Genomic DNA, 60,948 nt, shown 5'->3' on the forward strand with positions numbered 1-60,948 from the left:
AGTTCCCCTGCGTTGGAGGGGGCGGCGGGGGGCGGGGGGAGGAGAGAAAAGGGGGGTGATCCCTCCCAAAAAAACACTTGCCCTTGGCCACGTGCACAGACGCTGAGGCGACGGAAGCCTGGGCACTGCTCATGTTATCCCCAGGTGAGCGTTCGCGGGGTCCCGTTCAATAAAGCAGCAGTAACCACCATCTTGCTGCATTCCCTTGTCGGCCACCAAACCATGGCAGGGAAAGGAAATTGAACCCATTAAACACGCGCACAGATGCCTCTGTGCCGCTGCCCCGCTCGGGAGGGGAGGAAGGAGCCTCTATTAATTTTTTTTTTCCTATTGTGCCTTTACCAAATGCAATCATTTAATCATTAAAAAGAGGGGGGGAGGGGAAGCGTGATGAGGGGTGGCAGCAGCTACTGTAATATCCACGCAGTGAGTCTCCAGGAGCAAAGCATAGACATAGGATGTCACTCTTGTACAGTACTGGGTGACTCTTGTACAGTACTGGGTGCTGGTGACGGCCACCCTCACCACGGCGTGTTTGCGCATCCCTCCCGCTCCCCAGGGAGCTCCCCAACATCCCTGCACCCAGGGGCTCCCTCCCTCCTCCAGTGCCCCATATTTGGGCGGCCCTGCCAGGTCTCTGGGCACCCTGCTTCAAGTTCAGCAGGTCTTTCAGGTGGATCTTCTCCGCAACTTGGCTCTGCAGGAGCAACCTCACCATGCCCTAGCCAGCTGATTTCGGTTAGACAGCCCGGGCACCCAGGTGTTTTTAAGTATTGCGGCTTTAGCTCTTAAGGAGCATGCGATCGCCCTGTGGCTGTGGCTCCATGGTCACAGCAATCCCAGCAAACGGGCAGAGCAAGGTGCGGTGGGGACCTGTCGATGGTCCTCCTGGCAGCAAGGAGCTAAGGAAGAGCTGCCACCCCTCGACGTGCAGCAGGGCTCCCGCAATGCACTCCCACCGTCACGCAGGCTTGCGAAGCCCAGGCTTGGCCAGGCTCTCTCAAGACATCATGTTTCAGGTGACAATCCCAAATATCTGTGTCAGACAGAGCTTACCAGCATGAAGGGGTAAGTGCCAGCCCGGTGCACTGGTAAAAGCACAAGAACAGGCATTGCTGGGTTGGATCAAAGGCCTTGCCCAGACTCCTGCCTCCAGGTGTGGTCATAATGACACGCCAAGAAAGAAGCACGCATTCTTCCACCAAGGGATCTCCTGCTCTCCAGTCATTTCCTGGGCAGATGCAATTTCTCTGCCCTCCGTAGCCCACCATGGAAATCTCTCTCTCTTCTTTCAGTCCCCTATTAAGCACTCATAAAGCTTTGATACCAGCTTATAACGCAACATATGGCTTCTCACACATAGAAGACAACCAAGTGAAGAGAAAGGCCTGAACGTACAAAGCACACAAGTCCGGGGAAGCATGGAACGGCATCAAACAATTACCATTATATATCATTTGTAGCCTTGCATCATTTGTAACATACACTTCCAATTTAAACAAGGATGAGACCCTTCCTACATGAAATCTTTAACCCAGGCCACCTGAGCCAGCCTGTGTTCAAAGCACATGTAAGCGCAAGCATGAGGATAATACAGTAAGTGTATTGTACGTTATGTAGAGGTATAGGTAATCATATAGGGGAGCTTCGATAAGTGCCAACCGGGTGCTGGATTGGGTACCTATGGCACGCAACAATGGAGAGCAAGCCCAAATAAGAGCAAGGAGAATTCTCCTGTAAGGCACCATCCATTCTTTAATCCACAGCTGCAGGGGGAAAGCTGTAGGCATCTGCTCACCCTTGCGTGCACTTTTCCTCCCCTTTCACTTACCTAATTTTCTACAAGGTCTTAAGGACCTTTGACAACACAAACTAGAAAAGTCCAAATTAACGCACTGCAGTGTTCAAAAGCTTAAAAAAGACGGCAACACTTCCGACATTTTTCCACGCCCTCCAAGCAGCCTGGTAGAGCATCTTCATGTCACACTGGATCTGGTGAGACGACAGGCACAATTGGTGCTGCATACATCGATGGACAGAGTTGCTGGTCATCTTAAAAATCCAACCATGCCGCACGTTACGGATGACTGTCTCTATACCTGTGTCCCTGTATGCTGCTCGCCGGCATCCAGATGAAGCGCTATCCGAGCATTTTATTGAGACCTCCACCAGATGTGAACACAATAACCTCTCCTATGGGTTTTTAATGTTTGCTATTTCACACAGAGCTACCATTGACATAGGAGGTACATTTAGCTATATATCTCTAATGGTATAGGAATAAAATGCCTGGAGAAATAAATAATAATAAGCTCTTTTATAGCTTCTTATACCGGCAGATCTCAGATTAATTGAAATTATGTGTCTTATGCCTGCTCTTCCTCAGGACAGAGATTAAAATGGGAAATGAGCATTTGTAGCTACGTAGATGAGAGTACAAGGTGGGTTTTTTTCTGACAGGCTAAGGTTTTTGGGCATCACTTTGTTTAGAATTGCAAGGCCTGAACCAAGCCCTGTCCTTGAAGATGAGTGATGCTGTTGGGATTTACATGCCACTCATTTTCCATAAGACAAGTGCATAAACACCTATGTGACTTCTGGAAGTGAAAATTGCTCAAGTTTCGCCGTGTTCAGTAGAGATGCTCCTAAATCATAGAATCATAGAATCATAGAATGGTTTGGGTTGGAAGGGACCTTGAACATTATCTAGTTCCAACCCCCCTGCCCTGGGCAGGGACACCTCCCACTAGACCAGGTTGCTCCAAGCCCCGGCCAACCTGGCCTTGAACCCCTCCAGGGATGGGGCAGCCACAGCTTCTCTGGGCAACCTGGGCCAGGGGCTCACCACCCTCACACCAAAGAATTTCTTCCTTGTATCTCATCTAAATCTCCCCTCTTCCAGTTTAAAACCTTTCCCCCTCATCCTATGGTTCCATGTCCTGATCAAGAGTCCCTCTCCATCTCTCCTATAGGCCCCTTTCAGGTACTGGAGGCCATTCTAAGGTCTCTCTGGAGCCTTCTCTTCTCCAGGCTGAACCCCCCCAGCTCTCTCAGCCTGTCCTCCCAGCAGAGGGGCTCCAGCCCTCCCAGCATCTCCGGGGCCTCCTCTGGCCCCGCTCCAACAGCTCCGTGTCCTTCTGCTGTTGGTGCCCCAGAGCTGGAGGCAGCACTGCAGGGGGGTCTCACAGAGCGGAGCAGAGGGGCAGAATCCCCCCCCTCGCCCTGCTGCCCACGCTGCTGGGGATGCAGCCCAGGCTGCGGGGGGTTTCTGGGCTGCCAGCACACATTGCTGGGTCATGTTGAGCTTCTCCTCCACCAACACCCCCAAGTCCTTCTCCTCAGGGCTGCTCTCCATCCAATCTCCACCCAGCCTGGATTTGTGCTTGGGTTTGTCCCAACCCATGTGCAGGACCTTGCACTTGGCCTTGTTGAACTTCATGAGGTTCACACTTTTATCCTAAAGTCCTTTTAGGATAAAGAGATTTAAGGGCTTAAATCCTATTACAGGCTAATAGGAACTGTGTTTCCAAATCCACTAGAGCACGGAGATACAGGGATGTCCCAAAGTGGAGAATCAACTTTTGGCCTTGCCAGAAGTGCCACCATGAGGATGGTTGATGAAAGACCATCACCTGCTGCCACTGAGAGGTTTGGACTGCATGTAAACAAGGGAGGACACAAGAGATAAGGCTGGACAGGACATTAAATGGAAGTGAGATGGGACAGATTTGTGTCCCAGGTGGAGCAGAAAGAGTTTCTTTTAAGATCTAGTACCAAAGTAGCACCACTGGAAGGTGATCAATAATATTGGCACACTCACGGTGAATTGGAGTGACTGTTCAGACACAAGAAAGACCCAGCCCAAAATTTCAGGAAAAAATCAGCATCTTACATTTTTCAAGTGGAGTCAGCAGGCTTCAAATTATTTTTTCTTCAGTTTTCATTTCAACTGCCTCCTTTTCATTTTAGAAGGGTATGCAAAGATGCAAAGCCAAAACAGAAATTTTTTTGTTGTTGTTCAAATACGGAAAAAAAAGGGAAACATGTCATTTGAGTAAAGCTAAGACAACACTTTATTCAGCTTTTCAGCAGATAAGATGTCCACTCAGCTGGTATCATTTCACAAGCACCTTGTGTAGATTAAAGAGAGCGGAAACATGGAATATATCTCCTGGCCCAGGCTTTTTTATTACTTTAGATAGTACAAGACACTGATCTCAATAAAGGCCTCCAGCTATGATTGCATAAAGCTTGTTAAAAACGTCTGCGACACTTGTATCACAAATTACCAATTTTCTCCTTCAAAATTTCTGCCGCTTTCCATGCTTAAATTTTCATCTTTTGGGGAATAAAGTGATGGGAAAAGCATTTCCTGGACAATACTAGCAAAACCAGTTCCCAGACTTTCGGGTTCGTTTTTAAAATGTCACTGTAACAGAGGTCTGAGACATACACCTTCGCTTTTCTTTTAGGTTTGGTAACAAGTTTCAGTCCTCCAGAATGAAAGGGGTACTTTGGGACAGCATTATTACAGCTATAATGAACTTTTATGCATGCTGTATTTGTTTTATTATGTAGCCTTACAGTAATCTATACTCATAAAATCTCAGGACTCTTCTCTCTAATGTCCTCTCTATTAATTGCTATTTGCATCAAAAATAAAATCGCAATGGTCAACAATTTAAATCCCATCAACATTAAATTAAAAAAAAAAAAAAAAAAGGATGCAAGAAAGTATTGAAAGCATGAAGGGAAACATTTTATTCTCAGAAATATTCTTCTGGCTAATTTAGCTCATGTAGATGAACCAAAGTGCTGCAACAGCAACCCCACCTACCATATATTTTGCACTACGGTCACGCTAATGTGTTTGAATATCAGCTTGATGGCTGATGTAAACGTAGCATCATCCATGAATTCCAGCAGCCGCTGGTATGAACGTCACGCAGACAACAGGCACTTCACGTAATTAAACAGCCAAGTAGGCAAACCCAGACAAAAGAGCCATAAGTTGTCAACAGTCGGCTCGTAAGGCTATATATCATGGCTGATATATAGCGTGCCTGATGCTGTTGCCATCAGCAAAAAATAAAAAAATTAAGTTGGATTTTTTTGCTGAAGGTTTGGAGGTAAGGGGGAGAGGGAGGGCGAAGCGTTTAAACTTCTTCATTGTTGCTGCTGATGATAACAAGGATAGATCATCGGTGATGAAATTGGCAGCCTCAATCTTTCCTCCCCCCAGCATCGTTTTTACACCGCGCCGTGGGATCTCCTCTCTGGGGGCTCGTACAGGATGGACTCGCAGGGTCGTAAGCGCGGAGGTTGTGATGCCAGGGAGCACAGGGCTCCCCAACGCTGAGCCACGGCAGCGGTACCGCCCACCCTCCTCTTCGAATTTTCGTCGGTCACGGGAAATAGGGCAGGATTGCACCAGACAATTTTTATTTAGATGAGTGCCGTTCCTGGGGAAGAGGAAAAACCCTGCAGAGCAGCGTGAGGGCAGCAGAAACTCCTTGCAGCAGGCCCAAGCCCGCCATGCAATAGATGGAAGGATGTGAATAATTGAAGAGAATCGTTTCGTAATGCGCTGACCCCTGAGCGTTGCACATCAGTCATGCAGATACCGTCTCTCTCCAGCCCAGCCCGCCCCGTCCTCCACTTCGCTGTACGCGCCATTAATGACCTCTTATGAGAATTAACTGATACTAACGCATCAGCTACAGATCTCCTGCATTTTTAAAAAGTTCATCCACTTGTTTGCCTGCGCAGATTAGTTTTGTAAAAACAATTATCGTGATTTAAACAGCTGGTTATGGAAATGTCTATTGAGCTGACGGGTAGAGTTTTCCGCCCTGTTTGTGCAAAGCATTAGAGGATTGTCAAAAAAAGAAAGGCGGGATCCCATTAAACTTGTAAAAGGAGCTAATTATGGCAAGTCTGTTGGCAGGTCCTGAGCTGAGGAGACTCAAAGCCAGTGGGAAATTTGAGGGTTTGTTTAGTTTGGTTCAGTTTGTTGCATGTGAGAGGACAGACGGACCAAGAGGTGAGTGGATGGGGAGGTGGATGGGTGAGTGGAGGAGTCTCCCAGTCCCTCCTGGGCATCCCTTTCTCCAGCAGCAGCATCTGGGATGGGATGCAGGGCAGAAGCACGGAGCAAAAAGATGCTCTCTGTCCCAAAGGGCGCGCAGTCAAGCCTGAAAATAAAACCGTAAGCCTAAAGACCTACATGAAAATAAACCAGAACAACCCCGCTCGCACTCCAGCTTAGAAATTCAGATCACCGTAAACGGATGAGACATTTCCAGCATTTGTGTGTTCCCTGGTCATCCCAAAGGCTTTTCCCCTTCAAGATTTATTTACACACAGGAATGTAAGTGACCACGTTAGCAACAGCATCGTGGTAGATATTTCTATTTCATGCTCCATGCCCGGGTCCCTTGGCTCTTTATAAGCATTAGCTAAATAGACATCACTACATAATCGGTTTTGTACCGATTTTTTCTGGTAGGGAAGCCAAGGCATTGATGGGTAAGTAATTTATCCAAGATCACATTCGTGTGGGCAGCAGAATGAGGGTTTCTGCTTTGCAGCGAGAGGTCCCCGTGAGATGCAAACGTCCACCAGGACAGTTTCGGCAGGGGGGCTGCAAAGGCATCTGAGAAAACGCTGCCACAGTGTCATAACAGGGAAAGGGAAGCAAATAGCAAAAAACCAAGAGAATTTGGTCTTTGGGGAGGGAATTCATGACAGTGTCACCTGCTAAAGTACCTCCCTGCGCTGCCCAGCCTCTTTCAGGGGCTCGGGGGAGAAGGACCCCAAGCTGCAGGAGCACCCATCCTTGCAGAGACATCTTCTCCTGTCAAAACTGGGGGATGCTGAGACACATCCCAGGTAAGAGCTATGATCTCACACACCCCTCCAGGATGGCTTAACACTGACAGCAGATGGACAGATAGAGTGGAAGAGAAGCAAGTAGATCCACCTAAAAGGCCTACCTTCTGGGTAACTGATTTATGTCACCTACTCTGTTTGAACCAATATGTTCATTTTAGAAGACAGAATTCTGGGGTAAGGAACAGGCTGCCTTCATCATGCTTATTAATATTAACCAAAGTTGCTGGATTTGTTGAGCATAAGGAGAACAAGAAGTCATTGAAGTTATTTGCCTCTCAGGAACTGGGGGTTCGGGATGGCTTCCCACTCTTACACTTTGTAGATCAGTCAGGACCTCTTGGAGAGGACCGTAGAAGAGGAATTATCTGGATGTTTCTCCCAAGAATTGAGATCTCACGAGTCATCACAGTAACAGCTCAGAAAAGGGCTCCCTGAATGGGCAATGGCCAAAAGGTGGTCACCCATCCTGTGGATCTAAGGATAGACACCCACTGTGGCAAAGCATCAGGAAAGACCGTTGCAAGGCGGTGTACCTGGGTTCCTGGAGGACAGGGGGGAGTGGAGACATTTTTAAAGAAAAGCTTCTTGTCAGATGACTGTCAGACAAACACTGGCTTTTCTTCTCAACATCCAACCATGTACCTTGGTTCAGCGTTCAGGGAGGGGGTTGCAGCCGAGTCTGGCAGCACAGGCAGGCTGGAGAGTGAGGAAGAAGGCAGAAAAAATGGCAATTACCACCTCTGCGATGTAAGAAAGTGACGGAGAGCTTAATGCAGCCGAGGTGAAGGCACGGGAGAGTAGCCTTCACAGACATAAAGTGGCAGAAAAGCAAATTAGACTTTAATTTTACAGTTTAAAAAGTGCTTTAGCCTCAGTAAGGTGACCAAACCAGAATAAAATTTGGGGGGAAGCATGGCCGTGGATGTAGTGCTGCGATCTTAAATATAACTTGGGGTTTCCAAAGACAGACAGTGTCACTTGTGTTTAGCATATTTGTTTGATAAGACACCTAACTTTTAGAAAAGGAAATGAAATAGGTGTCCCTTATCCTTGCTTCAGAGAGGGATTAGATGGATTAGTGAAGCTGGAGAAACTGGAGCTTAGAAAGAAAATTGTAAGGTGTTTACCCGTAGGGGAAATAAGAGTCTCTAGTACAGAAGAAGTGCTGGACCAGGGATAGTTTGTTAGTGGGGCTCCTCAGGGATCATTTTTTCAGTACTCATATTTAAAATGTCTGTGAGCGATCTTGGTACAAAAAGTAGACATTTTCTAATGATGTTTTCTGAAAATGCAAAAGACCTTGTTTTGGGGAGGACTGACATGCTCTGCAGAAGGAGCTGGCTGACCTTGAGAACTGGATTAGCAGAAACGGAGCGGCAGTGCTGACAGGCAAGTTAAAAAACGGGTATCTTCTGGGAATGACCAAGAAGAAAAACAAAAACCTAAGTGCATTCATGACTGGTATGGTCATGAAAAATGCAAATACAATGCAAGAGCTTTCCAGAAAGTCCAGCAAGAGTCAGTCTTACCAGGCAGTCCTGCGGTGCTGAACATTGCAACGTCCAACCTTCATCGCCTTCCACCCTAGACAAAGCCCAACCCAAAGCTGGGTGCCCAGACTCTCGTGGTCACAGAGGGGATTTGCTGTGAGGAGTATTCTGAGATCGTCAGTAGGGTAACAGCTCTCTTAGGAGAGAACCCAAATCATAAGACCATGATGGGGAGAAGGGACAGCTTCTCTGATGGGGAAGCTTTCATGGTATTGTCTAGACAGTGAAAGACTAAGCCAGTGAATCCCATATATGAATATGTGGGAAACCACACCAGGTGCCCCTCTCCTGGCTCTTTGCAAACAGAGAATTTTTAATTACTCCCATTCTAATAAAAAAAAAATATATATTAAAAAAAAGACAAGAATATTTTCAACTGAGAGACATCAAGTCTATATTCTCCGAACCAGGACTGCAAACAGCCACAGGACAGGACGAGCTCAGAAGCATCACGGAGATGAGGAATGTTTGCAAAACTTAAGTCTTCATCTGGCCTAAACTTCAGATGTGTTGCCATTCGGGGAAAAATAAGTGTGGCATTGGTGAGATCCTGTGTGGTTTGGGTTTCTTTCTGTTTAAGAAATGAACTTGGAGGCGTTAAGGCAGTGGAGGATCTCCCCGATGGTCAGAGCTCTTAATGAATCATTCATCTGCTCAGTATTTCTCTGAGAAAGTAGATGTTCTTCAGCAAATGGTATTCCTCTTTAACGATAAATCTGGGCTTATACCAGCAGCCCTCCAAACTCGAAGCAATTGTCAGGACAGCAGTGTGACCAAGCCGAACAAGAGGGCTTGTCCCATCCAAATCATATCAGCACAATATTTTTTCCCCCTTTCTTGACTTTTATACTAAAACCTGAGTTAGTGAGCAGTCCAGATCAATGCTGAAGTGAGTAGGAAGCCACAGGCAAATTCTTGACAGCTGGAAATCTTTCAAGAGCTTTTTATTTGCTCGAAGCTTTATCAGAGGCACAAAGCAACCCTCACCATATTTCTCCTTTCTCTCTTTTTTAATACAGTGAAAGCGTCCCCATTTTGGGGCATGGCATAATACAAAACATCCTGATACACTGACCGTAAGTGTCAAAGAGAGAAAAGTTTCCCTTAGTTCTGGCTATGTTTCATATGAAATGTTGCATACTAATCATAATTTATCATCATCTTCATATATTCTTATATAAGTAATACAAATCACCACAGCCAATTAATCAATCTGTAATTAGGAACTGACACGAACATTTACTACCATCAGGCATAATTTATATGATTACAGATGATTAAATAAAATGTAATTGAGTGAACAGGCAATTTGTTAAGCACATGTAAATTCAGCCATACCACCTCGGGCTGTGATCTTGTCAGATCTCAATAGCTAAACAGGGTCAGGGTGGGTCAGTGTTTCGATGAAGAAACCCCACGGGAGAAACCCAGGTGCTGCAGGAAGGGGTGACGGTTAATAGGTAGCGCTCTCCTTGCCGAGATCGTGTCGGAAGCGGAGCAGCTCTAACACGTTGTTGGAGAGATGGACGTAAGCTATTAAAAGTGCTGCCTGAGCAGTTCTTGAGAGAGGTGGGAATTTGTCTCCTGGACTTGGGTTAATTTAATTTCAAGTAGAGCACACATCTGGCCACTCACCGGGAGGAGACAGTAAACCATGGCACTCTGACACGTGCTGCTCTTCGGCAGAGCCAGAAGACATGTCACTTTGGTGATTTAGTCTGCCTAACTCAGATATCTCCATCTTCATTATTTAGGGAAAGGGGAGTCCTCTTAAAATAAGCACATAAATTCCTCTTCTGCCTAGCGGAGAGGGGCAGGTGCTCTTGAAAGCCAACCAAGGCAGAACCTGCCTGCCTAACTCGGGTGCTCAATCTCCTGCAAAGACATCTATGTCCCTCCATTGACTGGATGGAGAAGCTGGTCACATCCATCAGGACAACTGCTTCATTGAAACGTGGGCATAAATTGGATCTTGGTCTCAGATGTTTCTGCAGATCCTTGAGGTCGAACAAAGACCACAAGGCAGCCAAGGGCTGCTGGGCCCAAGAACAAGGAAATGAGAGTTTGTTCTTAGCGCTCCATCCAAAAAACAGCTGACATCAGTAGACAGTCCCATGAGAACTGCTAAAAACAACACTGGGGAAGGTGTTTTTCTTTTATTCTTTCATATTTTTATAGCATCAGGACCAAATCCAACTAAGTGAATGATTTCTTGAAAACTTCAGCGTGTTTCCAAATTGGTTCTGGTCACACAGCCAGGGAAATGCAAGAGGTTTTCTTTAATTATTGCACAAAAATAAACTTGAATTATTAGGATCAATTCCATTTCTGTAGTCTTAAACAAGAATATTTTTGCTTCCTCTGTTTTTAGTTTCTGCGTGGCTTATGCCAAGACATCTCGTTTAAAATAATTAAAACCATTTGTTTTAATACAGTGCAGCAGTTTCTGCAGGGCTTTGCCTGTTTATTTTTTTGTGTGTTTTCCTCAAGTCCAGTGTCCCTCACAGTGAGAACTAGAGCAGACATCTGACGGGTTCGAATGAACTCATTCTGTTCTCGCTTCATGGAAGGCAAGCAGACAGGCCAACTGGAGCTAAAACAAAACGATCTTTGATTATTAAATGGATACTTATGTAGATGGATAACCAGATGTGTTTGACAGTGGATGTGAAAAGCGGGGGGGGGGTACCTTAGGATTAGAGCAGAAAGTAACACAAGCTTTCTTCTCTGAAACAATTAGTGAAATCACTTTCTGGACATTAAGAGCCCTGCGTGTGCAATTTTATACATTGGGCCCGCATAACCAATTTGGGTCAGTACGATGTTTAAACTCTTAAGTGGTACCACTAATCTCCATTAATCTGACTTCAAAGATGAGACATAATGCTCAGTACAAGAGACTAAGAGTTGTTAATGCATGTTCCTCAGCTGGAGCACTAATACACGACTCCTGCAGAAAGAACAGGATCTTCCAGGCTTGGATGTGAGGGTTAAAAATAAACTTCTATTTAGGGATCTTCCCAGAACGGCTCTGTTCTTTGAGTTCTTTCCACCCAGTTGTGCCCTTTGCCGCTGCGGGTGGAAGGATGGCCATGAGGACGTCCTCTCGTTTGGTTTATTGTGTTCCCCTCCCAAAAAATACCTAGATTGTCACTTCTACGCAGCCTACATGATGAACGGCTGACCTCGCTTAATGAGGAAGAGCTAGGGCAGCGAGCCATGGATTTACCCCAAAGCACGTGGGATGGAGAAAACAAGGTTTGTCAACCAAGATTTAATCTCAACCCCATGTTTATCAGCCAGGAACGACCGCAGAAGCCGGTGAAATTATGCTGGTCTGAAGCTCCTGACTGAGAGGAAAATCTCTGGGGGTTGATATCATGCTAGAAACACGGCTTTGAAATTCCTCCTCTTTTTGTTGTTCCGACGCAATGTGGAGTTTCACGATGGATCGCAGAAGTGAGTGTACAGAGCCACCGCTCTGTCTGGGTCGGATTACTCCGTGCGTTCCTTAAGTCCCTGGGAAAACGTTTCGGTTTACATTCTCGGGAGAAAAGCAACATTTTTGTTAAAAATATAAAAATTTCACCTTTCTTTAATTCCACAGGTTTTGAAATGGATTCAGGTCTCCTTGCATTTTTCCAACATTTGTTACTAAAATATTTCCCAAGGCAATTGATTGAAATTTATCTAAATCGGGGAGAAAGAGACTCTGTTTTTATTGCGAGAAAAATGGTACCTTTCCCAATCAAAGTAACACTGATTAAAAAATAATAGTTACATGTGGTTTACAAAACACAAGTAGCAGCTGTGTTTTCAACCTCAGACTTTCTGTCTGAATAATTTTGAGCAGCTTTCCTTGAAGAGAGGCCTGGGAGAAAAGGTCCTGTCTAATTGTGTTGCCAAGTCTTATTCTACAAATGCTACGAGATCTTTTCAAGAAAAGCGTAATCACCGAAGTGCCGACCTGTAAAACTCAAGCGAAAGCTAAATGGTACTTAATCTGTGCCTTGCTGACACAGAGCTGTCTAAAAATCAAGAAAAATGTTGAAAAACTTCTAACTTATGTTCTGATGTAAGAAATCTCGGATTTCGAAACTTTAACTGGTGTCGTCATCCCAAATCATGGGCCAGGCAACCAGCACAGGCTCCCAGTCTGAGCCTGACCATGGCTCTCCTCATATCGATGACGGCTTTGCCTTTGACTTTCTTCTGGATGGTGTCTCCTGTCCTCCTGCCTATTGTGCTCCTCATCTGGACATCAGCAGACTGTTAAGTAAGATTTCATAAAATTGCTGAAATTCTCATTTGTCCCCAAGGAGTCCACCATGGAAGACCATCACAGTGAAAAAGTTCCTACGATCCATGAATAAACAATCTTGTTATTCTCTGCCTTCCTCAGAGATTTCTGTGTCTGCTGCTGAAACGGCTTGAGTGCTGCAAACTAATTATAAAATTATTTAGCTAATAAAGGCAGGTAAGAAAATTTATAATGATCCCTACGATTAAACTCTCCTGCAGCTGTAGGTTTTGTCTTACCCTGCAGCAAGGTGGGAACTGTAAGAAAGGCGGGTATTCATCTCGTGCAGCTCCGGCTGTGCGGGATCAACCCAGTGGGTGGGATTTGGCTCCACACGCAGATACGTGGGACTCCATCCAGCTCCCTCAATGCAAGCGCCCAGCTACCTGGGAGGGAACCCTGGCCATCTCACCTGGCCTTAGCTCTTGCTCCAGAAGGACACTGCTCGCTCACAGTCCTCTCTTAAGTGGTACTCCAGATGGTCCTGAACATCTCACGGGGCAGTAGACATGTATGTTTTGGCAACCAGATCAATTGCTTGTGGCCAGATCAAACGTACCACCTCAATCTCCATGGGCTCTGCTGGGAGCTGGGACCCCAAAGCACATGCAGACACCTGTAAGTCTCCAGCCACAAGAGCAAGACACCTCTCCATCTGTGTGCATCATCTAAACGCTGTGTATCGGCAATGAAGATGCGTGTCCCTCAACCATGGCTCACATTACCTGCATTGGATACATCATTCCAAAAAGGTTCTTCAGCACAGATGTAGCCCAGACTCACCAGGCTTAATTCAGCTGTCTAAAAGGCATGTGTGGTGCTAGATAGCTAGATAGGATGGAAGAAGCATCCATGTGGGGTTGACGATCTGACATGGGTCAACAGGGTAGCTGAGAGGTGAAGGAGCACACCCTGGAGGGGTTCAAATGGCACCAGACACTTGGCCCCTTGTTGAAGGCAGCTACCTAAATTTTAGCTGGTCCCTTTAGCGGGGGGTCCCATCGTGAAATCAGCAGCAAAACATCCGCTGCCTTCAGCCCAGCGAGGACTTCGTACCATAACTAGTTCCTATGGCTTGTGAAGATAAAGAGGACACGGGTCCTGCTAAAGTAAAATCACATGAAGAGTTTCTTCCACACCTTCCCCAGGGAATTTTGCTTTCCCCTTGCATTTCCTATTGGGAATCCCATTTTCGGATCTACTTTGGGAGAAGACAAAGGTGACCTCCCCAGCTGAGGGCAGGCTGCCTGGGTTTGACAAATGCTGTCAAACGACAGTGTGTCCAAGCATTAAAAAAAAAGCTGTTGGCTGGAGTTTTACATGGAGTTTTACAAGGTAGTAACAGAGACTATAAGCTGGCGCATTTGGGCGCCTGGGTGGGGAAACATATGAAAAATGCATGAGAGGTTTGTGTAAGAAACGCAGTTCACTGGTGTTTCATATTCATTATTCTTTTCTCTTCAATGAAATTATCCTAAGGAATTTTTTTTTTTTGGAGCTAAAGAGAAAGCACGTGCTCAGTAAGTGAGTTCAGCCGCAGATTTCAGGGTCCTTAAGTACTCATTGACACAAGAGGCGACGACAGCTCTGCAGGAACCTTTATGGGTCTCTCAGGGTTGTTGGTTTTTTAAGCTTGTGTATTATGGATTTCCACAACAGGTGTTAACAGCTCAAGGCATCTTAATGCCTATTGGATTAAATAATGCACATTTTTAAAATTGCATGAAGTCTCTCCCACTGGGGAAATGCTATCCTTTCCGCCTTTACTTTTTAAACGAAAATAAAGCATGTATTACAAAAATTACCAAAGAAATGGCTAAAATCCATCCCCAAAGCAACACAGAAGCTGGGCTGAAATTCTATGTTTTGCTTACTCCTTTACCCAAGTCCTGAGGCTCTTGGGGCAGATCAGAGCAGAGGGTGAATGGATATGACCGTGTGCACGGCCAGGAAAGGTCAGGAGGGGTTACAGAGAATGGGACACTGGGACAAAAGCACTGGTTAAATTGGTTAAAAGGTCTTTCAGGCTCTTGCACCAATTCAGCCAGCGTACACCAGCTGAAAGTCTGAGCCAGCGTTTTGCTGGGAAGAAAACACGAGTGAATGAACCCGTTGCTAAGAGTAGCATCTCCTGGAGGGTCCATCCAACCCTGCTGGAGGACAGCCACAGGACATGGCAATTCCCACCTGGGCATGGCTGCCTTCAGGTGGTCCTCCAGGGACTATGGAGCCACCACTCAGGCAGAGGTGTCCACCCTGAGGCCCATGCGGGGTTGGTCAGGCCTGGTGACACAGCACCGGTGCAGCAGAGCAGAAGGTCTGGATCTGGCCGTGCTCAGCATAGGCAAGAGCAGAGCCCAGCCCTGAACCTCCTCTCCTGGGAGCTAATGCCCTCCTTGGACACCCATTTTGGGGACCTCTTCTGCAAAAAGCAGGGGGATCCTTTGTTAAAAGTTTGGCTGTCATTTGGGCATTAATCATGGCTCTAAAAGCGTTTATTAATGCCCTGTTGATAACTAACAGTGAAGCACTGCTGCCCCCCCTCCCCCCCCCCCCGCCTTTTGCGATATGCAAACAGTGGTGATTAAGCACCAGATTAAACATCTTCATGAATATTTAAAAGGCTGGTTTTGAAAGTTTCCTGTCCTTTTACACTAATAGCCCCATTAAAACCTGTTTACAAGCCAGTCATGAGAGTAACTGTGTGCACTTAAAACACGAGAGAGTTCCCCTAGAGGAGTGCTTTAACCACGTGAGAATGGCAGCTGATCAATAGGGACCTTAAAGTAAGACTGTCTGCCTAAACCCAATGGAAACAACCCTTACAGTATAGATACAAAGAGCTGGCAAGTGCCCAACTGGTTAATTAGGGAGGCGAAACGGTAATAATAACAACGATAATACTCGCTTGAAGGTCCAGCTGTCCCGGTCCTGGGTGTCTGGCTGCCACGGGACTTCTCAGAAGCTGCCTTAAAGATGTTAACGGCAGCCAGGAAAAGGCCAGGGAAAGTTTTAAATAAACTTAACGGCTTGGCGTTTCCTGGATCTTCTTAAGTTTTACACATCAGCCCCTGACTGCGCCCGGCCAGAGCCTACGACGGGGAAGCAGGTACCATGCGATTGCTGTTAATAATTCATGCAACCTACATGTTATGTAGAAGCATGGCAGAATACACACAAGTCTTACGGGTATAGGGTGTATATCCATAGTAAAAGAGGTGAGCGTATTCAAGCAGTGCGGTGAACCCAAAATTTAAATGTAAGGCGCTGAACCCTCTTACGTGGACATTACTCTTGGCCTGCTCTCCGCTACTCGCCGTAGGCTGTATCGCAGTCGCTTCGTTCTCATCACTTGTTCTGAGTTACGGGGCCATGAAGCATCTTTGTAAAGGTGTTTGAGTCCAGCACAGGACCGCGAAAAACCCGGGCCTTTGTGTCTCTTCTGGTGTTACCGCGAACACTGGAAAGAAATCTATTGACATCAGCGGGCTTTGGATTAGGCTCCTGCTGTGTTATTAAGTGAATTATTAATTATTAATAATAACATAACAGAAATCACATGTTGCCTTATTCAACCATTCAATTTTGCCTTATGTGGGGGTTTTTGAAAATACAGTCGCCGAGTTTAAATAAAAGTGTGGATTGATTGTTCAGCCTCCTTACTCATTGCCAAGGAGAGAGTATGCTTACATATGGGTGTCCAGTTTTAAATGAATATTGATTGACTGAAATTCATGCCGTCTGCTTCAGTTTAACTGTTTGGCAAAACTCGAGATGTCAATAAAACTGGATTGAATTTTGAACGGTATTAAAACTTTCTGGAGCCAAGGTAATCATGATGGAAAAAAGTAATAAACGGCTGGAGACCTTACAAGCATGGGGCTTTTCCTACCGCTGTGAAGCGCTCTGGGGTTAGGGGTGTTTAGACCCAACGTTAAAAGACCAGTAGAGCTGCTAATGGTCTTTCTGTCCCTTTGGCTGCAGCAAATATAAATAGGCAAAGTAGATGCCATAACCCGTACCTTCCTGAAAACTGGCCAAAAGAATGTCTTCTTGATGTTTCTTCAGGTTTGGGAAAACATCACCCTTCAAGTGAGAGGTGGCTGGCTGCATCTCCATGAGATCTTCTCCGAGGTTGCCCCTGTGGGACTGGCACTCGCCTGTCCTGGCTCCCCACAGGGGACACGTATCTACATTACCCGCAGGAGAAGTGGCATTTGGCAGAGTGGGGAGCAGAGAGCGTGGGGAGAGCAGGGAGGTCTCACCACGTGGTATTTCAGGTTTAATTCCTGGTGCAGGAATTCATGGGGTAAGAGCACAGTGCGTTGTCCAGCCATCTGCATCCTCATTGCATCCCACTGCCCCAGCAACTTTTATTGCACTTTCCTGCTTATTTATGGTCATTATTATTTACACACCCACTTGTTAATGTGCACTTAGTGCGACTGAAGTGCAGTGGAATTAAGGCACTGATCCCCCCAAATTGTTATCCTATTTCTAAATGGTTCCTTGAGGATTTGCCCTACGGATGAATCCATATCCCCCAAATTTAGACACATGATGGTCAGGCTGCCTAATCCAGCAGCTGTCCAGACACCAGAGGTGCCTCCTCCTCCTCTACGATGATGAATCAATCTCACTCAGGTTTGCTTTGGGAAGAATTGGAGCAATTAATGCGGAGAGCGATAAATCCACTTGCATGGCTTACGCAAGACCATGCGTAACAGCTGACAGCAAAGCAAGGAGTTGAATAGGACTGCCTTGGAGGTTTGGTGTCTACCCTAACCCTTGCCAAGGACATCAACCCACCACCCCAGTTTTGGGCTGGAACTGTGAAAAGACACAACTCCACAGGAACACAGCAAGGCCATGCTCAAAGGACGGTGCCCTGCTGTACAAAAAGCAGTAGGATGGCAGATGGCTTGAAGGCACCTCTTCAAAAAACCCTCTCACACCTTCTCTGCAGCAGCTTTTTCCTGGGAATTGGGCTGTGGCTCAATAAAATAACACCAGGAAACGCAGTCCATACTGTCTTCACATTTCTGCTGCTTCAGAGCTGTCAAAACTAGTGTCCGTGTTTATTACCTACCAATTAATTAACAATGATGAATGAAAGCAGATGGGAAACGCTTCAATTTCTGGGCCAAACTAATCTGTGATGGTACTTCTATGAAATTACTTACGTGCTTGCTTGATTTCTAAACATCATCTTACCGATGTATGCCAGCATTGCTGTGAAATAAAAGACCTTATTTAAGGTACGTAAAATAGGGAACTTACTTTCTCACACAGATAAGTTACGGACAAGTCCTTGTCATTTTCTTCCTTACGTCAAAAGCAGCTGAAGATATTTTTAAGCCCCTTCTCTGCATTTCTCCGTTGAGATAAGGAACACCCGCTTCGTGGAGGTAGAAAATTTTTGTTCGCCCTGGAGCATTTCACTAGTGGAGGTTGGAAGGTGACCCCACAGACAGATGCGTTATCGCAGATAAAGGGAAGCTAAAGCGTGGTGGAGGAGCTGGAAGAGGAGGCAGGGGGTGAGGAAGGGGAAGATGGGAATTAAACTGATTCTGTCACTGGTGACAACTCACTACCCCTCAAAATTGCTATTACACCACTGAAGTCATAGAATCATAAAATTGTCGGGGTTGGAAGGGACCTTAAAGATCATCTAGTTCCAACCCCCCTGCCATGGCCAGGGTCATCTTTAACTAGATCAGGTTGCTCAGAGCCCCATCCAGCCTGGCCTTAAAACCTTCCAAGGATGGGGCTTCCACCACCTCTCTGGGCAACCTCTTCCAGTGTCTCACCACCCTCATGGGGAAGAACTTCTTCCTAACGTCCAGTCTGAATCGACCCATCTCTAGTTTTAATCCATTCCCTCTAGTCCTACCATTACCCGACATCCTAAAAAGTCCCTCCCCAGCTTTCTTGTGGGCCCCCTTAAGACACTGGTAGGCCACTAGAAGGTGTCCTTGGAGCCTTCTTTTCTCCAGACTGAGCAACCCCAACTCTCTCAGTCTGTCCTCACAGGAGAGGTGCTCCAGCCCTCTGATCATCCTCGTGGCCCTTCTCTGGACACGTTTCATCACGTCCATATCTCTCTTGTAGTAGGGGCTCCAGAACTGGATGCAGTACTCCAGGTGGTGTCTCACGAGAGTGATGTAGAGGGGGAGAATCACCTCCCTCGACCTGCTGGCCACGCTTCTCCTGATGCAGCCCAGGATACGATCGGCTTTCTGGGCTGCAAGTGTGCACTGACAGCTCATGTTGAGCCTCTGGTCCACCAAGTCATGGGTTCTGGAAATACATAAATGATAACTATTGGGATAGCAACAACAAAAGAAACTGCAAGGTGGAAGCGGAGGCGATTAGGTCCTAGATTAGTGGTCCTAACCCCAGGTGGGAGGTGGTGGGAGCATCAGGCAAAAGGAAGAGCTGTGGGGCTGAGAAAGGCTTGGAGCTGGAGACACAGGGGCCATTCAGGGGTAGTAACGAGGGACTGAGGGACCGAGGTAGCTCTGAGAATCACAGAATCACAGAAACTTCAGAGTTGGAAGGGACCTCTAGAGATCATCTAGTCCAACTCCCCTGCTAAAGCAGGATTGCCTAGAGCACATCACTCAGGACTGCATCCAGGCGAGTCTTGAAAATCTCCAGAGAAGGGAGACAACCTCCCTGGGCAGCCTGTTCCAGTGCTCTGTCACCCTCACCGTAAAGAAGTTTTTCCGTGTATTTGAACGGAACTTCCTATGTTCTAGCTTGTGCCCATTGCCCCTTGTCCTGTCACTGGGAACCATTGAAAAGAGCCTGGCACCATCCTCCTTCAACCCACCCTTTAGATACTTGTATGCCATAATAAGGTCTCCCCTCAGCCTTCTCTTCTCCAGGCTAAAGAGTCCCAGCTCTCTCAGCCTTTCCTCATAAGGGAGATGCTCCAGTCCCTCAATCATCTTAGTTGCCCTTCGCTGGACCCACTCCAGTAGTTCCCTGTCCGTCTTGAACTGGGGAGCCCAAAACTGGATGCAGTATTCCAGTTGTGGCCTCACCAGTGCAGAGTAGAGGGGGAGAATGACCTCCTTCGACCTACTGGCCACGGGTAGGGTTGAAAGGGTTGAAGAAGAAAGGGTTGAAGTCCCTGGGCTCCAGGATGTGGAATACGAGGTTTCAGGAGAAGGATGATGGGTGCAAGAGGAGAGAGGTTGGAGGTGACAGGCATCCCTATTGGTCCTGCTGCCATTTACATACTTACCTATCAAAAACCAACCCCACTGGCTTTTCTCTTATGGTCTGAAGAGAAGTTGTTACTGCAGCACGCGGACAGGTTCTCCACTGAAGAAGATGGATGGATGGATGGCGGACAGATGGAATAAGTGACATCCATTGGGTTTCATGATTCTTTCTTTAATGTTGATCTCACTGTAATATATGCATTTTTAAACCAACCTATAACATTCCTCAAAATGGCTCTTAAGAACAAAAAGTCCCATTCATTTCAATGAGTGTTGGACCAGGCTCTGCATTAATTAAGCCAGTAGCTCTCAGTTGGCTCCTACAGACCACTGGGACCACAGCACCATGAGAGCCAGTCCAAAGCTGTCCATGGGCTAATAATTAGCACCTCTTCCACAGCATCTTTACGGTGCATGACATTAAAATCTGGATGGCAAGGAAAAAAGACTGGCAGCAGTCCACTGTCCCAATGAGCCTGGAAATGTCTGGATCAAATCATGGAGTTACTACAGGGTTTCTAAGTTCTTGGGAATCTTTTGGTTTATGTAGCTTTTCAACGATGCTTTTAGCTACGATTGATCTTTTTTTTTTTATTATTTTCAACTGCGCTGTGAAGAAGTGAGAGTGAAAGCTAAGATATGAGAGAGTTTTTAACTCCACCACATTTTAGAAAAATCTGAGATGCTGGTAGATGAATGATGCCCCCTAAACAACACATTCACACACACACCCCTTTCCAGGTGCATAAATCGAGGCTTGAAGAAGAGGTTGTATTTTCCCAACTCGGGCATCTCAACTGAGAAATCCCTGTCCAAAGTAGATTGATTTTGAGAAATACCCAGTCTGGACAGATGGGCAGCAAACCAGATGACTCACAGGGCACTCTTACGTGAGAGCTTATCTTCAAAATGTGGGTCTATAAATGGCTCTCTGCAAGGTCACGCAGCAATTCATTGAACTAAAGAGTAAAATCCCGGGATTCTGGGTGTCCTCTAGCATGATCACCCCACTACACCTTACCCCACAAATATGGTTATTTGAGGAATTATTTCAGTGAATCTGTTATTTCAGTGATTCTATTATTTCAGACCAGAACAGAGAACTCCAGGCTTGAAAAATCAGCAGATTCCTTCACCATAACTTGATTCGGTTCCCAAAAGTGTTTCCATTTGCTTGATCTACTGGCTCCCGGCATGAGAGCCTGGAATTTTTAGCATATATATGTTAAATACCTGCTTGGAGCAGACTGCTCTGACCTAAGGAATCTGACCTCAGAAGTCGGGCTTGATGAAGCTCTGAGCAACCTGATCGAGTTAAAGATGTCCCTGCTCACTGCAGGGGGGTTGGACTAGATGGCCTTTAAAGGTCCCTTCCAACCCAACACATTCTATGATTCTAAGTCCCAAAAGCCACTTGTGATATTGTTTAAGAAAAGCAATGCAGGCATCTTTAACTCACGAGTCCTACAGCCGCTGATTTCAGAAGGAGAAAGAATTCCCTCCGTCTTTAAAAGACCAACCCTTGCATGGTGAAATGGGAATTAAACTGCTTGAAATGGCTTTTTAGGAGGAGAGAATTGAAAGCTACCCCTGTCTGCTCCAGCCCCTCTTCTTAATTCACCCAGTACTGTTAAAAGGAGAGGACCAATATCGCGATAATATTGCGACATCGCTTGAAAATCACGGCTCCGACCTTTATAAAACCGGCGGAAACTTCCCTCAGCCGGAAGAAGGGGCTTCACTCGTTGAAGGACAGCCTTGCCTTTGTGAATGTGTCCTAGATTGCCGGGCTCTGAGCGGCCGGGAATTTTGGATTTCTCATCATCCTATTTCAGCTTTGAAGGTGCAGCGTTAACCTGCCTCCCAGCCGGCTGATCCCGTCGCTCACTTGAGCTTCAATGGGAGTCTCAGGTGCAGGGAGGAGAGCCTTGAATGGATTAAACGGAGCAAAGACACATAGAGTATACACCCATCGCGTGCTCATCTGTGAGTCTACATACATACACTACACACACACTACATACACACGTACATTCAGACGTACATTTATACGCGCAGAAGCACAGGGTGAGAGGAAACAGTAAAACATCCCCATAAATTGTCGGAAAAGGTTTTCTTTCCAAAGTCCTGCTTCGTGCAGCAGCACGACGTACACATCCTTTCTTTCCGCGTGGTTTCTGTGCCGTGGTCAAAGAGTATTAGAGGATACGTTTCTGTTCTAAATTACATCTGGGTAAATCCAGAGGAATTCCCCTGAGCCGCATTTACCTCTAAGATTTTGCCTACGTGGGGACACTCAGGAAAATAACCCAAATTAGCTGAAGGTGAGAATTTAAAAGTGGATTAATTAAACTGCGTGAAACCCCTGTGAAGGTTGTTCTTATTCAGAATTCAGGTGGTCTTCATTCAATTTAATTTAATTCACTTTGGAAATTAATTCAGATTAATTGTCCTAACAGTTTTTATGTACGTATTCTAGACTAACACTGGGGTAATAAAATGAATTGTAGCCCACTGGCTTCAAGATGATTTTTAGATTTATACCTGGAGAGAGATTGTCCCCTGTGTGTCCAGAAGCCTTTGCTAGTCAAGACAAAGGAGCGGGGGGTGTTTCTGGAAATAGATAAGCAATATTATTTTAGCTTTCGGGGCAATTTGTTAAAAGATCTGGTAATAAAAAGGAGGTGACAACGACAACAGAGCAACAGGTTAAATACCACTGCTTTTGAGCTCCGAGTAGGAAGCCCACAGACTTGCCTTCCCTCAGGGCCTGATCCTGCCTTTATGATACTCTTTTTTTTGGGGGGGGGGAAATAAATAAAAATCCTTTGACATCAAGAGGAACAGTATCCAAATCTCCTAATTCCAGACAACCCGATTTTGGAAGCCGGGAGCCAAATGAAAAATCAAGACTACAGTAGAGAAGGGCCTGCTATTTGGAAAAAAAAAAACAAAAAAAAAAAGGGGAAAAAAGAAAAAGAAAAACTGCTTTAAAGAGATAACTGCTCAAAATCTACTCCCCAAAGAAGGAGACTCTTATTAAGGGTTTCTTCTTGAGATGTCTGCCTAAAGGCTTCTTCAGCAGGGATTTAGTTGTTTCTAACTCAGATCTGGAGTTCGAAGCTCCCCTTTTTTACCGCTCGGAGGTCCTGCTCCTGCCTCCGTCCTGCGAGTTGGGGCTAAGCCTGGGTGAGGGGACAGCAGAGGCGACACGTGCCGCCCCCCCCCCCCAGCAGCCCTGCCAGGCCGGGGACACCGCAAGGAGCCCAGCCAAAAAGGGAGGCAAGAAAATCAGAGCTTCTGAATCTGCCTGGGATCGGCCAAACACTGCTCTGGTCAAAAATAAAACCCACCCAAACTTATTTGGCAGTTTTGTGTGTCTTTCTCCGAAGAACCTGGCTCTGGCGAAGGGGGGTCAGACTAAACTGGCTCCTGTCTGTTAAACTCTTTTTGTATATTCAGATTTTAAATGTCAAACACAGCTTTAAAAAAAAAATTAAAAAATTAAAAAAATAAAATAAAATAAAATAAAATAAAATAAAATAAAATAAAATAAAATAAAATAAACTTTCATTTGGTCTAAAACAATAAATGCAAACTCCAGCATGTTGGAGCTGCGATAAAACACTATTTTATATAAAAAGTAGTGGGATGAAATTTGGGGAAGGGGGGAGGGGGGAGGAAGTCCAGCCCGGACCCCCTCAAAACCATCCCTCAGGCATCGCAATTTGGAGTAAAAACGTTTTAATCCTTAACGGGGCGGTCGCTGCAGCGGGAAACATTAAATCCCTGCTCCGCCGCCGTCACCCCGGGGCTCGGGGACGGGTCCGCGGTCACCACCCGCCACACCGCGGGTCGTCGCTCCTCGGGAGCCCGGGAACAAAGCGAAGGGAAATTCGCCTCACCCCCCGCCCCTCAAAAAAAAAAACAAACAAAAAAACCCAAAAAACCCCACGTTTTTCTGCTGTGACCACCCCGCAGCAGCAGCCAAATCGCCGCGCAAAAGCGCGGAGAGGTGCGCAGGGAGCGGCGGAGCGGGGCGAGCCCCAGCTCGGCAGGGAGAGCTCGGGAATGGGTGGTTTGTTGGGGGGGGGTTCCCCCCCTCCCCCCAGCACCTGCCATCGCTCCCGTCCCCAGGGGACCCCTCCAACCCTTCCCGGGACAGGATCCGGCCCTGCAAACCCCTGGTTTCACGCATCAAACCAAATTTGCTGCTGAGGCAAATTTGACCTGTTTCTTGGCCCAGATACGCTTAAAACGCTTTTCCCGTTATTTTTAATTATTATTATTATTCTTTTTAAAAAGAGGGGGCGCGGGAGCTCCGCGGTCCTTAGAGCATCCCTCCCCCGGCCCGTAAATTTATCAGGCTTCTCCCTAGGGAAGAGGGTCGGGGGGTCTCGGGTGCCCCCGGGACGTTTCTCCTCCTCTTCATCCCAGCTCCTTCGGGTTCCCGTCCCCAACAGAAGGGTCCCACAGGTGATCCCTCGCTTGGGGACCCTTTTGCCGGGGGGCGGGGGAGGGGGGACGGACGCCACCTTCTCCCGTCCACCAATACCTTGGGGTATGCGCGCAGCCTAACGGCACAGGCTGCGGTGCTCCTCTCCTCGCAGCCAGCTAAAGGCTGTTCTCTTAATGAATTACTAATGAGTTAAAATTGGACAGCCGGCTTAATTAAAGCGTAGAGGCAATGTGTTTACCACATTGTAATTGAACTCATTAGGGCTCCGGCTTTGTGTTTTTAAGCAGCCGCCTTGTTCCGCACGTCGAGTGATCCGCGGGAAACGTTTTGCCGGGGACGGGGGCTCTGCGGGAGGAGAGAATTTTGGGGGGGGGGGGGGGGGTAGTAGTGCTTTTCCCTCCCACGGGGACTTGTGCTGGGGGGGGGACCTCCCGCAAAGCGCTCACGGTTGGGGGGTGCTCGCCTTTTTGCGCGAGAAGCGGGGAAGAGGCAAAAGAAAAAAAAAATTTATTTTTTTTTTGGGGGGTGGGGGGGGGAAGAGGGGAAATTTGAGGGGGTGGGGGGATTTTGGGGAAGCAGAGCCCGCCCCTTCCAACAAGGTCCCTCTTGTCCCCCTCCAGGCAGGGGGGTGCGGGGTACCCCTCCCTCCCATCCTCTGCAGCCGTCGGGGCGGACCTGCCCCGGGGTAGCGGGGGGGGCACGGCGGTTCCCCCCACGCTCCCCCCCCCCCCCGCCCCCGGCAAGGGGAGGGGGCCGGGGAAGGGGGCGGCTTCCCCGCACCGCTTGCAGGGCGCTTGCCTGGCTGCTAGAAGGCGTCCGAGACCCGACCCACCCGCGGTACAGCCGCCGCGGCAGAGGCGGGAGCCAAACTTACGCGCAGCGGAGGTACCGCGGAGCCATCGGCCCGGCGCCGGCCGCCACCCCCGGGGGGGGGGGTCCCCATGGAGCTCGGACGGTCAGGTAAGCTGTGGGGCTGGAGGGGCAAGCTGGGGAGGGATGGAGAGGTGGGGTGGGCAACCTCCTGATTTGGGTTTATTCTTCTCCCTTCTCGGAGTAAAGAGTAACGTCGTTTGCTGTCGCGATAGGTCGCAGGGTTGTGCTAGGGGCGGGGGGGGGGGAAGGGGGCTGCCCGGTACCGGGTTGGGCTGGCGGAGCCCCCCGCAAGTTTGGGTTGAAGCGGAGGGAAGGGTTTGGGGCTGCGCGTCTCCTCCTTCCCGTTTCCCTTGTAGATATACGTATATTTTTATTAATTCCCCTTCGAAATAATGAACTTCGGGCCGGGTTTGCAGATCGGACGGCAGAAGCAGGGCTGGCCGGTCCCCAAGGCCAAAGCGGGGACCTCCTGGCCCCCGGGGGTGGGGAGGGGGTGGGTGAAAAAAGGGGTGCGGAGCTCTCCGCTCGGCACCGCACCCGCGCAGCGCTCCGCGTCCTGCCGGCGAGGCGGGGGGACAGCGCTGCTTCCCTCGTCCGGGCAGCTCGGCCTCTCCCACCCACCCCCATCCGGGAAGGGGCTGATTTTGGAGGCGGAGGGGGGGGAAGGGGGGGTGGGGGGGGGAAGAAGTGAGATAAAAGGCTGTCACAAGCCTGGAGAGAGGCGTCTCCTCCGCTTTGTCAGTGGCTCCCAGGTTTAACAGCTGGGGGAAGCGATAGATTTAAGGGTGGTTTTTTTAATTATTCTTTTTTTTTTCTTTTATCGGCTGCACCCCTAGGGCTTTGGGGGTCCGAGAGCTGGAGCCCTCGGGAAAGCTTTCTCCCCACCCCCCCCCGCCAAGCCCCTCCTCGACGGGCTGCTTGCTTGTTGCACAGCTCCTGCCCATCGGCTGCCCCGAAGCAGGAGCTCATAGCGGTCCATATAACCCTTTGGAAACGCCTATATAGAGCTGGCTTTACGAAAACATGCCTCTGGTAGATCCTCCCCGGCCAAGTCACTTTTTTTATTTATTTTTTTTTTTTAACCCAATCCTGAAATCATGGGGAGGGAGGGAAAGGGTGGTGGAAGAGGACAGAAGTTGGGATTTGGTGGCGGAGGAGGTGACGAGCCAGCCCCCGAAGTGGGCGATGTGACCTGTCAAAGAGCGCAGGAGCGTAAAAAGCCAAACAATCCCAATCCCCATAGGTTGTTTATTCCTCATAAAATACAACTCTACATAGCAGGAAGTTACTGCAAACATTTATCAATAATGAATGAATCTCCTGTAATAAAATACTCACGTAATTAGCTACAGTCAAGTACGTGCATTACGCCAAGGCTTTTGCAACTCTTTGTTGAAAATCCGACTTAGATAAATCCTCTCAAACAGCCTTTTAAAAAGAGGGGGGAAAAAAAAAAAAAAAAAAACAACCCAAACCCAACCCAGGAGCAAACCACCACCCACCACTTCTCCTTCTTTTATGCCGGTTTCTGAAATCCAAACCGTAACTACTCCTGAAATATAACGGAAAACTCTTTGGTGAATTCAGAAGAGTCATTAACATTCAGCTTTAAGTGAATGTTAACAGTAAATAAAGAAATCTCTTGATTGTAATAGTTGCAACAAAGCAATAATAAACCAGTGGGTGGTCATCAGTAATGATAAATGTATCATTATTACCGTGTACAGGGTTTGGAAAGTACTTCAGACTTTTTAGTGGCAAGCTTGGTGGCAATTCGTTTCTTAGTCTGGAGAGACAGTGGGGGAAAAAAAAAAAAAAAAGGCGCCATATAATTTTACACACAATTTAGGTGAAAATAAATTTAAATCTGTATATTACATTTTTAATTTCAAGATAGTAATTAAAGCTGGTTCATTATACCTCCTCTGAAAGTCTCAGTGCTCATCTTAATTGCCTGTTTGTACAATCTGCTTTCTAAGACACCCAAGGTTACTGGGTTCCGAAAGATGCAAAATTGAATTATTTACTGACGTGAGGAGCCTTCGCCCGATGGCGTCACGTCTCCATAGGAAGTTTGGGCTCGCCGGTCCCCACCGCAGCCCGGTCGGGGGGCTCGATTGTCTGCCGTGGAAGTTTGTCATTCCCTTAAATACTTGGATGCAGGCACGTTTCTGCTGGAAAACGTTCAGGGCGCTTTAATTTATGCCTGTGAAAGAACAACAACAACAAAAATCAATAGCTGAGGTGTTTTCCGTTTGGGATTTTTGTTTTTCTCCTCCTATCCCACCACCCCTCCCCGGGGGGGCGGGGGGGGTTAATTCACCCACATCTAAACTTGAGGCTCTTCTTCCTCCCCTCCACCCCATCCCCCGGCAGGACAGAGATAAACCCACTCGTGTTTTTAAGCGCTGAGGGGCGGGATATGGAGCACCCATCTCCTCCCGGGCTGCCAGTCGCTTCCCGTACGACGAAATAAAATCGCAAATCGCATTTTATTTTATTTTTTTTTTCTTTTGCTGCTGTTTCTATTCGGGAGGATGATGTCGGGGGGCGGAGGTATCCGCATCTCCTGGCTAAGGTCTGCACGTACCTTCGGCGAGGACCACCTCGGCTTTGGATGGCTCGGAGTAGATTAAATTGGGAACTTAAGAGAGCTCCCTCAGACAAAAGATGCCGTTCGCGGTTCCTACCCTTCAGCCGCCGTGCTGATTTTCAGCTACCGCAGGGATATCAAACTACCTAGAAATGCCCCATCCCTAAACTCTTCCGGTGCCTTTCGAAAGCCAGGAGAAGATCGCGATGAGTCTTTTCCCCTCCCGTTATTACGATTATAGATGCATCTTTCCGAGGCGTCCTCTTGCCACTGAAAAACTCCACGTAGATCTCTGCCCCTTTTGTTGTGTCTAGCTGGGTTATTCAAGAGCAGAGACAAAAGCCCGAAGTGATGTGATCTAAATGAGCTCTGGGGTTTTCCAGATGGGACCACCTCTATTCCAAATGCCCTTTCTGCTTAATATAATAAAACGCGCTTAAAAAAAAAAAAATAAGAAAAAAAAGAAAAAAAAAACATACTTAGAAAAGAGCTTTGCTCTAGATCGCACAGCGCAAGGGAAATCTACCCAAAAGTATTTTAAAACCCTCCTTTGCTGCCTAAATTTTGTTAGGAGGAGAAGAGGTTTTATAACGATACCTTGTGTGCCTGCTACTTACGCGGCTGCAAGTTTCAATGGGATGTGGAGGGGCGGGAGGAGGGAATGGATCCGCGTTGGGGGTGGTTTTCTTTGTGGTTTTTAAAACGCACCAAGGTTATCTTACTCCTCGTGGCCTCTCTGCTACAATATTTAAGCGCTGTGGAAGTAAATAAAGGCCGTGAGGGCGGGTTGGGGTAGTTTAAACTTGGCTGCTTTTCTCAGCTACTCGTTTTTGCAAGAAGCAATCCGCAGCCAGAGGATCTGCTGCTGTCGCCTCTCGCTCAGACGCTGCAGGGTAGAATCGCGATAGTGAAGGGAAAAGGTAAAAGGAGCCAGAGATCGTGTTTTGTCCCTTCCGAGCTTCCGGGAGAAGTTTGGCTACCTTCCCCTCTCCTCTCTTAGGAGGTGACTCCAACCCAGCCGTTGCAAACGGTAACAGCAAATAACGAAATGAACGGGAATACTTGGAGGCAGTAGCAGGACAGGAACTTAGATCTGCAGCTACCCGGGTAGGGGGAGTGTAGACACCCTACCTCAAGTCGGGACACCCCCACACCGCCCATGCTGCGCTCCAGCCGGCCGCGGGACCGGCGATGGGGTCGGCTGCGGCCGGAGCAGCCGCGCGGCCCTCGCCCACCTGGGAGACACCTGCGGGAGCCGCCCGGCCCCTGGGTGGACCGACCTTTCTCCAGCAGGCTGAGCGCACCCCCCGTGCCCGTGCTGGGGTCCTGCTACCCCACGAGATTTCCCAACAAGCTTAAGCAGGAAAGAAGTAGAGAACGGTATATCGTCGCCCCGCTTCTCTCAAAGTCTGTTCCCACTTCGGGGAGCTCCACCGAGCCAGGGCCCCGCGGGGCGGCTGCGGGCAGTGCCCGTGAGACATTCAGGATCTTTTCATTCCCCTCCCCTTCATGGGGACCCCTGTCCCCATGGGTCTCAGCTTTCCCTATAGAGGAAACTGAGGAAGCCCCTTTCATTTTTCCAACGGAATACCAGGGGTTCAATAGCACCGAGCAGGTGAACAAAAAAGTTTAGGTTGGCCGTTCGTTTATTCGTCACTAAATAAAACACAGGCGGCGGTTAACGACTCCCCCGGACCGAGCCTGCGATTTCAGCCTCTCCCGGGCTGCGAGGACGGAGCTCGGGGGGCAGCTTCGTTGAAGGTGCTTTGCAAAACCCGCTTATCCCTTTCGCCTCCTGCAACCGTTTTTTCCTCCTCTTCCAACGCGGGGCTCGGAGCCTGGGGCGAGGTTATCCATCCCCGGTTCTCCCGTCGGGGAAAAGCCACCGGGTGGCCCCGGCGCCCGCCGCGGGGATGCGAGTACCGAACACCCGCAAAATCAGACGCCTTCTCCCTGAAAAAAAAAACCTCCCCCGTCCCTCCCGGTGCCGACCAGGGAGCGAAGACAGGAGGGGAGATTTTCTCCGTGGCGTGGTAATAGATCATACGATGTGTGACACGGGTTTAACCAATAAAACAATTTGAATCAATTAGCTGGCGGAGGAGAGTTTTGAAGTGTAAAATTCATGTCAGTCTGGCTAGGAAGCATTGATTAAAATGTCACCGATGTGAGGCTTATAGCTATTGCTCACACGAAAGCAGCAGGCTCCGTGCAAAAGAAGCTCGGGAAAAAGTAGGAGGGAGGGGGAAAGAGGGAAGCCTCCGTGTGACAGTGGCGGCAGGGTTTAATAAGAAGTGACAGAAGTAATAAGCAGAGGTGTGATTTTTTTTTTTTATTTTATTTATTTATTATTTTTCAAAGTTAGCGAGAACCCGAGCGATCCCGGGGGGCTCCGCCGTTTCGCTCCCCCGGGGCGGGGGGGGGGAAGGTAAGCGGAGAGAATCCGTGAGGTTTAACTTGGGTGTCCTGGGAAAGGTCGGCGCAGGGATTTTCGCCTGGATCTGTGAAGCCCAGGAAAAAAAAAAAAAAGAACGAAAAAAAAGAGGGAAAAATAAAAGAAAAAAACCCAACCACTAAGTTTTCGTAGCTAAATGTGGTCATGTGCATGGAGAGAAAAAGAGAGATGGAAGAATTTTTGTAAAAAAAAAAAATAAATCAGAGGGCTGTTGGGGAATACCCGACGGTCCAGATGTCCTCCCCGTTTTAGCTAGAAGGGAGTTTTTCTTTTTCCCGCTTTTTGGCCGCTTCCTCGCTGGAAAGGACGGGAGTTGAGCGAATTTGGCCTCCCCGCTCCCTCCTACCCCTGGGGGGGGGGGGGGGGGGCGTCGCGGTGGGGCCGCCCCGTCCTCACCCCACAACTGCACGGAGCGTGGGGACCCGCGGGGTGACGGGTGTTTTTCGGGGGCAGACCGTGATAAAAAATAATCTACATTTTTCCTGCACGGTATTCACCTCCTTTCGGAAAAAAAGGAGGCAGTACCGTTCTATAGATTATTTGCTAGGTTTGGGTTTGTTTTTTTTTCTTTAATTGGGGGCCTAAAGCAATTAGGAAAAAAATATATATTTGCGCCTTGTTGCTCTTTGTGGGAGCGAGAACCTGAGTCCGGGTCCTTCTGGAAGTGGATTTGGTGAACCAAAGGTATTTGGGAAGGGGAGAGTGGGTCGCAGCAGCTATTCATGCCCGTGAGGACACGGTCGAGGCGAGAAATCAACTTTATTTTTTCTCTTTCCTCTCCCCCCGGCCCATAATTTCGGACAAATCCGTTAAAAAAAAAAAATACCGTTTCCGAAAAGACGCGGGGTTTCTATCGAGTTTCTTGGAAGCGAGCGGGCTCAGACCGTGGAGGGGGGGAAAAAAAAAAGCTGAAAAAAGGCAGAAAAAGCCAAAGCGCATCCCACTTTCCACCGTTCCGAGCTCAGCTTCCCCTCGCCGGGAAACCGTGCGCGGAGCCGGGGTGGGAGCGCTCCGGGGGGGCCGGCCCCGAAGGGGCGCCCGCATCCCCTCCCGGTGCGGAGAAGAATGGATGGGGGGGGACCGGACCCCCGCCCCCCCAACTTTCACCGCCCCGCTGACGTCACCGTGCCCACGGGGAGGGGGGATGGAGTCGGGGGGGGGGGGGAGGGGGGGTGGTGAGGCGCGGAGCTTCCGCGCTTGCAGCGAGGGCAGGGCTGCGGCTGGCCGCGCTGCTCCGCGGCGGCGGGCGCTGGGATGCGCTTCCCTCCCGGTGGCGGTGGCACGGAGAGAGCGCGGCCGCGGAGGTAAAGGATGCGCGGGTGCCCGCGGAAAGCATCGCAACTTTTATTATTATAATTTTTAATTCCCTCTTCCGCGCTTTGCCTGTCCCTGCGGGGTGCGGAGGGAGGAACGCGGCTGGTGGGCGCGGAAGCTCCGCGGAGCATCTTCCCGGGACAGCGGCGGGTTTCCAGGACGGGGAAGCGGGAAGGACAGACCCGCGTGTCCGAGGCGTGTTTCGGGATGAACTGCCCGTAGGTCCGAGCATCTTCCCACCAGGGGAGGCGGCGGTTTGCTCATTTACCGTCAGCTCCGCACGTCGGAGAACCGGGGGTGCGCGGAGGCTGCCCCCGGCGAGGCCAGGGTGGGTTTTGGGGGGGGGGGGGGGGTGTGAGCCGCTAAGGGTGGCAAATTCCCACGCTGGGAGATTCGAGGGGGGCGGTGGGGTGCTTGCGGCGGGGACTCCCCCATCCTCGTTCGGTCCCCCTCATCCATTCCGGGGGATTCTCCCCATCCATCCCCGCTGGGTCTCTCCATCCATCCATCCATCCATCCATCCCGGAGGGAGTCTCCCCCAATCCATCCCTGCTGGGTCTCGCCATCCATCCCCGAGGGGGGGGGGTGTCTCCCCCCTCTCCGTCCCCGAGGGGGTCCCCGACTGACGGCGCTGTTTCTCTCTCCCCCTTCCCCGCCCGCAGCTGGAGCAGAGCAGCCCCCCCGACGCTGAGGCGATGGCGACCAGCCCGTTACCCGGCCCCACCGACATCTTGCTGCCCTCCCCGTCCAGCGCCTACCCGCCGGACCCCATGAACCAGCCGAGGGCCGGCCACGCCGCCATGAAGCCCAACCAGGTGGGGCAGGTGATCCTCTACGGCATCCCCATCGTCTCCTTGGTCATCGACGGGCAGGAGCGGCTGTGCCTGGCGCAGATCTCCAACACCCTCCTGAAGAACTTCAGCTACAACGAGATCCACAACCGGCGGGTGGCCCTGGGCATCACCTGCGTGCAGTGCACGCCGGTGCAGCTGGAGATCCTGCGGCGGGCCGGGGCCATGCCCATCTCCTCCCGCCGCTGCGGGATGATCACCAAGCGGGAAGCCGAACGGCTCTGCAAGTCCTTTTTGGGGGAGAACCGGCCCCCCAAGCTGCCGGATAACTTCGCCTTCGACGTGTCCCACGAGTGCGCTTGGGGGTGTCGCGGGAGCTTCATCCCGGCCCGCTACAACAGCTCCCGGGCCAAGTGCATCAAGTGCAGCTACTGCAGCATGTACTTCTCCCCCAACAAGTTCATCTTCCACTCCCACCGCACCCCCGACGCCAAGTACACCCAGCCCGACGCCGCCAACTTCAACTCCTGGCGCCGCCACCTCAAGCTCACCGACAAGAGCCCCCAGGACGAGCTGGTCTTCGCCTGGGAGGACGTCAAGGCCATGTTCAACGGCGGCAGCCGCAAGCGGGCCCTGCCGCCCGCCCCGCCGGCCCCCCCCGCCGCCGCCGCCCCCCACCCGCTGGGCTCGGTGAAGGCGGCGGCCGCCGTGGTGGGCGGCGGGTTGCTGAGCCCCCACCTCCTGGCCGGGCCCCCCGACCTCCACCACCAGAAGCGGCCGCGCTTCGAAGAAGACGAGGAGCTGCAGGAGGCCGTGGCGGCGGCGGCGGCTCACGGCGGCAAGAGCCCGCGGAGCTACCCGGTCATCCCGGTGCCCAGCAAGGGCTCCTTCGGCGGCGTCCTCCAGAAGTTCCCCGGCTGCGGGGGGCTCTTCCCGCACCCCTACGGTTTCCCCGCCGCCGCCTTCGGCCTCTGCCACAAGAAGGAGGACGGCGGCGGCGGCGGTGATGCCCTCGGCGGGGCGGCGGCACACAAGGCCGGCGGGGGGGCGGCGGGCGGCGGCCTCTCGGGTCTCTTCTGGCCGGGCAGGAAAGACGCCGCCTTCTACCCGCCCTTCTGCATGTTCTGGCCACCCCGCACACCGGGGGGGCTGCCGGTACCCACCTACCTGCAGCCGCCACCGCAACCCCCCGGCGCTTTGGGCTGCTCGTTGGGCGACGGGGCGGGCCTGTTGCGCCAGGCCTTCCTGGACCTCTCGGAGCCCGGCGGCGAGGCGGGGACGGCGGGGATGGGCACGCCGCCCGCCGCCGCCGCCGCCCCCCCGCCCGCTCCCGCCGCTGCCGCCGCCCGGGACCCGCTCTTCGAGTCGCCCCCTGGCGGCGGCGCCGAGCCCGCCTCGCCCGCCGCCTCCGAGGGGGGCAGCGGCGGCGGGCGGGTCCCCGCGCACCACCCGCATCTGCTGGAGGCGGCGGCGGCCGGGCGGAAAGCGGGCGGCGGAGGAGGAGGAGGAGGAGGAGGCGGCGGCGGGGGGTACCACCATTCCAGCGCCTTCCGACCGGTGGGTGGCAAGGAGGACTCGGAGAGCCTGGCCAAGCTGCACGGCGGCGGCCCGCCCCGCTCCGCCTCGCCGCTGCAGCTGCTGCTGCCGCCGCCGCCGCCGCCCCCTCCCGAGGAGGCGGGTTGTGACCGGCACCCTCTTCCCCCCCCGCCGCCGCCGCCGCATCCCCCCCACCGCCTCCTCTCCCCCGGCGGCACCAGCTGCAGCTTCGCCAGCGAGGACAGCAGCGAGGAGGAGGAGGAGGACGAGGAGGAGGAGGACGAGCCCGAGGTGGACGTCGAGGGGCACAAGCCCCCCGAGGAGGAGGAAGAGGAGGAGGACGAGGAGGAGGAGGGCGAGGAAGAGCCCCGCGGCGGAGACCCCTCGGCGGCCGGCGGCCGCTTCCCACCCGCCCGGGGCCTGCCCGAGAAGGGCGGCCGGGAGCGCCCCGTCGCCGGCCAGTTCCCCCGGCCGCCCGCTGACGAGAAGCCCGGGGAGGGTCAGGCCCCGCCGCAGCCGCCTCCCGGGGGTCCCCGGGCAGGCAGCGGCGGCAGCAGCCCGGCGCACCACCCGTCCCTGGAGGAGCAGCCCTCCTATAAAGATGTAAATGGCACCTTCAGGTCCCTTCCCGCGGCAACCGACACCCCCCTGGGGTGGGAGGGGGTCCCCTGGGTGGGGGGAGATGGACTGCTGAGGCCCCGGTGCTGCCGTGTTACTCCCTGGGTCCCCCTGGCCGCCATGTTAGGTGCTGGGCCCCCCCCGCCCGCCATGTCGGGTGCCACGTCCCCAGCCGGCGTGACAGGCCAAGGCTGGACCTGGTGGGCCACGGTTGGACGTGGCCCACCTCATCTTTCCCTCAAAATCAGGTCCAGGGGGGTGAGGGCCTGTTCCCCCGGCGTGCCTGTCCCTGTGGTGAGCCACTTCGATGGCGGCACGGCTTTACAACATGGCGGCCGAGGGCCTGCCACGGAGGCTGACATTTAAAATAACTACGGCAGATTTATTGGTGGGTGTCGTTCGATGGCCTGACCTCCTCGTCCCAGATGGGAGAAAGGAATCCAGGCCCCATCTTGGGCATCCTTCCATAAAGGTGGCTGTGCAAGACGCCACAGTGGGATTCCCCACCATGTTGTTTCCCCGGGCGCGCTTCTTGTCCTGGCTGTTGATAAACCGCCCGAGACTGCCTCTCTGCTCCCAGCCGTTTCCAATACTGATCTTCTGTGTTTCCCTCCTTTTGGTTTTTTGTTTTTGTTTTTTTTTTTTTTCCTAGAATCAGAAGAGCAAGGAGAGTAATCAAGTCGTCTTGACGACGAAAGAGGACACCTTCTCGGGTGAGTACGGATCTGCCCGCTCACTGCGAGGTGTGGGAGTTCGCAGTCGTGCGAGCGGCGCGGGCTCGCTCTCCGTCGCTCGCTTTCAACAAAAATAAATCACTTCCGTGATTTCAATTAAAAAAGTCCATTAAACATTCTAATAGTCTCTCTATGGTGGTAATTTAGCATTATATTCATTCGCATCCAAAATGCGCCTCTGTGCGTGCCGAATATACAAATATATATTTACTTTTTTTCTGGATTCGGGTACTCATTTCGGTTTGCGGTTTCTTGCGGGTGAAAGCGTTTTAAGCGCTGCATTTTGTTTGGATTTCAGATAAGAACAAGGAGCATAATTTTTTCATCACAGATTCAGAGCCTTCAGGAGGAGACTTCTGGAGAGATATAGCAGGTAGGCTCGGAAGAAGGTAGAGGATAAAGAGACAGAGACTTAAATTCATAATCAAATGTCTGAATATTTAGTACAAGGGTAAAGATAAAAACAATTCCAAGCAAATACAACTGAGAAAAATGCAAATAGGTGGAAAGCAGTGACGTTAATAGGAATAAGATTATTAATTGCTGGGCATATTTCAGCAGAAATTTCAGAAATGTATCAGGTTACACAATGAAACAGGCTGGAAAAGCATAAAATGACAATAATTGAAATGTTCTCTTTGAAACCTTCCATTAAAAAGGATCACAGCTTATTGCTTTTAATATCTGTCAGAAAGACATTAAAGGTGTTTTATGACATCTATGCCAACATTTATATTATCTCCATGATAATGATCTCTACACAAAATGTATAATACATTTACAAAAATTACATTATACAAATTAAATGAAACCACCTTTTACTGATTGCTAAATGTCTCCAAGGGGTTTGGGAAAGACGTGATTAGAAGTTTTGATACTAAGTTGTCTATTGCAGTGTCTTAAGGAGAGGGTTTTGTTTCTTGGGAAAAAGGAATCTAATTTTCCATTTATGTAATGCAAACTGCCTTGGCTTTGACTATTCACGGTTAATTGACTGTCAAACGAGGTTGTTATCCTCAGGCAATGTCTGCAAATTTGCCTGTCAAATGAGACAGAGAGAGCAAGCGGGGAGAGAGAGAGTTGTACAAGGAGTGGAAATGAAGAAATGGGATCTTATAGAAATCTTATATAATAGCAGAGAACAATTGAAAGATCGCAAACATTTGGAAATGTACCCCGTTGCAAAGGGTATTTTTTAGGCGTACTTAATAATAAAAGCTGCTTTAGCAGTGGTAGACGAAGAAACGCGTCGGCGCTGTAGATTTTTGTAAATTTTGTGGTTGAGGGATCGAGGTTGTGGACCAATGGATAGCACATAATTATCTTCTGTACTTTCAAATAATTACCACTGAGAGCACAGCAGTGATACTAGGCGGAAGTAAACCTTAAGAACTTGACAATTTTTAGGAACACAGTACACTGTGCATAGTCACTGTCCTGCACTGTGGCCGGATTATTTTGGAAAAAATACGTATTTTTTTTTTGTCTTTTAGAAAATGATTCTATCCGTGCTCATTTTAAAAGTAAATTATGGCGATACTTTGCTTTTTACTTAGATTTCGTAGCTCCTCACTTTCTCCAAAACTCCAGATGTTTTGTACTCATTGACACTCTTGAGTCCTTCATGGTAAATTTAAATGTAAATTTTAGTTTTCAGAGCTGTGTACTACCCTGCATGCTTCGACTCTGTGGAGAGTCTCAAATATAGTAAGTAAACTGGGAGCAGCACCTGGGTGTCTGAAGGTCTCGGGACTGGATCTGAGACGCACGGACTGTAAAGAAATGCCAAATGTTTAAGGGCTCGTTTCTGGAGATGATTTCTGCGCGCTCTCTAAGCAAGAGCGGCCCCGTTATCTTCAGAGGGATTCGTATCGGTACGTCTGTGTAGGATTGGGCCTTCTTAATCTTGCCCAGAATTAGTGGGTTCTATTCGCAGTGCTTTTGTCTTTGGTTGTCAAACCATTTTGCAGAGTATTCTGGCTCTTCTTTAATATACTTAATAAATTTACGAGTTACTTAAAGCTATGCCTTCTTAATGAGATTAAGAAAGATGAAATGATCCTGGAAATTCCTCTCCATGTGAGATGGACTTGCATTTATCAACTAAACCGAGTAAAGAGAGTCTTAAAACAAAAGCAGCATTTTCTGTGCCAGAGACGATCACTTGTAAGGGTGTATGTTTGCTTCTTATTCTCAATGTGTCAATGAACTTAAAAATTCATAATAAGCGCAGCTCTTTCCAAGGCTGAAATAGATACGGGCTTGAAGATCCCGTAGCCGTTTGTCCTGTGTCGCCAATAAACTGTCGGCGAAAATCCCCTTTCCTTTTCTATCAGGCAGTGCTCGGAAAAAGCTCGGAATTACTCAAATTCCCCCGGCACTTTTGAAAGGTAACTGTGACTAACTTAAATAACCGGTCCATTTTCGGAGGGAAAGGTGAGGTTTGCCATCCCGACCCTCCTTCAGCAGCTGGAGTTGAAGGGTAGGAGAGCTGCGTGTGTCTGGCACAGCGTCGCAAGGCTGCCTTGAAAATACTGCGTTATCTCTTAAAAGAGAAGTTGAGGTCTGTAAGCTGCTCCCCAACCAATCTGATTTTTTTTTTTTAATCTGTTTTAATGAGAAGGGGGAGCTCTAAAACTGGGTGTTAATCACAGCTAGAAGTCAGCTTCTCAAATCTTGTTACGATTTCCCCACTTTTGTTTTTCGTGATTTGTAAAAGACGGTGTGGCAGGCATTTCAGGAAAATTCAGGCGAGAAACGGTGAGGCAGATTCTTCTTTCATTTAGTCTTAAATATATATCCAGAATAACTCTGCAAATATTGGTGCAATTACTGTAGATTTACGGTAGCTCGTAGAGGGTTGAAAACAGCCCGGCGTTCGTTACGTATAGCAGACTGGACGGTATTGCAGCCTTTACCGGGATAAGGGGTAAAGCATTGGATCCAGAAGTTAAATAACATAAAATCTAATATTTGATGACAATAAAATTACAGAAGGGGTTTGCAAAAAAGCAAAGAAGTTAAAAGTTGACATGGGGGAAGATGAGGTGAAGTTTCAGGTGTGGAGTCAACACTGCATCTTAATAGATAAGGAGCTCTCTCTGAATTATTAAAAGAGGGTGGAACGTTGTTGAATTTCTTTCTTTTTTTGCAATTCTCACAATATTAGGTGTATTGTTGTTTTCTAAAGCCCCATCTTCTGGAATCTGGTGAGAATCTCCCCTTCCATTTCAAACAAACTAAGAATTAGAAATTTTCTATCCCTCATGCCTCTAGATTAAAATTACAAAATACTTCCTAAATGTCCACGTAGGGTTCAGACCAAAAGCCAGTTGATTTGTTGCCTCTCTAAAACACTTCATATTTTTAAGTCGGTCGCAGTTTTTGAGCGTTCGGTTTGAAATCCTGAAGCTGTTTTCTCCTTTACCCGTTTGTACTTCGACGCAGATGTTTTTTAATGGGATGTTCATGTTTTAAACTTTAAATGGAGGTTACAAATGAGGAAAAAAATCCAGGCAAAAATAACAACTAGTTTGTTTTAATTTAAAACAAACTTTTTTATTTGTTTAAAACAACTGGGTTTGTTTTTTTTAAGTGGTTTAACATTTGAAGCTCCAGATTTTGTGTATCAGCCCCAGTACAAGAAAGCACTTAAAAGATGCTTATTGTGTTTCCTAAAATAGGCGTATTTTCCCAAGTCCTGATTATCCTATTGATTATTCCCCCCAAAAGCAGCATGAATATGCACGATGCATGAGTATTTTCAGGAAGGGTAGGATTTCTTCAGGACATACACCAGAACCGTGCGTGTCTTAAAGCAAGTAATTACTAGCAAATACAGATGGAGCTTTTGGAGATCTGAAAGTCTGCCGGTTCACGTCTGCCTATATTTTTAAAATGGATATATTTATAGCCAGAAGATTCCAACATCTTCACTGCTGCGGTCTCAGTGTCTGCAGACAGCGTTCTCTGCAGCTAAAAATACCGGTGGTCGTTTAAGTTATGGTAGACTATCGATGCTGCAGGCATCACGGCGGTGAAGCTCACCTGGTAGGAGTGAGCTGCAGGGTGTGCTCGGTGATATTTAAATACCGTCCAGGAATAACAGGGCCGACGCCGAGACGCAGGCGGGTGGATGGTTTCGGTTGATGTGGTCAAACACTGCAGACGTAGTGAGAATTGTAGAGTATGAGATCGGGACAAGGCGCGGGGCTGAGAGTCAGGAGAGCTGAGTGATATTCCTGGTCCATCAGAGGTCTGCTCTGGGCAAATCAGTTGCCCATTGACGTAGCCAAGTTGTTTGGGCCAGCGTGGAAATTTTTAGCTGCTGTTTGAAGAGAAGCTTTGAGAGCTTACCGAGGAAGGGTTGCAGGAGATTGACAGAGGTGGCACAGCGTGAAGAGGTAACCTGGCTATGTCTGGTTTGGCTTTGTACAACGAAGGCAACGTGCATTTATTTTGGGGAGAATAAATTTGGAAATGTTTCTGTTTCTTATATTAAAACTTCAAATCTTAACTACTCCAGTGGGCATACAGCTGATAAAATGGCAGCATCAACAGAGCTGGGGTTGTGTCAATGTACAAATTGGGACCTCAGGTTTTCAGAGCGTTGGAAAATTTGAGGTGTGTCTACTCACAGCCGTAATTTCTCCTTTCTTCCATGGGTGGATGGTCACGTTCCAGGTTAAGAAAGCCATTTGTGTAAAATACAACCCATGTACCTTTATTCCAGATTAATGATCTCTGTCCATCTGAGCTAACAGGGAAGAACAGAGGTACCAAAAGCTTTAGCTGAGGTAGTGCAAACTGGCTATGAATACTTCATCCCCTTTCCCCCCTAGCCAATAGACAGTTGAGGTATAGTTTGATTTTTCTAAATAAACTGAAATAGACCTTTTTTTTTAAAGAAAACCTAGGTGTCCGTACTGGGGGGCTGTGCAGCTTTCAGTGCTGCTGGTTTAAATGCTGCTACAAGTTTGTGTGTAGACAAGGCCCAAGAGAGTTATGGCGGAGCTATTAGAAGGGGAAGCGATTTTTTTCTAAGACTGATTAAAATTCTTTGGGCTTTCTGTTTGTTTGTTTTTAAACACCTATTTAGCTTTTAATTAACATTTAAGAGAAAGGAAGCTGGTTAAATATTCAATACCTCCTCCCTTTCAATTAAGGTAGAACAGTACACAATGCATGATGAGGCCTCTGGGAAGTACGGAAAAATGGAGAAGAGCAGGCTCCTGATTATCATTTTCAGGGGGACCGGAAAGGTGAAACCCATCTGATTATTACTACCGTTAACAATAATAACGTCGAGGGTTTTTTTGGAACATCAGAAAGCAGTTTAAAAATGCAGTTATTCTTCAAAACCGTATATGCTGGGTTTTGCGTTTAAATACCTTCACTTTTCCCATCCTGTTCGTTACTTATTTCAGGGGCGAGGATGGGGGATTTTCTAATAAGCCTTTTCGGTAGCTTACTAGAGAGGCTGCAGGTGCTGGAGAAGTTATTCTTCACGCTACATGCCCTTATTTTCTTTTTGATGCCATTTTTTCAGTCCAGGCGAGTCGGCAGCCTCAACCGTATGGCCCTGAAAGCTCAACTGAACAAGTGGGAAAGAGCTATGTTGCCGCCATGCTCTGTGCTAGGATCTAGTCTCGTCCCTTTTTTCTTCCTTGCCCTTGAAAAATCCAGTTACATTCCATCCGTGAGTCTGTTATCCCTCAAAATTGCACATAAAACATTTGGAAAAGAATACCTCAATGAAAGAAATTAATTTGGAAAATGTATTTATAATTCAGTAAATACCCTCCCCAACCCTAAATTCCTTCTGTTTGATTTTATGGACTCTAATTTATCTGACAAAATACTTCATTAGCAATCCTGTTTAAAACAGAATTATGTTCACTTAAAAAAAAAAAGGCCGTTCTACATTATGGAAACTCCTCAAACCACTGCCCAAAAGGTGATGGATTTTTAAGCTTGCTCTTTTAGCGTGGTGAGACAACTTACCTGTAGAAAATACTTTGTTTATATCAAATGACATTAAAAAAAAAAAAAAAAAAGATTTTTTTTAATCGTTGTGTTACATAAACAGATTTTTAAAATGGAATTGCTGGCACCAGATGAGAGTTGTGTAAATGTATATGCCTGAATGAGTGGTTGTTTTTTGTTGGTTTTTTTTTTGGTTTTTTTTTAAGGAAGGAAGAGCTAGCAGATGCTAAAATGCATAGCTATTGGATGTGTTTCATATACTATGACTTCAAGGCTTACTGGATATGAGAATGCATTGATTTTTAAAAACAGAAATAAATGTTTTGCAAAAAAGATTTCTGACTGCCTATAAAACAAGACTTTCCGATTCAACTTTAAAATTACCTTGTTGTGCTGACCTACTATCAAATGCGTGGTGACAGCATGAGTTTTTTAAGTAGCTGCTGTCTTATGTGTTGTGGGGTGACCTATTCGGTGCTATGGCTTTTTATTTTCAAAAAAACCCCAAGGTTTTTCCTCCGTGATTCTTTCTTCCAAATACATAAACGCACGAGTAGCTTTATATATGTATGTCTTGTGATTACTCTTCAGTGGAGTTAATGATGTGTATTTACTGGCTGGACTAAACCAAAAATTAGTCCGATTAGTTCAATAATTAGTTATTTACCAAATATTTTCTTAATTATTGAGACTCCATTTCTATTTCAGCTGTAAGTAATAGAAAATCTCCCATTCATTTCCCCTAAAGTGGTATTTTTTTTTCTTTTAAAAACATTTTTTCATGGCTTTTGGTTTCAAAACCCTGTTCAGAGAAATTAGAGGAAAATTTCACAGTTCCAGAGGGTAATGAAAATAACATCTGCTGTCAGAAGGCTCATATTTAAGTCAAACTGTCATCCAGGTGAACGTAACACCTTGTGAAGATTTATTTTATTTTATTTCTAAAGGAAAAAGAGTGAAAGAAGTAGCAAGCATATATATGGAAATAGTCAAATTCTGTTATCTAGAAAATTCGTCAGTACTATATGATTAAAAGTTCTGTGAGCAACCTAAGGCAGAAGTCTGTGAATTGGTTGACCTCCAAGGTGTATCCTTGAGACGCAAATATCACTAATGTCAATTTTATCTCAGCTGGATATAAATGATATCCAGTTACAACACGCCCGTGCCGTAGAGCTCTAGAAGATGATAAAGTTAAAGAGCTGATGAAGGCAGAGAGGCCGGTGCTAAAAGGATTTTGCCTGTGGATTTGGGAGCAGGGTCCTGCCCGGCTAAATAGCATGGACTTCCCGTTGTGAAGAGAGGAGATGAGACTGGAGAGAAGGCTCTGCCCCTTTCTCAGCTTGTGTCTAGTTGTTCTGTGGTAAGAGCATCTTCAAGAAGGGTTAGAGCGAAAGCAGGGATCAGTTTGGCAGACAACGTGCAAGAGGAACACTCCTAGGTACGGAGGAGACATCAGGTCTTGTCTGCAGGAGGCCGTGGTGTAGGGAGATGCTTTACTAAACTAAAAGCAAATCCAAGTCCTGCAAACATTTGTGCTACGCACGTAGAGATTTGTAGATAAACCTCCATTGTACTCTTTCTGTATTTTTTTCTCTCCTTTTTACTCTAGATTCTCTGAAGCAGTTGCATAGTAAGGACAATACTGATGAAAAGCAGTATCGGGAAATCAATAACTTTTTTCTCTCTCATTTTTTAAGGCGAGCACACACAAGAAACCAATTCACCTCATTCACTGAAGAAGGATGTAGAAAACATGGGGAAAGGTAAAATAAATAAGGGCCTCTTACGTTATGAAACTGCTCTTTGTTTTAATAGAATATGAGGATAATAGGGGGCACTTTTGTTCTGCACCATATTTTAAGCTTGTCAAGTAACATATGAATAATATATGGACCTTTGGGTGGATATAATTGAGATTAATGCATATATATCAATCAATACATGACACTGTAATATAATACTTTAAAATAATATATTACATTGATTTATATTCATGGCTTTCTGCACAAAATCTATTGTAGGTCTATGCAACACTTCTTTTTTTTTTTTTTTTTTTATAACTGCTAAAATATTTTGTCTTATGGTAATGAATTGCTCTGCAACTGTTCTTTCAAGAATTATTTATACAGATTAGCAAAACCACTTTTCTTTTCTCTTTGTTAGAGGAACTCCAGAAGGTTTTGTTTGAACAGATCGACTTACGGAGGAGACTAGAACAGGAATTCCAGGTGTTGAAAGGAAATGCATCTTTCCCAGTCTTCAGTAAGACACGTATCTGTGGTTTTGGTGTTATTTGTGGGTGGGTGGTGGTTGTCATATTGTTAAAAGGGGAGAGAGGTATGTTCTCAGTTGTTTTGCCAGACTCTTTGACTTGGTTCTACTGAGCTTGATGGCACTTCTGCTGTGGCTTTTCAGGCTGCCCAGGCAAGTCTTTTTGTAGGGGAAGTAGGAAGCTGGATGTCTATTTTTGGTGTGTATTTTACTGGTTTTGATAACACTGAATACAGTGAGTAGACAGAAATACGTCTGGGGCTTCTTGGGGTGTTAAGATCATCGCGGTGTTCTTAACCAGCTTCTTAGAGGCTTCTGACGGCAGGCTACTTCCTAGTCATATTTAGGTGGTTCTGGCTAATGCTGGAGAATTGATTTGGCCTGTGTTTAAGGAGTAGAGAGACCCGTTCGGATTTTTCCTCTTGAGGTGGGCTGTTTGAGATGGCCTTTGCACCGTGGTGCTACCCAGGGGTGATGGAATGTGCTTGGGCATGCGTTAAATAAAAGAAAACAAAATGGACAGTTAGTAGGGTTTTCGTGAAGCTGCCTGAAAGTTGAACTGCATGCACAGGGATACGGAAAAATACCTATTGATGGAGGTCTTTTGAATTACCCTGGCAGCAGCAGGGGAAAGCATGCTTCCGGGAGAAATCCCACATAGATCAGAACACGATAGAAGACACAGTAAGGGCTCTCTAACATGCAGTGAATGTAGCGTGGAGTGATGAGGGCACCTCCATTGCTCTCTGTCTCTAACACAGCACCACACACAGATCAGTACTGTCATGCAGGCTTCCCCGTGCCTGGCTGTCATGGGGCCAGACAGCCCTCCCCGTTCAGTATGAAATGCAACCTAAAGGAAAAAGCATGTTTGCACCCACCTTTTGCTTCTTCATGAAGGCCAAAGGAGGTCTGACAGCATCTCCGTTCAGTGTTTTCCTAACGTTGAGGATGTGAGGTTTTTTTTAAACTCTGCTTTTTAAGACTTTCAATTTTTGTCCTTGATTTCCTGAGAGCCTGTATGTGGATGGTGCACCACGGAGTTACCTGACTCGCAGTAATCCAAGACGGATACATTAAAACCTTCCCAGACTAATTGTCAGGCTCTTCTGCCACTTACTAACTTCTCTTAACTCCTGCGTGACTGAAATGTTTGACCAGCCCTCAATGCAAAATGCCCTTGTGCTGGTATATTGTTAGAGCTTCTCGAAGAGTTTGGGCACGCTCTGTTTTGTTAGTCCTCCTAGTTCCTTCATTAAAAACTCCAGGGACAAAACCCAGTATTGCCAGTACCCATGAAGTAAGTCTGTCAAACAAAACCCACGGCTTCAAGCTGAGGAATGTTGCACCTCCGTGGATTGCAGGAAAAGGTGGGAACACAGACAGCATTTTCCTATTATTTAAAGAAAATACATTTTTTCCCCTTTCTGTAGTATCGTATAGAGTAAATTCAGGGAAGCAAGAAAGTGTGAGGGCTCTGGGAATGACTCCATCTTTATCTCAAGTATCGAAAGATGTAGACAGCTTCATAAATAAAGGAGAAGAGCCGCCTGAGGTGATACAGATATTAATGAAAGAAGGATAACCTCATCCTTCAGTATAAATTCAGTCATTACTTGCGTTTGGGAGTGAGGTAATTTTCAAATAATTTGTGTGGATCAAAACACTGCTGTGTGGTATTGGCGAAATGGCATCTTGGAGTTTTGCCATTCAGGTCACTCATTTATCCTTTTGTTCTTCTGCAGTAAAATTAATGCTCTGTCATTGCCATGTAAATAAACACTGCAATTAAACCACATGAAATACAATTCAAATAAAAGAAAAGAACACGTACGGCCGACCAAGGAAGTGGCGACCGTGTATGCCGGCTTGAAAAATATGTGGTTTCAGTGTACCGCAAAGTAGTGGTCAATTTTCTTCAGGATTAAAATAGAAAACAGATAATGTGCTATAAACAACATGTACAAGTGACCGTAAAACCTATTTACAGATTTAGATTTACCAAAAAAACACCCCTCCTCCGCATATAATAAAACAAGAAAAAGGGTCTTTGTAAAGCAAGTAGGTGTAAAATCCAGGATAAGTGTGGTTTGCGCTCCAGAGCAGTAGGTGTTCTAGAAAAAGAGATGAGGCCTGTTCCAGGCTCTCGCTGCTGGACGGGCCTGCTGCTTTAGGTCAGATATTAGGAAATGTTTGGTTTGCCAGGTTTCCCAAGTTACTAACTGCCCGCGGTGGTGTTGGATAGGGAGAGATCCATCTAAAGGAAGGTGGAGGCAAAATTAAAATGGTATTGATGGATTTATCACGGCTTGGAGACACCTGAGGCCGTAGGAGGGAGCAAAGAGCAGGCAGGTTACTGGCTGTATATCGCAGTCTGGCTCGAAGCTTTGGGCTGAGTGGCCGCGGGGGCTGGATCTCTGTCCCATCCTTAAAGCTGCTGAGGACGGGAACACACTGCCAGGATAATTCTCACCCCCACGGGTCGGGGGGGGGGGTGTTCTCCCTCAGCTTTGCCCCATCTGTGGGTAAGTGAGGAGCCTTTGGCTTCTAAGTCTGCTCAAGCTTTTTTAAAAAGGAGAAAATTCATCCCTGTTTCAGCAGGGTGCCAGTGTGTGAGATGTGGAAGGTAACACTGTGTCTCTCTAGAAAATGCTCCTGTCGGGTTACTGGGAGTTGACTTGAAAGTCACCTTTTTTCGGGTCTTGCATTTGGAACTGAGCATGTTTGGGGCGTTGCACATTAATAGCATCAAACCACCACCCGCAGCAGCGCTGTGCAGTGTTGTGTGTAAACAGGATTTGGTTTCCATGTTCTTCTCATGGAAATCGCTCTTAAATGAGAACTTATCTTATTTGCAAGCTCGTTTAGCAGTACTATGCTGCACGCTTCTCTCTGGCTTCTTGTACCTGCTTGAAATGTGGCCTGTGATAATTTATAAAAGAGCAGACCTCTGCTGTTCGCACCTTTATTTTTTATATTGCTATTGTACTTGAAAACTGCCGGTGAGGTTTTCCTTTGCCTGTAAAATCTCTCAACGCAGAGATGGCTTGAAGAAAACAAAAAAAGATCAGATCACTGGAAGAAAATCAAAGAAATTTGTTGTGCTGATAGAAATATGGGCACCTGTGTGTGGTGACAGCATGTTCTCCCGGAACGCTTTGCTGGTTTGTACCTTTAGCACGCATTTTGTCCTGCTGCATTTAACAACGTGGTAATAAAATGGCAGAGACCTAGTCTGGATAGTTAAAGTATTTAATTTTGTGTTAAGAGAACTGTTTAAATATTCATATCCTTTCTCTTGGGTATTGCTCATGGCTTTGTCTGTAAGCGTTCGGACTCAGCTAAATGCTGACGGAAAAAAAACACTACCCTTACCCCATTAACACCCCATTTCCACTGTGAGCTTGGACATTTGCAGTGCAGGACTGAGCAAGATTTCTGAGCTATTTGTTCTGAGAGGTGATGAGCCTGCAAAGGAGGCAGTCGAGAGGAAAGTGTTGAGGAGAGAAGGAAAATTTCTCCATGTTATCTACTCGGGGTGAAACTGGAGGAACTAGCACGGATCTATCAGCATTTAGTGACCAGGGCAGGAGGTGGTCACCTTTTTATACTGCACGGCATTTTTGGGGCTAGGAAGAGGGGAATTGCAAACCTGCTTTATTTCTGTCAGCTTTTTTCTGGTCGAGTTGGAGTAGAGGGGAAAGGCTGAAAAATTCTGTGAGTGTTTACTTGAAATCTGAAGAAATTTATTAAGTTAATGTCATCATATCTTTTTCTGTGTGGCTGTGCTGGACCCTGATGGTTTCAGCCTAAGAAATTTTCTCACTCTTTCTTTTTTTCATTGCTATTTTCTTGCCCTAATGTGCCTCCTTGTCTTTTAAACAACTTTTGCTTATCATTCAGAGAGGGCAAAAGTCTTGTATGAAAGAGGAGGACAGAGCCCTGCCCCCTTGTACTTTCTCCTAGCCCCTTCCTGTGCCCACAGTTGATGGGGACACGTCCCCTGTCCCCATAGGTGAGGTACATCCTTCCTCTCCACTGTATCATGCCATGGCTGCTCACTGCCCTCCTGCTTTTGGGGTTGAGAAGTCGTGGCGAGGCTGGTTTGGGAGCAGGGGAGCTCCCAGCACTGCGGCAACACACAGAATATTAATAGGAGCTGCTCGTTGTCACCCGGTCTCAGATCTTTCCATTGCAATTCAGGTGTTTTCTGTGACTCCCATTACCGTGCTATCGAAGTATCCCACAGTCATTTAATCCATTAATCCTCCCAATGCACTTGGCAGATGAAGCAGTGCTATTATTCCTGCTTTAGTGGTGATGAAAGGAGGCGTGGAGAGACACACGCATGGAGTCCAGGAGAGCAGGTATCAAACCCAGGCTTCCCGAGTCCTGGGCTAGTGTCCCAGCATCCAGCGTAACCTCCAACAGCAATATTATGGAACACAGACTAGTAGTTAGTCTTCTACCAAATGAAGTTTTGTCTGAAATGGTTACTGAGGAGGAAAATAAGGGAAGGAGGAGCTGCTGGAGCAGGAAGGCTGGCCTGTGCTGAAACCCGGCTTTCTAGGATCTGTCTTTCAAAGACTTTTTTTCCCTTCTGAGTTCCGCGTCACTGTTTATGGAGCTTTAGTCTGAGTTTTGTTCAAAGCCATCAGCGCTGCGTTACAAAACTACAAATCAAACCCTGCATCCTTGAACGCCTTCTGTTCTCGCATATTGGACATCCCTATTGATGTCAACAGATTTATGCCGAAGCAAAGAAAAGCAGGTTTTGCTCTTCTCTTCAGTGTTGGTAGAAGTTTGACTAATGACTGCAGAGTCTGGCCCATTGAGAAAATTGCTGTGAGAATGAATGCTAGCGTCAGAAACTTAGCAGCCTACATTTGCTAATTGGGGAAGCAGCTGAATCGGATTTTTCCGCAGTTTTTCTGTCGTCTTCAGTGTCTCCTACTAGAAAAGAAGTTTTTGTTAGGCGTGCCTTTTAGTTGGGTGAAGGGCTTTGTAGCGCTTCACGATTCCTCAGTAGTGATTTGGTTTGATTTAATTTGATTTATATTAATTCTGTGTGGGCTCTGTTTTAATTACTGCATCTACTTCTTTTCCCCCCCGTTAAGATAATTTTCAAGATCAGATGAAGCGAGAACTGGCATACAGAGAAGAAATGGTACAGCAGCTACAAATTGTAAGTTTGCCTTCTCTGCTGAAAATGTTACGAACTGTCTCTTTATGTTTTTTAAATGCACTCCTCGAACTTTTCCTTTGTGAGCCATGCGGATGTACTATTACCGAGCTCGTATTACCTTATACTTAGCAAGACGTAAGCATGCGGTTCTCTGGATTAGAATCTAATTACCTGGAGATTTACTTTCGTACAGTAACCAGATGGGTCTTCATGTTTCAACTGAACGAAATGTGTTGACTGAACACCGAGAGGTGCTGCTTCAGAGAGAAACGTGAGGACTGAATCAGTAAACCCGAAGTAGTTACGTGTTTCTACCTTGTACAAGTTGCCAGGGCGTGCATTTCAGCCTTCAGTAGGGAATCGGTGCGGGGCCAGCTTCTCACTGGTAAATAAACCTTAGGATGTGTCTTTTTTCAAATTTCAGCCCCTAGAAGAAGTGCTTAACTCAGCAGTAAAGGATCGAGTTGCCAAAACACAGTTCTGTGCAGGTTTCTTGCTTGTTATTTTAAAACCAGGAGGGATTTGGCGTGTATGTGCGTTCGTGCAACTCTAGGTCATTGCGTACAACGGTGCTGTTTTGAAAACTTGACATCCTTAATCCAGTACAAGCAAGGGGTGGAGTATGTGAAACTCGCCCTTACTTAATACTGCATAGTGTGGTTTTAAGAGCAGGGCATCGTAACGAATGGGAAGCTGTCAGCTAACGCTTGTTTTGCTCGTGCTTTTTGTGTGATCGGCCTGACATTATTCAGCAGGGCGTTTTTGGGGCGGGCTTGCCAAATATCCTCACTTACCTGAATCAGTCCTGTGCTCCAGCATCTAAATTTTCCTTGTGCTTGTCACAGACCCCGGTGCGGAGAAGGCATTGTCCAGCCTTCTGGTACTGTCATTTTCTAACTGATGGGTTAGGACATGAAAATAAAGCTGAAGGCCAGGATTATCAAACTTGTGCTCCTATGTGTAGAGGCATTCGGGAGCGGCCTTATTTTTAGAGCTGCCGAACATTCCTGCTCCCTGTTCCTGCTGACTTCAGAGGTTTCAATGAGAGATGGAGGGTGCTTGAAGGAGGTTGTTCATGGAGGAAATTCAAATCCAGAATATCTTTGGAGATTTTTTGCTGCTGCTCTCCACTCTTTTCCTTTATCGTGTCCAGTTGTTACTGTGTTCCCCTTTGTCTGCCGATGCCGGGCAGGTAGTTTGGCTCGATCTGTGAATTGCATTGTCACGGGTGATGGTAATCGGGATGTCATCCTGAAAAGTACTTCCCCTGGTGCTTCGGACTGCAGGCAGGTGATTTGTCTGATTCCTGTGCTGACACACATTTAAGCACAGTGTTTGTGAGACCACTTCAGCCTTTAGCTCTTGTGTCAGCTGAACTTGCAGCTAACAAACTCTCCCTCCCAGGGAGAGAGCGGATCATCTCTGCCGTTTGCTTTGCGGCCCGGTTGTGAAGTTGTTTCTGAAACTGGATATCCCAGACCTCCAGTGAGTCAGCTGTGGTGGTTTTTCCGATTTACGAGAAGGGGAGAAATCGCAAGGTTCAGCGTAGTGCTTTTTCTTGGGCAGGAAAAGAAATATGATCATGTAATTCACACCCTTTTCACTTACTGATGTATGCTACAGAAAGACTTAATAGTCATTTAATCATTAAACAGAGCTGCCTGAATGTACTTACAGAGACTAGTTTCGTCTTTTAATGTACTGCACCAACAATTTAGGACCTCTTCAGTGACTGTGGCTGCCTGAGTTTAATTATTATAAATAGAAATGTTGTCAAATCATCAGTAAGTCTCTGCTCACATTTGGGTATCCCTCCCGATATCGGTGACTTAGATTGCGTATCCCTGGGACCGATAAAAGGATATTTGCGTACGAAGAACTGAGGGACTGCTGCAAATAACCAGTGTGTGTCTTGAAGCTGGGTGCAGAAACCTTCATTGCCGTTTTGGTCGATAACTGACATGGAGTCATCACTTTCAACGTGATCATCCCCGCAGTTACTTTAATTCATTCATGTGAACGTATTTTGTATGGTTGGATCTAGAATTAAGATTAATGAGATGAATGTGCTTAAGGATAGAACTTCTTTGGCTTTCTCGGGTTATGGCATGGATGAATTAAATCTTTTGGTGCAGAATACACAAAAAATAATGGTTACCTTTGATTTTTTTTTTGTTGTTGTTGTTTGGGTTTTTTTTTTAATAGGGGTAGATTGTTTTGGTTTGTACATACCTGGGACACTGTACTATTGCTTTGGCAGAGCTGCGCACACCTAATCTTCTTGACATAGAAGCACAAAGCGGAAAACCTAAGTGTTTAATGCATACTCAGATTTTAATTTTACGTACAGCTTCATAAGTGTATACCTTTATCGGATTAAACTCTAAATTTACTGGTATAACTAGCCCCGGAATTTGGCTTAATTGCTTTTTTTTTTTAATTTTACAAACAATATAAATGCACAGAGTCAGTTTCTTTTGGGCCTTCTCACCGCTGAAGGACTAACTTAAATTAGTCCTTCCTGAAGACTTGTGCATGATCTTTAGGGCATCTCTTGTAACAGTGGGTACCAGGGCCACGTTCTGCCCCAACGATGCTTTCCCTCACCCTGAAATGGAATTTTTCAAGCTGCATAACTGAGTAGTCAGACTTTCAAATAAATTGATGTGTCAGAAGTGTCTGGAATACACCAAGCTGAAGTTAAGCCTGAAATAATTAACCAAATATAATTATATTTGAATACTTTCTAGCGTGAATGCCCGCTGTAACTTGGCAGTTAGACGAAAAGGACTGCTCAAAGGTAGTGCTTCGTGCCCAGCCAGTACCGAACACTGAACGTAACGCTTTTTTCTCCCAGTTCTTGGGTGACATTGTGAAACTGCAATGCGGACGGTGATGCTGAACGGCCACGCGTGGGGTGACAGCTCGGGGCCGCGGGGGGGATGGGGGGGGACACAGGCTGGCGTGGGCTGCGGGTGCCCTCTGCCGCTCCCCGGCCGGCACTGCACCCGCGGCGGCTGGCGGGGACAGGGGTTGATAGTCCTCATTAACAGCCTCAGTTAAAGCAGTGTTTAATCAATGGGCTTTTATTTTAATGCTTTGTCCGCTCCGGACTTTAAAAAAATTACTTTATGGCTTCCTGAAAGTCAGGAGCTAAGGCTCAGATCATTGGGAAAATGGGGGGGTGGGTCCTGTTCTGTTACATCCTCTGCCACGGATGTTGACTTCTTCGGTATAACCTGGCTTGGTAGGTAGCTGGAGCAGTGGGACGCTGTGTGGTCATCAGCAATTTCTGTTGAGAAAGGAGCCGGTCAGAGTGTCTGGAGCGGCGGCCGGGAAGTATCGCAACCTGTTTGTGCCAAGCTCTCGACCAACTGATCGTCATATTTAACAAGAAAATGGATCTCAAATTCTCAAACTCTGAATGAGTTTTTCTCTTCTTCCTCCTTCAAAGTGCTGTCTCCTAGATCGGTTAAGTACAGTGTGTGTACTTGGAGGTCATGGGTAAAATATGGATTTTTACGTATGGATTTGGGTATGGATCATCTGGCTTCTCTTATTAAGCTGTACTCAAAGGGCCGCTGAGAATAAGTTGCTGCCCAGCAGGCTGGGGTAAATTCTAACATGGCACACGTGGTATGGCCTCAGAAGAGCCCACCTGCCTTTAGAGTTGTCGATTTGTGTTCAGCCTGACCAGAATTCATCTGTCAGTACAGCCCAGCCAGCTTAACAAAGTACTGAGTCAGCTCCTGCTTGAGGCTCTCTATCCACCTGATATTGTCTTCTGAGCAACTGTGTTAGCGGATCGCGTTTTAAAAGCGTGAACTTTCTTCCTAGCTGCCCGGTGGGAGAAAAAGATCAGAAGCAGCATTCCCAGCAGGACGCTTTTTAGCCTTTGGTATTTTTGTGAACCCCTCTAAAACATTGCCATAGAGAAGTAGGGTACCATGCCTGTTTGCAGGAGCTAAAATTTGCTGCTAGCTGTTCTTAATTTCCTTTCAGGGGTCCCTTACAAGGAGTTTGTAGGTTCCTGGGAAGTGCTGGCCACAGGTGTAACCTCTCCATTGGGAAAAGCTATGGTGGTGTTCCTCACCCTGGTTTAGATAACTAGGATCATGTAGTGATCAATCCCACTAATTTTGCATGGGAGTAAAAGGCAGCAGGTCTTTGAGGTGTGTTAGAAATGTGAATTACTCAGGCAGTCCCTTGCCTTTCCAGCTGAAGGGGAGAATGTTGATGTGGTTTTGTTTAGGATTTTTGTATTTATTTATACTCCCCTGAACTGAATTCCTCCTCACTAGCCTAACTTTGGGCTGGTGATAATCTTCAGAGCTTGGAACTGGATCCAGCTGGAACTGCTCTGATGTTTGATGCCCTTCTGCTCTCAGTGCTGCTTTGAATCAACTCTGTTCTTCAGAGGCAGGCAATAAAATAAATCAGGAACTATCTACCTGCAAAACTGATTTCTATCTCTGCATTGTCATTCAGCTTGATCTTTAAAGATTCACAAGGAGTGTTTAAAAGAAGAAAAAAATCTGCCACGTGGTAATGTTGGTAGATCTTCAGAGGTATGAGATCATGTTCCTCTGGGTCCTACTGTAATTAAAGAAAGCACCAGTAGGGTTTAATTCCTATTTTAGGTTGTATATGGAAAGTAGGTGCTTTGTACGACTAATGTATTCATTACGCAAACAAGGAATATCCACATTTTTGTGTGCGGACATGCTGGTCACTGCGTGTCTGTCACTCCGTATTCGAAAAGTGGAAATAGGAAATAGCAGTGCTTTATTGGGATTTCTGTTTTGGTCCTCCGCTTCAAGTGGTCCAGCTAGATTGATTGACCTTGACAAGAATGTTAGAGGCAAACACCGGTTCAGCAGAAGGGCTCTTGGATTTCTTGAGCTGCATCTTGTGCTGAAGTGCTTGTCCACTGACACCCAGACAATAACAGGTAAAAGAGCATTTCTGGAACTCCGTGTTTACTGTGTCTTGCAGACTCCCAAGGCAGATGTCGTTACCTTGCCCTCCCCAAACCAGAGACACGTTTATATTTTTTTTTTTTCTCATTAATTTCTTCTTCTGTGCTTTAGCAGTTGGGATGACACTGCAGGTCTGTTTCTATACGTCCTGTTATCTTCGTTTGATTTTTGGTGGTTCCTCTCCAGATTTAGTGGTGCAAAATGGGAATATGCCTTTTTGATGCCGAAGTATCAATGCCTAACTGTATACAGAAAAGTGAGCGGACAAGTACTGTTTTCAGCAGAATTTTGTTTGCCACTGTCTGCTTTTTTAAGACGGGTGAGCAAAACTTGTATCTTGACACTACGTCTGGTTATGCCTTGAGTTAATGGGATGAAGCTGTGCCTCTGTCTCCAGAAAATTCCAACGTTAAAGACAAAGGAATGCCCTGTAGAATTAATGGTTGTTAAAAACAGAAGTAAAAGCTTAATTTTCTTTAGAATCTGCAGAAATTCTGATGAAAAACGGATGCGTGTGTACCAGAGACTCGCAAGCCAGTCTCTGCTATTGCTTGTGTGCACTTTTTTTATGGTATTAGCGTGCTCCAGTACTTAAAAATACATCGGGGAGAGACTGCGTACTCCAGCCGTGACTCTCCCTTGCCTTGCATCCCGTGCAGACCAGTACGCTGCCCTGAGCATGTGCCACTGCCCACCCAGGAGGGAAGAGTCTCTGAACGCAGCCCCCACAGCTGTAAATACTTTCACAAGGCAGTAGCGGAGGCTCATGCTCTAGGGCAATCCCTTGGCATTTCCATTCCTCCTCCGGCTGTCAAAGGCTCAGTCCCTGCTTTTTATTCTCCTTAATCCCACGCGTTGTTCTATCCAGAAGCACCATGTGTACAGAGACTGTAGTTTTCCAGTGGCAGTTCAGCTGCACAACTTACTCCTTCCCTGTGTAAATATGCTTTGCATTTGGAAGGGCTGTCTTGGCTGGACAATGTTCTGACTGAGGTCTCAAGCGCACTTTCTGGAAACGAGAATTGTTTAATTAAATACGTGTAGGTACACATCGGATAATAGTGCTTTGGGGCACTGAAGATTCCCTCTTCAAGCAACAGAAGTCAGGGTGATGTATCATTGTGTATCCCACCTAGAGATGGGATGCAAAGGTGAAGTCTCCAGAAGGGGATGGTGTACAGAAGCTTCTTTGATGTCCAAGTGTAGCGGGGATCAGATACGCGCTTTAGAAATGAATCCCCAATCCTCTCGGCTTGTCTGTGCTTTGGTTCACGTTGTGGAGCAGCCTCAGAGCTTGCAAACTGGACGCCTTCTGGATGAAGCAAACGAGGATGTGTTTCAGGAATGGACATAGCTCTAGCTCTGAGCGGGTGATCAGTATCCAGGACCAGAGCAGAGCTAGCCTGAAGGGGAAAAAAAAAAAAAAAAAAACCAAGAGAAATACAATATGGTCAGTGAGTCTTTTTCCTGCACCCTACAGATCTGTTCCCGCTGCGACGTATTTCCTATTAATGTAGACTTAGTCATAAGAAACAGACTTCTTGCTACTTTAAACCCAACCATTTGCATTTTTGTTATTGCTGGCAGGGGTATATGCGCTTTGATAAGGGCCACGTGTTGGATCTTCATGCCCACTTGAGTCTATCTTCATCGTGACAGTCATCATAGATGCACAAAAGGGGGACTGTATTGTCATAAAGAGCCCTAAATACTATTCCACCGCAGCACTGGAGTTATCAAACGCTCTTCCAATGACACAAGTAGAAGATGACACTTAACTCCTGAAGAAAGCAGTCATTTCCCTATTGAACATCCACCTCTCCCAGTTTCATTTATTAGCAGGAGAATGGATCAACCAACACGCATGGAAAAGACGCTGATGTGCCAAATATAGCAGAGAAGTGGATTAAGAACAGTTAATTTCTGACAGAATTTACCCCGTTGTATTATCTAGGTCAGTACGGCTTGGGAGATGTCCTATATAATTGGCGGCCATGCAAACCGATGTTGCCTGTTGGCCGTTGCGAGTGGGAGAGAGGAAGAAAGCAGCTGGTGAAGCATCACGGGTCTCAGCTGAAATGTGCTTGTTCAGGCAATTTGTGGCTCCCTTTTGTATCTAAACCATTGAAAGGGGTGCTCAGGTAAACGGTTTCTTTGCTTACTCCTCTCTTCTGCAGTTCGGAGAGGAGTTTTCCAGCCTTTGCAAACACCATGTGCCCTGGGAGGCAGTTCAAGGTCTCAGTGGAGAGTAGAGCTCTGTTTTTTTGGGGATCCGGCAGCAAGCTTCCTGATAGCTTTCAGCTTCCACAAAGGATAGGGGCTATAAGAGTAGTCAGACCAAACCCCTGGATCCTGGGTCTTTTCAGGTCATCAGTGGTTTGATCCTCCCAGTTCACGCACACGTATTTCCCTATTCCCAGGGCTGTGGAGCGGGAGAAGCATCATGGCCCCGTGAAAGGCTTCTGCTTTTTGCTCAGACAGACGGCTCATCTTTGCAGACGCTGCTGCTTCCCGGTGCTGCTGCTGCTTTCAATCAGATTGACCTCCTTTCCCGCGAGATGAAGGGTTTAGCTCCCGAGATGCACATGCCTCTTTCTCCTCTTTCCCTGCACTTTTCCTTATTAAGGCAGGCAGGGATGGAGAGAGAGGACGCTGCGGATACTGCACTTTTTATACCAGCCCACAAACATGCTGAGCACAACTCACACGAACGTCCTCACGTACTGTGGGCGGAACGTAATTAAAACCAAAACAGGGATGCACAAGAATGTGTGTTAGATGTATAGTCAGTGGATGTGGATGTAAATTCACGTGCTTCTGGTGTGGTGTTATGTGCGTGGGGCAGGACACTTGAACTCTCTGTTCCTTTTGCTCTTTGTGCTTGCTCCTGCCTTCAGCCCAGCCTACTTGACAGCTTGCGGTAACATATTTGACATTATTTGTGACTATATTCTGGAGTGCCTGACGGCAGAAGGGGGTCACCTCAGTGCGCAGCAGCACCCGGGAGCGCAAGGACATAGATTTTCTGATCCCAACCTGAATTCCTCCAGCGGTCCTTCCAAAAGGCAGAAGAATAATGAATTTGTAGCCACTTCGGTTCCCAGCTATGGAGGAATCTCAGAGCAATTTAGTTTTGTTGCATTCTAAAGGCCTGGCATTGAAAAAGAGCGGCCCCATAGTGTATTCCCAGCAGCCGGTGAGCACATCATCCCACTTTGTTTCTAAATATAACTGTGTTCCCTAATATGCCGATGTTCTCTGTTTTTCTTTAATTATTTGTTCCACTTCATTGGCTTCCCTCAGATTGGTGCAAGTCAGAGATAACTATTATGAACTTCCTAATTATAGTGATATAAATATAAGTCGTCTCGTACTCCCAACCTGCTGTATTTCGGCTGCACAGAGGTGAGCGTTTGGTGCCTGCTCTGTTACAGGCAGCTGGTTTTTGTCATCTCTCAGGTAGCAGAAATGGGTGGTGGCTTTATTTGTGCCAGCAACTGGTATAAACAAAACATCAGCAGACATTGGATTTTAAGATCTAGCTGGTGTTTTAATTCGGGCCTATTTTTATTTTATTTCCTCTTCAACATTCTTGCTGTTTTGTGAAGAGTTCAGTCCTTTAATTTAAGGCACTGTTTCCTAAAATGATAGAAGGGGGCAAACAGAACCTTTCCTTTGCAGGGATTCCAGCTTGGATGTTTCGTTGGCTTAAAGCAGCGGCTTTGTTTCTGTGTCATTGCAGATTCCCTATGCAGCAAGCTTGATCAGGAAAGAAAAGCTCGGTGCGCACCTCAGCAAAAGCTAAAGGTGAGCTTGGGAAAGGAGAGACTTTATTCTGCCTGACCTGGCCGTTTTTCTTCGCAGCCACGGCAAAAATTAAGAGAATCGTTCCGTTGCGTGATTGTTACTGATTGTGGTCTGAAAGCTCTGCCTGCGGAGGTGGTATGATACGGTTTAAAGCTCATAACTGATACGTTGCACGAATTACAAGGCTTCGCCGGGGTAGGACATAGTGTTGAGAGTTGACCATTGGGTGAATCCAGGCCTGACCATGTGCTTCTCTTCTCTGGCACTGGAAGATGGCATCAAGGTCACATATCTTAAGCAGGAGGAGGGAAATACCTTGGCGCTCACAATGCAGTGAAAGTTCACACACGGGCAGGTAGGGATGGGGTTTTCTGCCCATAATGGAGCTTCCTTCAGCTCCAGGAAAGAGCAGTGTGTTTTGGGAGCTTTCCAGAACCACATCAATACTGTCTTCTGTGGTTCAGTCTCCCGCAGACGCTGATCGCTCTGTTGCCCATGGGCAGCACCTTCCTAAAACGTTGGTTTTTCAGCAGTGTTTTTCAGAAGCGTTCCGTTAGAAGAAACGCCGTCTCCATCATCAGTGGCCTGAGAGGTGGCAGTTTCAGGTGCTAAAGCCTTCGTGTTTAAATGACGTTCTCTTTTTTTTCCTGGTAAAACAAGATGATGAGGGCTCGGAGACAAGAGAGGCAAAAAGGCGGTAGCCCTGATACTGTGTTATGCTGCAGAATCTGGCTTGTGGATTCACTTGAAAAAATCCCTGAGGTGGAGCAGGTGGGTTAGGAAAAACGAGCTCTTCATCTGTAGAGACCTCGGTAAGGCACAAAGTAGTCAAGAGAAAGTCTGGGGCATGTGAGAAGGGTTTGACAGTATGGATGATGGAGGTTACCTGAGCCATGGAAGAATCAGATACTTAAAAACGTTAGGAGTTAAGTACAGAGTAACCAGATAACCAGTATCTGTGGTTTCGAGCTCTGCCTACTAAGATAAGGAGATTAATCTAATCATCAAGTTGGTCTGTTTTGCCCTCTTGTGCGTACTTTCTTCCCGACTGCCAGCGTTTTCCAGTTGAGTCTACATTAATCTGAGCACTGATTTAAAAGAAATTCAGTGATTTTAATATCCTGGAATAAAACAGTGTGCCTCCCCAGATGAGAAGCAGCGGGTCCTGCCCCGAGCGCCTTGTCCACAGCACTGCTCTCCGCTAAAAGCCCGCCCGAGGATGGCGGCGTCAGATGAACGGCACCGTTTGTTCCCAGCATCGGGTTCTCATCAGCTGCCAAGCCCCGCGAGGAAGGTGCTGGCATCGCAGCTACGAGCATTTGCCTGCTTATTTGCTGCGAGCGTGAAGGATGGATGCGTTTCTCACGCTGGGTTTGTTTCCAGTGGCACACCATCCCTGCAGACAAGGGGGATTTCTCTAAGTAGGCCCTAGCGCTTTTGAAAGATTAGTTGTTACTTAACTGCTAAGCTAAATCAGTCAAGCAGAGAATCGCAAACGTATTGTGCAGAAGCCATCTCAGCTTCTCAGCGCGGCAAGCGGAAAAGAGTTGCCTCGAGAAGAAAGGTGTATGCACGTACATACCCACGCGATACACCAAGGGGGTAAAGACCCCACGCGTTGGCAGAGCAACCCCTCAGTTAACGCTCTGCGCTTCTCGGCAGTCCTTTGCTACCCTTGTTGGGCTTTGGGTTCCTTTCCACAGCGGGTCTTGTTGTGTTTAACTCTACTTCAGTGGGTTGCAGTTTGCGCTTCATCTTTAACGTATTTCCACATGACTCTACGGATAAGTAACGAGCAAGCTCTCAGAGGATGCTTCTGCAGCAGGTGACTCGTGTGTATCCCTTTTTCAAGGATTGTAAATAAATGCTGCGGTTCTGTGAGTAAAGAAATTTCAAACTTGGGCTTAGCGTCGGTAACGTTTTCTCTCTTTTATCTTTTTTTTTTTTTTTTTTAATTCCTAGAAGCACAGGATCTTTTGCAGCTGTGACCTTGTAAGTTAGAAGCCACCGCTCAGAAACCTGACTTGTACAAAGACTGAGAAAACGGAAGGGCTTGGGAATTTAAAGAACAAACAAAACAAATCAGGTTCCTCTGAACCCAAGGACAAGTGACCTCAAAGCATCATGGACAACCATGTAAAATAGAATGTAGCAGCCATTTATTAGTAAAAACAAAACAACAACAACAACAAAATCAAAAAATGCCTGTCCTGGATCTTTTTTGGTGGTACCAAAGTTTAAGTCTTTGTGTTTTTAGAAGGACCTCCTGAACTTGATAGAGAAAATGCTTTTGATGAATCCTCCAGATAAGCTGTGAAAGGAACTGCCGATCCTTTCAACGCCCCAAACACTGACGACATCTGCCAGTTCATCTTTTGCTTTTGAATAGTGATTGTTTTACGGAAAAGAAATTACACGTCTTACCAGGTGGGCCAGAACCACGTTTAGATGGATGGATGGATGGATGGATGGATGGATGGATGGATGGATGGAGCAGCGTTAGCCATACACAGTGCTTTTTAAAAGCGGACTGGAAATTCTCACACCCCTCTCCCTCGGCCCTTTCCTCCTCTGGTATTTTGCCTGCTGTATGAATTAAGATTGTACTCCTCTGGAAATATTTTACAATTTAATATTGAGTGTAATTAAGAATATAATCACTGTTATCAAAAAAGGTATTTAACTCTGTTGTAGTTTCTTTATCATTCATGTGGATAAAAAGTCTATAATAAAAAAAAAAAAAAGAAAACTATGAGATAATAGTTGAGCTTCCCTGTAATTTAATGCTATGCTTTTTCCTCTAAAGAAAAGAACCAGGAAATTTATCCCCAAGAATATCTTTTTTAGAAGGATTTCAATTCACAAATAAGGTGTTGGAGTATTTCAGGGCAGAAATCCTCTGCCTGGGGTTATTTAGAAAACGTTTGGAAGTAGATTTGGTGGAATTTCGGGAAGTGCCTTGTGGAGCCACAGAAATAAAGGGAGGCTTATGCCAAAGTCAGTCGATTTTTGAAGACCGCAGTCTTCCAGGTTTTTTCCTGATGAAGTGCGACACCCTGATGGCCAGGGCTTTCCCGAGTGGAATTTGTCTTCATGCAGATGGTCTCAGTCCCAAGCACGGCGTCGTCCCTGAGCATGCCGCTGTGTAGAAGATCATCCACACCAGTCCAGCACCGCCAGCATCTGAGAGCGGTTTCGTTTGGATGTGTCGCGGAGTTGCGCTCTCCGTATTCCCAGCAAACCCCCGGGAGATTTAAATCCGCTGGTTTTACAGCTCCTTGGTGCAGCGCGGCAGATGTGGAAGGCAGGGGAGGAAGGGCACAGCCTGGTTTCGTGCCCTTCCCTCCGTATTTTGCTCCTGTGGTAGGT

General features: G+C 47.3%; 1 protein-coding gene across 1 annotated transcript; it reads left to right on the plus strand.

Moving 5' to 3' along the window:
• The first annotated feature begins 32,365 nt into the window (after nt 1-32,365).
• Nucleotides 32,366-60,296, plus strand: SKOR2 (SKI family transcriptional corepressor 2). The gene is made up of 8 exons (XM_074571131.1): nt 32,366-34,600; nt 35,268-35,328; nt 35,648-35,722; nt 43,035-43,100; nt 43,501-43,599; nt 48,726-48,793; nt 57,515-57,579; nt 59,542-60,296. The coding sequence occupies exons 1-7, from the start codon at nt 32,366-32,368 to the stop codon at nt 57,575-57,577; spliced, it is 2,667 nt and encodes an 888-aa protein (XP_074427232.1). The 3' UTR covers nt 57,578-57,579; nt 59,542-60,296.
• The last annotated feature ends 652 nt before the right edge of the window (nt 60,297-60,948 follow it).

Source organism: Larus michahellis, chromosome Z (genome assembly GCF_964199755.1).
Source record: "Larus michahellis chromosome Z, bLarMic1.1, whole genome shotgun sequence".
NCBI lineage: Eukaryota > Metazoa > Chordata > Aves > Charadriiformes > Laridae > Larus > Larus michahellis.

Bases quoted from the DNA above. Each gene is read 5' to 3' on its own strand.
- SKOR2 (XM_074571131.1), top strand. From the start codon at position 32,366: ATGGCGACCAGCCCGTTACCCGGCCCCACCGACATCTTGCTGCCCTCC. The intron at 35,329-35,647 runs GTGAGTACGGAT...TTTGGATTTCAG, and splicing joins GAAAGAGGACACCTTCTCGG to ATAAGAACAAGGAGCATAAT. The intron at 43,600-48,725 runs GTAAGACACGTA...CCCCCCGTTAAG, and splicing joins TGCATCTTTCCCAGTCTTCA to ATAATTTTCAAGATCAGATG.